Source organism: Pinus tabuliformis, chromosome J (genome assembly GCF_031772625.1).
Source record: "Pinus tabuliformis cultivar Carrire ecotype Pingquan chromosome J, CPIR1, whole genome shotgun sequence".
NCBI lineage: Eukaryota > Viridiplantae > Streptophyta > Pinopsida > Pinales > Pinaceae > Pinus > Pinus tabuliformis.
The window spans coordinates 146,769,423-146,841,511 of record NC_142295.1 but is presented as its reverse complement, the minus strand read 5'-3'; the positions used below and the strand labels follow the sequence as shown (position 1 = coordinate 146,841,511).

The 72,089-nt window shown below is 36.8% G+C and overlaps 2 protein-coding genes across 2 annotated transcripts; both read left to right on the top strand.

Annotated features, from left to right (window-relative positions):
- The first annotated feature begins 41,716 nt into the window (after positions 1-41,716).
- On the top strand, positions 41,717-42,977 carry LOC149226061 (uncharacterized). Its single transcript, XM_089380092.1, has 2 exons — positions 41,717-41,950; positions 42,069-42,977. Exons 1-2 carry the CDS (start codon positions 41,717-41,719, stop codon positions 42,975-42,977), a joined length of 1,143 nt encoding a protein of 380 aa, XP_089236218.1.
- A 1,311-nt stretch (positions 42,978-44,288) lies between these two features.
- On the top strand, positions 44,289-45,290 carry LOC149226060 (uncharacterized). The gene has a single exon (XM_089380091.1). It carries the CDS (start codon positions 44,289-44,291, stop codon positions 45,288-45,290), a length of 1,002 nt encoding a protein of 333 aa, XP_089236217.1.
- The last annotated feature ends 26,799 nt before the right edge of the window (positions 45,291-72,089 follow it).

The following is a 72,089-nucleotide window of genomic DNA, read 5'->3' as shown; positions in this document are numbered from 1 at the left end:
AGACTTCAACAACTTTTCTAGAGTTTTGTCACAAACACTAGATTCCATCAAAAGATATCAAAAAACAAGTTAGCATACTAGCATATCATGTATGGGGTTTCATTATTATTTCTTATATCAATCTTTTACTAAGGTTTTATAAAAAACCCTAGATACAAACACCAAACTCCAAAATTAGATATACAACGATTTGTCCAGGCTAGGGTTCCAAACATATAGAAGTGCATGCTCCTAGGGTTTCATTCCTAGGACCTTAATTTAACTATTACAAGGGTTTTGGTCATAAACCCTAAACCCTAATTCATTAAACCCTACAAATGTAGGCTTTCATTATATGTTCTAAATATCAATACAAAACCCTAAAAGACTAGGATTTTACACAATCAAAACCTTAAACGTCAAGATAGTAGGAATTCATCATGAGTTCTATTCTTTAACTTCAAACCCTAAGTAGGTTAGGGTTTCATTGTCAACATATTCTAAGCATCAAGAGGCTAGGTTTTTACAATGAACCCTAAAGGTTAAGGTTTCACCAAAATAACCAAACAAGATATAATATTATAAGGGTAGATTCAATCTAATGATTAATCACCCTAACAAAAATATTTAAGATTTAAGACCCTAGTCATAAGAGAGTTATTAAATAAAATAATCATATATTTTATATGAGGAAGAGTAGCTATAAAATATGTGATCTTTAAACATACCTTGAGCTACTCCTTTTACAAACCTTGTAGGGCTCCATTCGAATGATAACATCTCCAAGGTCCATTTCAACTTTTGTTTAGTGTCTCAATTTACCAAGTCATCATTCTAAGATTAGCATGTCTGCCTTATTTTTCTTCTTGCAATATTTATTGACAAGCACATCAAAAAATATACAAGAACAATATCATGATGATCATCTAGGGTTTCTATTTTCCTTTAGAGAATGAACTTCTAAAGATTTTCTTGTTGGCACTAGGAAATTATTAATTAATTATATTTTTGCAAGGAAATGTCATATACCTTGTACTAATTACAAACCCTATACATTATGAGACAGGGTTGCTAAGAGAAAACAAAAGAGTGAGGGAGAGACTTTTATAAACCTTAGACATTAATAATCTTCAATGAGGAATTGCCATTATAAACATGATATACATACCTCAAAACTTACATACCTTTGTCTTTCATGCTAGAAATATTGATATTCCATTGAGCTTGTTTCTATTTTCTTGCAAACTGAAGACAAATTGTTAGATAACTAAAAAATAAGGATTACTTACTTTTATTTGATGAGGACTTCAAGGCTTCTTCCACAAGTTGAAGATGAACAATTTCTTCTTCCTGCTTCTTTTCTTTGAGACAGAGATAGAATGTGCACAAAGAACCTTCTTTTAAGATTCTTGTAGCCGTCTTTAGCATAACTTTTATAATGAAGAAGATGCTACAATATTTCAAAATATTTCACATATGATTCTTCTAGATCATGTTTTGTTGAGGCTCAAATATTCTATAGATGTAGATTCTCATTTTATTCCATAGATGTCTCAGCTTCTTTAATTATTAGGTTGATTGTAGCTTTGTGACAATCCTATAATAGTTTTGTCTTGGTCCTTTTTCTTTCAAGGAGACATAACTCGTGCTACAAGCTTTGTTAAAAACTTATATAAGTGGGAAGGAGAAGATTATAGAGAGAGAGAGGTGGAGAGAGGTAGATGTGACCTAGAAATGGCGTGACGGGTTGGAATAGTAGTAGACAGCTTGGACCCCCTCTATGGGTCCTCGGCCCCCCTGGTTGGGCTTCGACCTATTTGGCCTGTCTCCTGTTTAGGCGCATTGGGTGAGGTGCTCAACTCATTTGGTGGAGGAGTTAATTGTCTGTTGGAGCCTTCTCGAAGTCTGCTTCTTCTCCTCTAGGCCAGTGTTGTCTTCTTTAATGTCGGAGCCTATTGAGGCGGCACCGCTGCTTATGGAGATTGCAACCTTCAATGTTTTGGTTGCTTCAACTCTGAAGTTCAGTAAGCAGGTGAGTCAAAGTTTGTAAATAAGGTGGAGGAGATCCCCAAGATAGATATTTGTGCCCTCAGGCCCGCTCTTGCGCTCTGCAACCGGTTGATCAAGGTCTCATTGACCAGTTTATGGGCCTTTGGTTGTCCCCTAGGGTGGTAAAAGCCTGGATCGAGAAGAACTGGAAGCCTCTTATTAAAGGAGAGGTTATCTCCTCCTTCTATGACAAAGGCTTCTATAATTTTTAGTTTGAGAATAAGTTGGATAGATATTTAGCCTTTAGGAGTGGTCCATATTTTATGGGGCCTCAAGGATTGTATCTGAATCGGTGAAGTCCTAGATTCAACCCAGAATGTGATGTTCCATCCTCGTTTTGGTCTGGGTGAACTTGCCTTACCCCCACCCCCCCTCCTTAACTGCTGGAATGATGCGACTTTCAGGCTCATCAGGAACTCCCTGGGGAAGTACATTGATTGTTCAGAGTGAAAAGATGGCCTCTTCTCTTGTGCCAAGATTAGTGTGGAGGTGGACTTAGAGAAAGGTCTTCCAGAAATTGCTAATTGATGAATGGATAGTTGGACGCAAGTGCAGGAAGTTGACTATGACCAACTGCCCTTTAAATGCAAACTGTGCCATGAGTATGGGTACTTTGCTAAGGGTTGTCCAACATGTTTGGAATCTTTGGATAAGCAGTCTTGGGATCCTAAAGAGAAGAATGTTAAGTAGATGAAGACATTGAAGCATTCAACCCTCGATGACACCCTCAACTGTGTTCTGGTCTCTAAGGGTGTTGGTCCTCCCCACCCACCTCCCTCAGGCTCGCCTTCTAGGCGTGGTTTCGGTCTGGTGTCGGAGAATCAATTTGGGGTCTTGGGCTCTGTTGTTGATGTAGAATGTTTCAACACCCCCCCTCCTCCTCTCAAGAGGCCCCAGCCTCTTGGTCAACACTCCTGGTATAGACCCTAAAAAGTCATAAAGCGACGGGCTCTAGCTCGGACACTGATAATAGTTCCGAAGAATCATTAGAAGAAGGGGAGGATGTGGAGGGACTCCTTAAATCAACGGAAGGTCTTGGACCATCTGCGCAATTGATTTCTATAGATGAAAGACCTGATTGTGCAAGGATGAAGAAACTAGAAGGAAAAGGGAAAAAAGTAAGAAGAAAAATAAATAAGGAAGTCAGGTGGGAAAAAACCGAAAAATAAAAATAGTTGGGAGTCCAACACACAATCCCTTGTCAGCTAGCAGGAGAAGGGAATAAATGAGAGGGGGAAAAGGGAATAATACGGGCCCTAGTAAGGCGGGGGGGGGACATAAAAAAGTGATTAATGAATATCATGTCCTGGAATTGTCGGGGATTGGGATTAGTAAAAAGAATAATGGAAGTGAAATCCCTAATCAGAAAGGAAAGACTGGATGTCACCCTCCTTCAGGAGACCAAGCTGGATGATCAAACTCTCAACTCAATCCAAAATAAGATTTGGAGTAGCAACAATCTTGAAACAGTTAGTTCAAGAGGAGCACGATGTAGAACCCTGCGAAATTGCAATTGGTAAGTTCTCTAAAAACTACTCATTGGATAGAAACTACTTTTAATATTATATAAAATCAACAATTCTTCACAATGATCAATGTTTACATGCCCACTCACTTCCGGGAAAAACAATATTGTTGGAAATCCCTGATGGAGTTAAAGGGTACAGAGTATGGACATAACTGTATTCTCAGAGGAGATTTCAATACAACAATGGGCAGTCATGAAAAAAGAGGGGGCTCCATTGTTCGTGACGCCCTACAAGAGCATATGGAAGATCTCATCTTAACTCTGAACCTATTTGATGTTAAGCCCCATAAATTTTTTTATACTTGGACCAATAAAAGAGTAGGAGTGAGCCATATTGCGGCCCAACTGGACCATTTTCTAGCTGCTGACAATCTCCTAATCCTAAATTTCAACCTCAAATCCTCTATTCTATTGTGGTCTGGATTTGATCACTGATCGAACAGTCTGATAATCTCCCAGCCCTTGGATCTGGGCCCTATCCCCTTTCGCTATTCTCCCCTATGGTTGGAAGTCCCCAAATTCTTGGAGGTGGTTTCCCTCTCCTGGTCGGGTGGATTGAGGGAAGCCCAATAACTATTTGGGAGTCAAAGATTCACAGGCTGAAAGGTGACATTAAAAAGTGGCTAAAGGAAAACAAATTTGGAAAACAAGATAACATTAAAGAGATGGAAGAAAAACTAGCATTAATCCAGGGACAAATGGAATCAACTCTGGTAAAAGAAGCAGACTTCCAAAAAGAAGCAAAAATATTTAAGACCCTTCACACAAACCTTAGGAGGGAAGAGGAGTACTGGAGATTAAAATCTAGAAATAATTGGCTGAAGGCTAGGGATAGGAACACAAAATTTTTCCATAAACAAGCCAAGTTCAGGGAATCAAAAAACAATATAACTCAGATTAATCATGGGGGGGAAACTATCAAGAATTTTGAAGAAATTAAGAGAGTAGCAGTAGAGGATTATGAAAAGATGTATACAAGAGATTCTAAAAGTGATCTAGATAACGAATATATCTTCCTATAAGGTGTCCCTGTGATGGTGTTAGAGGAAATGAATAGAACTTTGATATCCCCCCTGTGGTCGAGGAAATCAAGAGGGTTATTTTCTCCTTCCCCCCTGATAAGGCTCTTGGTCTCGATGGATTCTTGGCTAGCTTCTTTCAATCCTTATAGGAAGTCATAAAGAAGGACCTATGTAGATTGGTGGGATATTCTTTAAAATGCTTCTCCATGGGGGGTGGCATAAACTCTTCCTTCCTCTCTTTGATCCCCAAATAATCGAATCCCCCCTCCTTCTCTAGATTTCATCCAATATCCCTCTATAATGTCATTCTCAAAGTTGTTGGCCTCACGGCTTAAACCTCTCTTTCCCTCTTTGATCTCTGATAATCAGGGGGGGTTTGTCCCAGGTAGGCAAATCTTTGACAATATTATCTATATCCAAGAAGCACTTGATTCTATCTGGTGCAGAGGTGATCGAGGGATGATCATAAAGATGGACATGGAAAACACTTTTGACTGCGTTAGGCATGGGTTCCTGATAAAATTCCTAAAAAAATGGGGTTGGATGACACATTCATTAGATGGATCAACCTATGTATTGCTTCCCCTTGGATTGCTCCACTAGTTAATGGTCGGGTGGCGGGCTTCTTCAAAGCTTCGAGGGGCCTTCGTCAAGGGTGTCCCCTCTCCCCTTTCTTATACATCATCATGGTGGATGCCCTGAGTAGGAAATTGGAACATGAAAGAGAAATTCTCAACCTTCTGGGCATAAGGTATAAAGAAGGTATCAAAAGTATAAATCATGGGCAGTTCGTGGATGATACAATTTTGATGGGTAGAGCCTCGGTAACAATTGCTCGATGCTTCAAAAGAACCTTAGACAAATTCCTTAGTGCGTTAGGGGGAGCCACTAACGACAGTAAGAGCCACATCTACAACTGGAATATCTCTAGACAAAAAGAGAAGAAAATCAAAGAAATTATGGGGTTTAAAGTAGTAGAGATTGGAAAGATTTTAATTATTTAGGGGTCCCTATATTTCTAAGAAGAGTTCCTCCTAATTTTTGGCAAAAGTACAGGATAAAATGAAAACAAAAATAGTAAGTTGGGGAGGGAGGAAGAACATAAACCAATAAGCATCATTTGGTAAATTAGAAATGAGATTGGAATTCTTTTAATTATTTAGGGGTCCCTATATTTCTGAGTTACTCCTAATGCTCAGAAAAAAGTACATGATAAAATGAAAACAAAAATAGTTAATTGGGGAGGGATATGGCTTAATTATGCGGGTAGGGAAATTATAGTGAAGTTAGTCTTGTCGGCGATTCCCTTGTATCAGTTTACTGACCTGTAATCCCCCAAGAGAGTTTTACATCAAATGGGGATGTATATAAGTAAATTTTGCTGGGGAGGAGGAAGAACGAAAACCAATAAGTATCATTTGGTAAATTGGAAAATGGTAAGAGCCTCGAAACAACATGGTGGATTAGGAATAAGGGACTCGGGGTTAGAAAATCTGGAAATGGGAACAAAATTGTATTGGAATATGATTATGAATCTAAATCAATGGTGGACTTAGGTGATCGGGGTCAAGTATTTAATTCAACAAAATGACTAAGAGGGAAGAGCGGACCCAGGTTTGGGCTCCTCAATCTGGAAGTTGATCAATTCCTCCATCGACACCATTAATAAAAATATAGCAAAAGTCTCAGGGAGTAGAGCCTCCATCAAGATTTTCATGGATTTGATCCTGGGCCCTTAGCCCCTGGGTTTGGGTATTTCCCTAGTAGATCTTATATCTTTCATGAGACAAGGAGGGGTGGAAAATTTAGACCATATATCAGATTGGAATCAACAAGGATGATCGAAGGGATGGAAGATATACAACATCCCGAAGGCTCTTCTCCACCAAAGAGATAAACTAATAAAGAAGCTAAGAGGATGTGCCCCCATAGCTCTCACAGTTGTAGATAAGTGGGGATGGAAAAATGCCAACTACACTATCAAATAAGGGTATTCACGCCTGCACTTTAATTCCAAGGTATTGCCTAGATCCTCCATTTGGAATAAAATCTAGAAAACGAATGTTATTCCAAAGGTCAATTTTTTTTCGATGGTTGCTTCCGCATAAAAAAATCCTCACAGCAGAGAACCTCCAGAAGCGGGGTCATATTGGCCCCTCAAGATGCCCATTATGTGAATCTTCAGAGGAGTCTATTCCCCATCTCTTTCTCCACTGTCAGGTGGCTAAGGAAGTTTGGTCGGTGGTACTCAGCCCTCTATACTGCAAAACTTCATGGTTGTCTGACCTCTTGATGTTTTTCATCTCTTTGCCCAAATGCTATTTGGGCTCCCTTAAGGCCAAAAGAAAGTTTAAAAGATATCATATGCTCTTACTAAGTATGTTTGTTGGCAAATTTGGCTATCACGGAACAAAGAAATATTAAAAAAGACTAGTCCTTCTTCCAGATTAACAACCATGTTAGCCCTTTTATCGTGTATGGAATTGCATAGATTGGAAATGGACCCCTCCCTGGATGAGATTGAATTCGCTTGGATGGTGCCATGGGTTTTCACCCTTGCTACTCAACATACGGCTAAAGTTAACCCCTCTCATGCCCAGTGGATTCTAAGACTGTCTTATGAGGGGCTGGTAGAATGGGTAAGATCCTCGAATCAATGGACCCTTTAATTTGATGGAGCATCAAAAGGTAGTCCTCGTGTGACAAGAGGGGGGGGGATTCTCATTAATCCCGAAGGAAACATCGAAGACATATATGCTCTGGGCCTGGGTAGGAAGACAAACAATCAACCTGAAGCTTATGGTTTGTTTCTCAACATATCATTGGCTCACAAAAAGGGCATCGGAAATATCCAGGTCTTAGAGGACTTAATGTTGATCATAAGGCCTATGAACTATATTTCCATCAGAAAAAAACATGAACCTAAATCAAATTATTAAGAGATCCCAAGGGATGATTCCCTTCTTTGATTTTGTGTCGTTTTTTCATATCCTAAGAGGGAATAACCAGGAAGAAGATAAGCAAGAAAATTTGGCTTGCCTATTGAATGCAGATAAAAATATAGTGAACGAGGTAGAGGAAACAATATGCATTCCCTAATATTATTTATGGGTTTCAATTATTGGTTCGAGGATGGAATTCTGGCTCATCCAAGAGGTTAGAAAGTATCAACAAGTTGGATTTTTCAAGGTTAGTCTCACATAAGATTTCCTTACCTTCCCCTCCCCCCCCTCCTTGTTTCATTCGCTCTCTTCCCCCCTCCTCCCCTTACCCCTTCCTCCCCCTCCCCTCTTCTCCTTTATCACCTCTCCTCCCTAACCTTCGTCACCCTTCTTCCTCTCATCCCGTTAAACCTCACATTCTTATCATTCCTCCTCTTCTCCATTTCGTTATGGCCCCCTCCCCCTTTTCTTTCAGCCTCCCGCTCCTTGGTCCCTGTCGCATCGACCCTTGCTTGGCCCGACTTGTCCTTGTGCCTTGTGGAAATGGTTATATTAGTCTGCTGCAACAACGTGTCTGCATCCTTCATGATGGTACTACACTTGGGCTTGGGAGATCACACAACGTGAGAATCCAGTCCCCACGACATGGATTTTGTTGCAAAGACTGGCATTCTAGCACAGGAGAAGGCAAGTTAATGGGAGTGTGGGAGAAATATTTATTCCATCTGCTCATAAGTGCTCTGGCCGCTCATGGAGGAAGGCGTGGCTGAGGATGAAGGATGAGGAGAAGAGCTAGGAAATTATAGTTGATAGTTGGGAAATTAAGGAGGAGCATTGGGATCTTAGCTCCTTAAGTACCGATCTCCCGTACAACATCAATATCCAGACCTGCACCTTCTATTTAAGGAGTAACGATTTGATATGCTATTGTGGTTTGAGGTTAATCTTTGTTCAGGTGGTCTTTGTGATGGCCTGGTGGCTGAGGCTAGGGTCTCTGGGCATCTGTTGTGGGTTCAGGGTCAAAGCGTTGACCTTCACGGGGGTCTCTAGAGGAGTTTGATGTCACAAAAGGAACCTGTGTGTCGATTTACAGAGTGCTGGTTATCTGAGTGAGGCCACTAATTGTGAGGGTAAGAAGAGTCGGGTGGGGGATCTGGAGAAGAACTTCACAGGAATGATGGACTTGGGGATCTGTGGCATACTGGAGTTGGGGGTATGTGGCATTCTGAAGTGGGGTTTATGTGGCATTTTGGGCAAAATCATGAGTGTTCCCAACAATTCAACAGAGGATAGCTCTCTCTCCAGCTCTTGGGGCTGCCACAGGCCGAGGACAAGGGGGTCGAGAGATGGCAAAGCTCGACAAGGCAACAGAAACAGACAAGCCTATAACGACTGTGTGCAAGAACATTTGGAGATTCAGGAAGGTTTCGAAATTCTATAGCGATGTATCCATCAACAGTGAATTGAGATTTTGGCCATGTAGGAGCAACAACTGGAAAAGAAGGAGTGCATCTGACAATTAGAAGACGAGGTGGATGCTTTGCATCATCAAATTGAACAATTGAAGCTCAAAATGGAGGAGAACAATAAGAGCAATGAAGAATAATTAACTAGACTAGATCTGAACATTCCAGGGCCGATGGAAGAGTAGTCCGTTCTTTCACTCTGTTTTTGCAAAATGTTTTTGAATGGCACACTATAAATGTATATATTTACTATTTCAGTTTTGTTGATTGTATAGCCATAGGTTTCCAGAAATGAGATTTTTTTGTAAGAATCATGGGGAAAACTCTCAGGGAATGGATGGGGAGAAATTGATGTATCATAAGCCCTTAGCAGGCTCGAAAATACAATGTAAAATCCCAATTTTGCATGCGTACGGACGTGATTTATATATATAAAAACACTACTCATTCTGGTTAAAGAAAAACAAACAAAAAACTTATATATGTTGTGATCAACGATATATATTTCCTTAATAGGTCTATATACCTATTTCATAAATGTAGGCCTTGATCACAAATTGCAGGATTAAAGGACTAAAATTATGTCCTACTGAATTTAGACTTCAAAATTGTGATCCCTTTTGGTCGATTATTATAACATTGTGGAGGCTCAGCCTTTACATATACATGTGTACAAGATTGTAATCTCTTTCATAAGTAATCTACAACTTTTTCGGTGGTTGTAGCTTTGAATAGATTCTCCAAATAGGCCTTTCAAACCTTATAAACAACTTGACCTATATTCATTATTTTGTTGGCTTTAGAGAACTTTGATTTATTCACAATATATTCATATTCGTATTGTCGTCTAGACACTCGACTCCCAAAAATGTTTCTTAGTTCTTCTAATCTTCTCTTTAGGTCTGCGGCCTCAATTATTGAAATTTTGATTCCAAGGTTGCCTTGAAATATTCTTTTTCTAGCTTGGATTTTTCTTCTTAGATAGCTCGGTCTTGAGGGCTAATGAAGTAGTTTTTTTTCCTTCCATATTGTGATCCTCTAGCTTCCTTTCATACCGATGTTCTTAGCTCTGATACCATGTTGAGAAATCTAGGGAAACTAGGTTAGGGTTAAATGAATTTTGTTTCTCTTAACTTTGATAGTTACTTGTGACATTAATTTAGTTTCTTCTTTTCTTTATTATTATTATGTTATGTTATCATCAAACAACTACCAAGAAAAATGAAGATCATAAATGAAAAATGGACACCATATGTAGGAACTCAGTTAAGGAAAAAAACCCTATGAAGGGGAAAACTTAGTCAAACTATTCCTTTAGTAGAATCAAATCAATTTGAGCTACTCCTAGACCCTTTACCTAGACCTCTCTCCATCCATCAAGTCAACCTTTCACGAGATAACACATCTTTTTGTTTATTTCTTCGATCTCATCAAAACTTTAGTCTTGTACTGAACTTCGATCTTGCAGTTATACAAGGTTTTGGTCCTTGCAATTATTCTTTGGTACCCTACAATCATCCTAGACTTCGGTCTTTGCAATCCATCTAGACTTTGGTCCCTTCCTTTATTCCTAATCTTTATTTTATAATCCTTTTCGCGCACTTATTTTTGCAGATCGAATGGTTGGTGGTTGGTGCTTCATCACAAGGTAATATATATATATTCTTTGCAAAGTGGATTTTCCCTTTCATGAGGCTGACTTAACTATGGAAGAGACTGACTTGGTAGTAGACAAGGCCGTATATATATATATATATATATATATATATATATATATATATATATATATATATATATCTTTACAAAGAAGATTTTCCCTTTCATGAGGTTGACTTAACTATGGAAGAGGCTGACTTGATAGTAGACAAGGCCGACTTGATGGAGGAGAACCAAAACTTTATTTTTGACATTAAAACATTTTCATTCTTTGACACAATGAACCCAAGAAGCATCTCTTACATAATGACTTTGACTTTGACTCAACAAAAATCCTATAGCACTCAATGGGTGCTTTGGTATATTGACCAGTGACCCAAGCATGAAACCCATGCTTTAATAATTTAATTCGTTTTACAATAAAAATTCATTTTTCTTTCTTTTTACAAATACAATTATGAAGACCGACACTAGTTACATTCTTCAACACTTTGAACATGAAATTAAAAGTAACTTGAGACATCATAAATGAAATGACGGTGATGTTAAACAATAATACCCAAGAGATCTAAGTAATCAAGCAGGGAGACATGAAAATCCATCATAAAATGAAATGAACTAATACAAAATGTAATGGCACAAAATTTAGCTCCCTAATGACGAGGCCTATATTTTTGTACCCAACCAATGGATAGGGTGATGGATGACCAATAGAAACTAATTCAAGTCAAGTAACAAAGCCTTGGAAGAGTAGATTTTATAGTTGCCATTATCAAAGATCATGAAAGCAATATCATCTTTGATTTGACAATTGAAGGTTAAAAGAGGCCAAAAAGACAAGTCGCCAAATCATTTGTCATGAGGAGATTGGGATTTGGAATTATGGGAGAAAGAGGAAACAATTGAACAACAACGGGTAGAAGCATTCTCAAAACGCTTGACAAAGAGTCTCAAGTATTGATATAATATGTTGTGGAAGTGTATGATCCCCCATCTTGAAGCTCAACAGGAAGATCAACTAATTTCATTTTAGGTTACCACCATACATGGGCCACATGTTCATGCTACTTAATGAATTGGAGTTTGTTGACCTCTATCATGTCAAAATTGATTTTGAAGTATGCAAAAAGACTTTGTATCAAATAATCTAAGATCTCTCCATCCATTTTCCGCCACATTTTGGAAGAGTTATGCTGGTGTCTAGTGTGAGGTTGGAAGAAGGCAATGTGATTTAGATTTGGCAACTTCTTGGAGAGCACTTACAACATCTTGAGTAAAACTAGGATGCAAATTCACAAGATGGAGGCCTTGCATTGACTTTGAAGAGTGGAATATGAATAACACAACACTAAAGTTAGGATTATAGGGATGGGAAAACAATCTACCAAATAATACCAATAATGATAGCTAAAACTTAAGGTGGGAATTGGGATAAATTAGCTTGAAGCTTGCTAGAAACATGTTGTAGTCAATGGAATGTTTCCTTGATTGCTAAATAACCAACACAAATCGATCTTAACTATGGATCTACCAAGCGCCGAGAGGGATCAAATCTCTTTTCACTTTAAAAGGGCTTTGCATCTTGAGAAATTTGACCCCTCTACATGCTTGGTAGATTCATAGTTAAGATGTATCTAGGCTGGTTTAATTATTATTTATAAATTTTTTTTGATAGGTAAGCACCCACGGGGGATTTGAACCAGTGACCTATTGCAAGGAGTGTCTTAACAGTGCATCCATTCACCGTCAATCCAAAGCCCCGTGGGCTAATTATTATTTATAATTACTTATATTATATTTATTAATTTCGTGTTTTTTTTTTTAATATTACAACATCTCCACCATATTGGGATCAAATATTTACATAGGAGTTAAGTTTACTTATGAACCTCAAATATAAAGGTTTTTTTTTAATAAAAAGCGTATAAAATATAATATTATAATACTATATGTTACTCAATATTTATTACCACCCGGACCCAATAAAAAGTGGCCATGGATGGGGAGAAATACTAATTAAAATATAATATTATGACAATTTATCACACCCATCATTTTTTACAACTAATTATGTATCTAAATATAACATCAAACTAAGATGGATCTAGGCTAGTTTAATTTCCCCCTTAAATAGGTTATATTCTACATAAATACTATGAGTCAATACCATTGATACTTAAAACTATGGGTCTATTATTATTATTTTTATTTTATATACATTTTAAAATTTTATAGAGTGATTTTTATTTTTTTTCCACCCATTAAAATACTTACATTAAATTAAGTTACATATTTCTAGCGTACTATAAACACTCGAATGAAAAGTGCACCAGACACGATGAAATGCGAAACCCGCAAGTCACTCACTCGATCTACGCAACAAGATTTTGAATTCCAATTCTTAGAGTACAAAACCAACAAAGAAAAGCGCAACAAGCTGCAAGAAAGGCCAGTTGAAGAATGTAGTGTTACAATGAAGACCCATCTCCGGCGAACTATTTATTAAATGTTGCACAGGTTTTTCAAAAAGTGAAAAGCATTTATTTATTTAAAGAATATAATTTAAATAACATAAAATTATAATTTTATTAATAATTATATAATAAAATTTTAACAATAAGTAAAAAATAAAAATAAAAAATCTTTAAGTTTATTTTAGAAAATTTATTACTTAAGTAAATAGTACAACTTTTCCTAAATTTATAGACACTTTCTTGTTTTAGAGTTGAATATTCCATTAGATAGATATCTAAATGTGAAATTATATTTTATAAACTAAAATTAATGATTAAATAAATAGAATATAATTTTTAGTTAGTTGGAAGAAATGATTGTTATCATTTCCACTCCGGGTCGATTCCTATAAGTGATATGATGTGTACATAATGACTAATCATTGTTATGTATGATGTGTACATAATGACTCATTATTGTTATGTCACATAGTAGTGACATATATGATCCATCTTCTCATTAGTTTAGGCGGTGCGAGGAAAAATTTTCACATTTGCAAAGTGCACTATTAGTTTTCATTTTTTCATGATCGCTCACATCTACCCTCCGTAACGTGTGGGCTCTGGGTTCCAATTTTCGAGGATGGACATCAACGAGCTCCAATTTTGAGGACAAATTGTTTATGCGAATTTGGTGTGTAGAATCAAATAAAGCTAGGTCACAAAACCAAGAGCACTCCCAAAATCCAGATATATTACCCCACTTATTGATAGAATCAAACACTATGTGTAGTTTTCTATGTAGGTAGGTCTTAAATAATGTTTAAGAATGTAACTAGTATTGGTCTTCATAATTGTACTTGAGTCATGATGTAATATACTTATTAAAAGAAAGAAAAATAAATTTTATTATTAAATAAATTGAGTTATTAAAGCATGGGTTTCATGCTTGGGTCAATTGTTTTTAGGTCAAAGTCTCCATTGAAGACTTCTAGGGTTTATGTCAAGTGTCATTGTCTATGTCATAATGTAAAAGACCCTTCTTGGTGAGTGTGCCAGATCTCTTTGTAGTTCATTTTGGAGATCTTCCATGTACCTTTAGATATAGGTAATTATGAATGTGTCCCTGGTTAAGAGGGAGTGTTGAAGAATGTAACTAGTATCGGTCTTCATAATTATACTTGAGTCATGATGTAATATATTTATTAAAAGAAAGAAAAATAAATTATATTATTAAATAAATTAACTTATAAAAGCATGAGTTCCATGCTTGGGTCAATTGCTTTTAGTTTAAAGTCTCCATTAAAGACTTCTAGGATTTATGTCAAGTGTCATTGTCCATGTCATAATGTAAGAGACCCTTCTTGGGATTTATTTCTCAAGAAAAAAATTTATTTTATTGTAAAATAGGTCAATTGGGCTTCCTCCATCAAGTCGGCCTCAAGAAAGGACAAGTCAGCCTCAACAAGGGAATTCAACCTCACAAACTCACTATATATTGGAGCAGCTCGACTCATTTGGTAGCAAAGCTCACACAAGTTCGAATTGTAGTAGCTAGGAGAAGAAAAAGTGCAAAGTTCAAGAAGAAAGTTGGAATCAAAGTTTTTGGATCTCTCTCTCTCTCATGCAATGAAATTATGAAGCTACATCAAAGCTGGGAAACTACTTAGAAGTTGTGAAGTTGCATCGAAGTTGTGAAGTTGCATCAAGGTTGAAGTTGTAAAGTTGCATCAAGGTCGAAGGTATGAAGTTGCTAGGCTGGAGCTACTGAAGTTGCTAGACAAAAACTACAATCGTAAAGTTGGGTTGAAGTTCTGAAGCGGGTCGAAATTTTGGGTTGAAGCTGCATTTAAGAAGTTGACACTTGGTAAATTTGGAAGAGATCATATATCATAAGGAAGAGCTAACTTGGTGGAGGAGAAAGGTCTTTTGGTGTAAGGTCTTGGTTTATCTCAATTTGAATCTACTTAAGGAAGAGTTCTGACTGGGTTTTCCCCTATAAAGGGGTTTTAGCCCTCGCTGAATGCCTACATCTGGTGTCCATGATCTTCATGTTTTTGCTTTGATGATTGATAGATGAAAAGAATATAAAGGATGAACATAAGGAAGCTAATAAGAACATAATAATATCACAAAAAATTATTAACATAAGAAAATCTTTCAACCTTTTGGATTTTCTAACAAATAATTTATTTTATGTTAGATTTTAAGCTTTTGTGGTAGTTTTTTGCAGTGGCATGATCCGGATTATCCACAGTTTCATGTTCATTCTGTCGACGTTTCGAACCCCATGTTTAGTCAATTTAGTGTTATCTAAATTGCTAGTATTTATTGTCAACCCGGGGCTCGTAAGCTGATGAAGTGAGGGTGTACTATATGTACTTAAGTAACCTCTTAGAGTTTTTCTTATCGTTGGGGGTGTTGTTGTGGTTAATTATGTTCCTAAGATGGAGTGAGAATTTATAAACAAGTGAGTGATGGTGTGTGTGTAGAGTGAATCCTAAATGAGTGAAAGTGTGTGTTGAGTGATCTCTAACTATTTGCTTGAAAGGAAATGCTTGAAAAGAATAAGTGAACTGAAATGACTTGAAATAAACTTGAAAGCAAATGACCACTACCAATGGCACTAGACACCGTTCAAGTTGCTGCTAATAAAAGAAAAGAGAGTCACTTTTAGAACCCCAGAATAAAGATTATCTCTCTCTAACTCGATGCTTCAAAGCACATGTACTGTGTAAAGCACGGATAGGAAGTAGCTTATGTGGAATTAGAAAAGTGAGAAAAATATGCTTGAAAGACTAATGATAATGATTTGCTATTTCTAATTCTCTACTTCAGCCATATGTACTATGCAGAGTATGATTAGAAAGTAGTGAGAAGATAGTCTAATAAGCACTTAAAATCAAAACTTCTACTTTAAAGACTAGTGGTGATGATTTGCTCTTTCTAACTCGATGCTTCAAAGCACATGTACTGTGTAAAGCACAGATAGAAAGTAGTGAAAGAACAGTCCAAAAAGCACCCAAACTAGCTGCAAATTAGTGATATTTTGATCTTAAAAGATAATAGTTTATGATGAAGATCATTCATATATGTTAACAGCTCTTTGAGAAATAAGATTAAAAATCAACTATAAAGACAAAGGCAGCACTTGAATTGTCAACTTCAAATACCATTAGCTGTAAAGCAAACACACACATATAAAAATAAATCCCGGGGTAAAAGAAACCTGCAAAGAAATAACACTGATCAGCTTGAAAGAAAGGAAAACAAGTAAATGAAACTATACATGCTTAAGGAAATAAATGAGAAAATAACGAAATACTGCACATAAAATACTTTACAAAGGCTGAGATGAGCAGGGGCCCTCTGTTCATTCAGCCACAAGAAAACTCAGAGATCTGGAAACTTCAAAACGGTGCTATGTCTATTCCTCCATTTGCAAAAAGTATACAAAACAGAGTGCTGGAATAGCACTAGAAAACAGAGTTCACAAAGCTCTTAAATTCAACACAAGTTCAGAAAATTACAACTAATAAAAAGTTCTTTGAGCGTACGCAGACGCAGCAATTTATAGGAGTTTCTAAGATAGCCTACTCGTACAGCTAATTAACAGAAAAACAATAAACAGTCATGCGTATTTATGGTCCCTTGACACATCACGGCTGCGTGGACGAGTTTAGTGGTTCTGTCGTCATGGATAATAAATCCCATGTTGGATTGCGTCCCCTGCCACCTGTAGAACATGGACAAATCACCATTTAAGATGACGTGACCAAGCAGCTCTCAATCACCGTTTAAACAGCCTTGAGTTGACCGTAACTTAACCAGCTTTGACCATGGGTGGAGATGACGTGGATGGCTGGAACAATGGGACAGGAACCTCGAGCACGTTGATACCTGAGTGCCCATGTGGCTCATCTAGCAAACCGACACGTGGATCATTGTGTTTAACAAAAAGGCTGCAGGATCTTCAGATAGCTGCGGGATTCCTGCAAGTAAGTCAAAATCTAAACAAATAGTCATCCATTAGCAAAACTTGCTTGATCATGCTTATTGACACCTAATGTAATGATCTGAGAGGTTTCATGGTGAAAATGAGGCAAAAGTGAAGGAAAGATAAGGAATAACTGAGGAAAATGGTAGACAAGTAGGTGTAGAATAGAGGCTCTACATACCCCCACTCCGAGGGTATTGCATGTCCTCATGCAATGAAAACACAATTCAGTCCATCTGCTGGGATGCCTCAGCTAGGACATCCAATCTCCTTCTCTTCCTTTGTGTAGAAACATTAACCTTTGGCCTCTTGAACATGCATCTGAATTTCAAATTGATTAAGGCTCTGTTCAGCCTTCTACATCTCTTCTTGAGTCTGCTGTGTTTCTTCTGCCACATGCTCATGTGAAGAAAGGTGTTATCTTGGATTGCTTTGGCAATTTCAACTTGCTGCTTCATTTCTTCATTTCTCTGTTTAATGTGACGGTTTAGCACTTCAAGTTCATAGATTTCTTGTTTAAGTAAATCTATTTGTTGCTCATGAGGTATGACATTACTTGGGCCAGCAGTGTTTTGCTCCAATGTTTCAAAATAGTTGTACACCTCTTGTTGAATTGGGTCAACAATTGGTGACTTCCTTGGACTATATTCATGCTCAATTTCAGTTTCAAACTCCGGCTGAAATGGACTGTCTTCTCTTGGAGGAGTAGCTGCCTCATGTGATGGACTATCCTCAAGGTCTGCTTTTGTAGCACCCTTCTCAGGTGTGCTAAGATCAACGAAGAGTGTCCTTGTGGCTTTCCTTTTATTCTGCAATCTACTACTCCTTCTTACAGTGGCAGCACTCTGTGTTTCTTTTTGTGCCTTTTCCCTTGGTTTTTGAACTTTTACTTTCTCAGAGAGGGCAGTTTTCTCATGGAGTTTAGCTACCCTTTGTGCTAAGGGCTGGTTATCCCTTTCTTCATCACTAGAATGCTCTGGGGTCTGATCAGTTTCTTGGATTATAGATTTTCCCTTATCTTGTTTTTGTTTCTTTTTGTCTTCTCTTTTCTTTTTGGTAGCTTCCTTGGCAAGTTCAGCGAGGGTTTCTGAGATGACCTCTTGAGCACTGTTTTCAGTGGGTTCAATCTCAGGTTCAGGATGATGGACTTCTATTTCCTCTACAGTTTGTCCTTGAACAGTTTCCTCTAAGATATCAGTCTCAGAGATACTTTCTTTTCTCTTCCTTCTGCTTTTTCTAGGTATAGAAGATTCTCCAGGTTCTGCAAAATGATTCCTTACAAGGAATTTCTCCCATGTGTCTTGTTTTTCTTTTAACTGTTCTTCTATCAATAACTTTACAAGACCATGGTGACAGAGGTAAGCTTCTACATTTCGTGGATTTCGTTGAGCCATGGAACACATTTTCCTAAGGCTTTGGAATAGAAAGTAAGGAAGATTTATATCATGTTCTCCTTGAAATTGCAGCATGATTTTACCATGATAAACGTACAACACTCCAAATCTCCCTTCACACGTGAAAAATTTTTGCACTAACAACAATAGAATTTTCCATTCTTCTTTAACATGGGAGATTGGAATTCCTTTGGTGAAAACACTTGTGTCCATACCTGGGTTTTTAAAAATCCGCTTCCATTGTTGATCCTGGACTGCCCGGTTTTTGAACCAACATTCACCGGTTTGTGGAAGAGAGGTAGCCCTTGCTATGCTTCCTTCGCTGACTGTAAATGTTAAATCACCCACTTCTGCTTGACTGTCTTTGTCCTTAAATGATCTTGCAAAGGCTTTTGTTACTTCTTTGTGGTAGCCCTTAAACTTCCTGATGCACTGTAGCCAATTAGCTTTTTGTAATGCTTCCTCAACCTGAGGGTATGCCTCCAAGAATTTCGAACCTTCTGGTTCAGCCCTTAAAAGCTTTCCCATCGACTCCTCAGCTCTGTTTAAAACACGAATTTGATGGTGACCTTACACAGTAACCCCGTCACTTTACACAGTAACTCCTTGGTTCCTGTTCAGACTTTGTGGAACAGAGGGTATACGGTGCATCAACAGCCTCAGACACCGAGAATTCACGGCTTGAATTAGAGTTAAGCGGAGGATAACAGTGTGGACACAGTGAAACGGTGACTAACAGTCGTAATACGACTGTATCACAGGTTTACTGGCTATACGGCAGAGGGAAAACAGAGGATGGTTTATGGAGGTAATCGTAGTGAGTGAAACAGAATAAGGGAGATGATAGCGAGGAATGGAGTATTATGAGCACAGAGGGTTTCGAAATGATAAATGGAACGGCTATATTCTCCGATTTCGGCTGTGAATTGACACATGGCTGCGGGACGAGAACTGAGAGACGTAATACGGTAGGTTACGTCATTAGGGTACAAGACCTTAATGACAGAAACAGCCATATGTGATTTCAAAAATCGTGGTTATTATGAGCTGGTAGACGTGGAGGATTCGTAGATTTGTGGTCGCATGGGAAAAGAAAATGGGTAATCATTACGATTAGTGGCCAACAAAACATAACCCAGAAAATTCCGCATAATGAAATAACCATAGGTTTAGAGTTTTAAACATACCTCGGATCCGCATTTGATTTGGCTTCTGATGATTTGCTACTAACCTTTTGTTAACTTTATTGCTAGCACATGATCTTTCCTCCTTGTCTTTGATGATTTTGAACTGTAAATATTTTCTTCAGACAAACTGTGTTTCTTGTGCAGGTACAGAAGGCTGCAGGAAGGCTAAACGGCTGCAGAATTGTCAAATAGCTGCAGGAACTGTAATGAAGTCTTCCAGCTGCATAAAATACTTTAGTTGCCTAAAAAAACTTTATTAATGAAGTGAAATGGAATGAAGGAATGAATGAATGAGTGAGTGGAAAGCAGTGAGGTGAAGTGAGGATGGTAAGATGGGAGGAAATGGTGAGATGGAATAAATGAGATGAAAATGAAAGAGAGAGATTTTTTTGGAAAACATGAGGTGTCAGGTGACCCTGATTTTCACCTCATGTTTTCTGCATGAGACTGCCAATCAGAGATTGGTTTTCAGGCTCATACATTTATTCATTTTTTCCTTTTTTTTTTTCTTTTTTTTTTTTTCTTTTTTTTTCTTTTTTTTTTTTATTGAAATTGAAAGAAACAGAGATTAGGCTGATGGAGGAGAAGAATTCTTCTCCACCAGCCTCATTTCAGAATCGCCTTGGAATAACTTAACAAACTCCTCTTTTGAGAGTGGCTTGTGGTAGACTTTTAACCGGTGGCCATTCACAATAAAGGGAGTTTGAAGTTCATCAATAGTCTTCACTCTAACTGCTCCATTATTAAAGACTTCATCAATCTCATATGGCCCAAGCCAATGAGTTTGAAATTTTCCTTTGAAGTCCTTAAATTTTGAATCAAACAAGAGTGTCCAATCACCCTTTTGAAACTTCTTTTCTTTGATATGTCGATCATGCCATTTGCTTCTTTGGTGCTGAACTAGATCGGTTCTTAGAATTGCATCTTGTCTCATTTCATCTAGTTCATTTAACTGGTCCAATCTGTGCTTCTGGGCTTCTGATAAGCTCATCCCCAATTGAACTGCTGTCTTGAAGGTCTTGATTTGGAACTCAATGGGGAACAGGACTTCCTTCCCATAAACAAGTTCATAGGGAGAATGTCCTGTGGTGTTCCTCCATGTGGTTCTATAGGCCCATAAGGCTTCAGGAAGCCTTTCTGCCCAATCTCTTCTATGAAGATGAACAATCTTTGTGATGATGCTTTCAAGAACTTTATTTGTAGATTCTACTTGACCATTCGCTTGCGGATGGTATGGAGTAGATGTTCTATGCTTAATCTTATATTCCTCCATCAGCTTTTCCACCATCCTTGACGTAAATTGGCTTCCCTGATCTGTTACAATTTCTCTTGGGACACCAAAACGAGTGAAAATATCCTTGAAAAGAAATTGAACAACTGAATTTTCAGTAGCAGAAGTTAATGCTATAGCTTCTACCCACTTGGTAACATAATCAATACAAACCAGTATATATCTATTTTGCTTGGATGGCGGATTAATTGGTCCAACAAAATCTAGAGCCCATTTCTCGAAAGGTTCGATGCATACCTGTGGCTGTAGTGGCATTTCATTTGAAAGAGTTGGTCTCCCAGTTCTTTGACAACTGTCACACCTTTTAACATATTGCTTTGCATCCTTAAAGAGAGAAGGCCAATAATATCCTGATGAAAGGATTTTATAGGCAGTCCTCTTATCAGAAAAATGTCCGCCACAAGGTTCGTCATGACATGCCTTAAGGATGTCAGACATCTCATCCTCCCGTACACATCTTCTGATCATCAAATCTGGCCCTGTTCTGAACAATTCATTAGAAATCCAAGAATAAAGTGAACTATCCTGAATGATTTTCCTTTTCTCATTAGGAAATAAATGTAAAGGTAATTTTCCAGTAACTAAATAATTAGCAATATCAGCATACCAAGGAGTTTTGGTAGTTACTGCAAACAAATACTCATCTGGAAATTTATCCTCTACAGGAGAGTCCTCATTAGTGTTTTGGATTCTAGACAAGAAGTCAGCTACTGTGTTCTGTTTACCTGGTCGATCTAACACAGTTATGTTGAATTCTTGTAAAAGCAAAAGCCATCTTGTAACTCTACCATTAGTGACTGGTTTGTTCATGAGGTATCTAATGGCAGAGTGATCAGTGTGGACAAAGGTTTCATAGCCGGTTATATAGTGTCTAAACTTGTTTATAGCATGAACAACGGCTAGAAACTCCTTTTCAGTAACAGTATAATTTAACTCAGTAGGAGTCAAATTCTTACTCGTGTAATAAATGGCATAAGGGATCAAATCCTTTTGTCCCAAAACAGCTCCTAAAGCTGTATCTGAAGCATCAGTAGAAATGTGGAAAGGGAGTTTCCAATTTGGACCCCTTAAAATGGGTGCTTCAGATATTCTAGTCTTTAAAGCTTCAAAGGCAGATTGACATTCAGGATCCCACTTAAATTCACAATCTTTAGTAAGTAGTTTGAAAAGAGGGGATGCTATCTTAGTGAAGTTTTCAATAAATCTCCTGTAATAACCAGTAAACCCAAGAAAACTTCTAACATCTCTTTGGCAATTTGGAACAGGTAACTTAGAGATGACTTCTACTTTAGATCTATCAACTTTGATTCCATCTCCTGAAATATGATGTCCTAAAACAATCCCTTCAGTAAACATCATAAAACACTTTTCATGACTTAAAGAAAGATTTGTTTCCTTACATCTTACCAGTACTTTTTCCAAATTTGCCAAAGCTTCTTCAAATGTATTACCATAGACTGTGAAATCGTCCATGTATACCTCTACACAATCATGAATCAGATCTGAGAAGATTCCTAGTACAGCCCTTTGAAATGTAGCAGGTGCATTGCACAAACCAAAAGGGAGTACTCGATAGGCAAAAGTTCCCCAAGGACAAGTAAAGGTGGTTTTGTCTTGATCTTCAGGTGCTACCTGAATCTGATTGTAACCACTAAAACCATCCAAGAATGAGAAATACTTTTTACCTGCTAAAGTGTCTAATACCTGATCAATAAAAGGTAGAGGAAAATGATCCTTTAAGGTTGCCTTGTTCAATTCTCGATAATCAATGCAAACTCTCCATTTACCATTCTTTTTGGGCACTATAACCAAGGGAGAAACCCATTGGCTATCTGAAATGGGGTAAATGAAGTTTACCTTGAGCAATTTCTGAAGTTCTTCTTTCACAATTTCCCTAAGATTTGGATTCATCCGTCTTTGCGGCTGCCTAATAGGTCTGCTGTTTTCTTCAATATAAATATGATGAATACAAGTCTTAGGGTCGATTCCTTTCATGTCAGTATATTCCCATGCAAAGGCAGTGGAATGTTTTTGCAACAGTTTAGTTAATTCTTCTTGTTGTAGTCTTTCCAAGTTTTTGTTAATGTTTAATGTTTTTCCTGGAAAGATTTCAACTGTAGAACTACCAAACTCTTCCATTGAGAAGAGAGACATCTGTCTAGAGGAGAGATATTCAATATCTGCATCTAACTGGAACTGTGAAGAGTCATATTCTGAGGATACCTCAAAATTTTCTAATGTATTTAGAATTTGACTGTCCTCACTGATTTCAGAGATGGTTAGAACAGGTTGAAGAGTATCCTCATCATTAATCCACTCATCTTCTCCTATTTCTGTTATTGCCTTTGCGGGAGGATACAAGTTGAATTTCTTGGTAGAATTACCATCTGATATATACATGTCTCCCGACCTACAACTTATGAAAGCATCAGCTGTGGCCAGCCAAGGTCTTCCTAAAATAAGAGGATGTCCTCCTAGATTGTTCTTGGGAGTTAAAATCATAAAATCAACTGGATATTCCCAAGAGTCTAGTGAGACTGGAATGTCCTCCAATACACCATCAGGTTTAATGATTGATCTATCTGCAAGTTGCAACAAAGTAGGTGTAAAGAGAAGGTTAGGAAGTTTTAACTGATCCATGGTCTGTCTACTCATAATGTTGATAGCGGCTCCTAAGTCAATCAAGGTATTTGGGATTTCAACCCCATTAATATGAGTTTTAACAATAGGGCTACCGGGATCTACATATTTTTGCATGGTAATTTTACCCATCATAATGTCTGCAATTTTTCCAACTAGATGTATCCTTTTGGTGTCTCTGGTTCTTTTTATTGTTTTTTTCAAACTCATCTCCTTTATTGTCTTTGCTAGAATGGGAATCTCTTTAATGGCTGTTAACAAGGGAATCTTGATACAGACATTTTTCAATTCATCTAGAAAGCTATAGTCAGGCAACCAAATCTGCTTCTCCACTCCTTTATCAATTTGCAATCTTTCAGGAAAAGGAGGAATAGCTGAAGATGTGGGTTGCTCTACTAAGGGAGTTGATTCTTTTTCTTTTTCTTTAATGCTTGGGTTTTGAAGGGATACTTCAGAACCCTTATTGGCCTTGAGAGATTCTTCCTCAGAAAATGCTTGGTTGTTGAGCACTTGTAGAAGGTTGGTCTAAGATTCTACCTGATCTGAGTTGGACCTCATTGAGAGGGACAACCATATAGGTAGGGAATGGTTGACCTTCCATAAGTGGTTGACCTTCCATCACATAAGCACTTTGAGGGTTCCTATTATTGGGGTTTGGTTGAGGTTGAGAGGGAAGTTGATTTGGCCTCTGCTGAGATTGTAACAAGAGTTGAGAATTTTGATTTTGTGGAAGAGGTTGTTGTTGTTGAGGGAATGGTAATGACAATTGTTGACCTTGATTTGGAAGTTGGGGAGCTTGCTGATTCTGAAAGGATTGAGGATATTGATAGAATTGGGCAAATCTCCCATAAGGATTTTGCATTTGCATGCTTTGCAACCATGCTTGGAAAGGATTTTGTGGTTGTGACCAAGGTTGTTGCCAAGGATTCCAATTTGGTGGGGGCTGAGAATTCATAGAGTTATTAAACCCTTGATTTTGCTGCCCCTGCCAAGGTCTTCTTGCAACAAAACAAAGGGATTCAAGCGTACTTGGATCTTCTTGAAAGACTGCTTTGAGGCCAGGGATTGAAGGACATTCCTTGGTCTCATGGGTTTCTGAGCAAATTACACAGGTTTCCACAACTTGTGCTTCCAAGGGACATTCCCTTAAAGCATGCTTCTTTCTACACTTCGGGCAAAAGATGGTCATAGCCTCGGCTTCTGCTTTTTGTTTATTCTGAATCTTAAGGGTATCAATTTGTTCACTAAGACTCCCTAAGATGTCAGTTTTAAATTCATCTAGCATATTACCGATTTCAGCCCTACTCACTGATCCTGTTGCAGATTTATTCGCCCTAAGGAGAGAAGGATCTCTAGGCCCTTTTTGAGTTTTTGATTTGCCCCTTGAGAGATGGATACAAAGTTCTGCTATATCATTGAGAGAAAGTTGAGAAATATCCCCTTTCCCCATCATGTTTAAGATATCTATCCATTCATCCCTAATGGCTTTTAATAAGAGGGCTTTTAAGGTCTCTTCATCCAGGCTGCTCATCTTTGCTCTTTTTAAGTTATATTGAAACCTTTCAAGCAAATCTTCTAAGCTCTCATCTTCTTTTTGCATCATTTTAAAAACCTCATCCTTATGATTAGTAGGCATACAATAGTCCAAATACCTATCCAAAAAGGTCTGTTTCATTTCATCCCAGGTCCTAATGGATTGAGTAAGTAACCCCATGAACCATTTCAAAGCTTGATCTTTTAATGTTGATGGGAACAGTTTGAGTTTCTGAGTATCATCCAGATAGTCATAGGTTCGACACACAACTTCAAATTCAAACAAGAATGTTTCAGGGTCCTCAGTTCTTAATCCATGAAAATTTGGGAGGACGGATGGTGATATGTTTTTCATGGTGGCTCGGGAATCCTCATTAACAATGGGAAACCCAAATGAATTATCCCCGTCTCTATTTCCTCCTATGGGACCTCTACCTCCTCCATTATTATTGTTATTTCCTCCTCCTCCTCTACCTCTACCTCTACCACCTCCTTCTTCCTCTGCCATGATGATTCTCCTAGGGATTTCAAAATCTTCTGGTTCTTCTACAAAGGGTGAATGAGAAGAGATTTCTCCTTCCTCTTCAGGTGAGTCTATTTCCTCAATTACAATTGGTTTTCTGGTAGGAGAAAGAGAAGAGTCTCTTCCTAGTTCAAACTCAATAGAAGGTATAGGAGAGTCAACTCTTGGCTCTTGAATTTCAGGACTAGGAGTTTCGGTTGGAGATAAGGGAGGTGTCTCTTGTCTATCTCTTGAAGCAGATGGACTTGTAAAAATTGAACTTCGAGCTCTAGCTAAAAACCTTCCCCTAGAATCTCTAGCTCTATGCATGTCATTTTTTATTTTATCTTCAAGTCAAGTTAATAGTTCTTTTTCTGATCTTCCAGTTCACTCTAGGTGCAAGAAGAGAGCATACTCAAGAGACTACTAAATTAATAACTTTCTCCTTTCTGATCCTCCAGATCACTCTAAAGTGCAAGAGGAGAGCATACTTAGATAGGCTATTAACTTCTTTCCTTGAAATTTTTTTATATTTTTTTTTTCTTCTAAGAATATGGCTACTTAATTTCACTTCCCCGGCAACGGCGCCAAAATGTTTAGTCAATTTAGTGTTATCTAAATTGCTAGTATTTATTGTCAACCCGGGGCTCGTAAGCTGATGAAGTGAGGGTGTACTATATGTACTTAAGTAACCTCTTAGAGTTTTTCTTATCGTTGGGGGTGTTGTTGTGGTTAATTATGTTCCTAAGATGGAGTGAGAATTTATAAACAAGTGAGTGATGGTGTGTGTGTAGAGTGAATCCTAAATGAGTGAAAGTGTGTGTTGAGTGATCTCTAACTATTTGCTTGAAAGGAAATGCTTGAAAAGAATAAGTGAACTGAAATGACTTGAAATAAACTTGAAAGCAAATGACCACTACCAATGGCACTAGACACCGTTCAAGTTGCTGCTAATAAAAGAAAAGAGAGTCACTTTTAGAACCCCAGAATAAAGATTATCTCTCTCTAACTCGATGCTTCAAAGCACATGTACTGTGTAAAGCACGGATAGGAAGTAGCTTATGTGGAATTAGAAAAGTGAGAAAAATATGCTTGAAAGACTAATGATAATGATTTGCTATTTCTAATTCTCTACTTCAGCCATATGTACTATGCAAAGTATGATTAGAAAGTAGTGAGAAGATAGTCTAATAAGCACTTAAAATCAAAACTTCTACTTTAAAGACTAGTGGTGATGATTTGCTCTTTCTAACTCGATGCTTCAAAGCACATGTACTGTGTAAAGCACGGATAGAAAGTAGTGAAAGAACAGTCCAAAAAGCACCCAAACTAGCTGCAAATTAGTGATATTTTGATCTTAAAAGATAATAGTTTATGATGAAGATCATTCATATATGTTAACATCTCTTTGAGAAATAAGATTAAAAATCAACTATAAAGACAAAGGCAGCACTTGAATTGTCAACTTCAAATACCATTAGCTGTAAAGCAAACACACACATATAAAAATAAATCCCGGGCTAAAAGAAACCTGCAAAGAAATAACACTGATCAGCTTGAAAGAAAGGAAAACAAGTAAATGAAACTATACATGCTTAAGGAAATAAATGAGAAAATAACGAAATACTGCACATAAAATACTTTACAAAGGCTGAGATGAGCAGGGGCCCTCTGTTCATTCAGCCACAAGAAAACTCAGAGATCTGGAAACTTCAAAATGGTGCTATGTCTATTCCTCCATTTGCAAAAAGTATACAAAACAGAGTGCTGGAATAGCACTAGAAAACAGAGTTCACAAAGCTCTTAAATTCAACACAAGTTCAGAAAATTACAACTAATAAAAAGTTCTTTGAGCGTACGCAGACGCAGCAATTTATAGGAGTTTCTAAGATAGCCTACTCGTACAGCTAATTAACAGAAAAACAATAAACAGTCATGCGTATTTATGGTCCCTTGACACATCACGGCTGCGTGGACGAGTTTAGTGGTTCTGTCGTCATGGATAATAAATCCCATGTTGGATTGCGTCCCCTGCCACCTGTAGAACATGGACAAATCACCATTTAAGATGACGTGACCAAGCAGCTCTCAATCACCGTTTAAACAGCCTTGAGTTGACCGTAACTTAACCAGCTTTGACCATGGGTGGAGATGACGTGGATGGTTGGAACAATGGGACAGGAACCTCGAGCACGTTGATACCTGAGTGCCCATGTGGCTCATCTAGCAAACCGACACGTGGATCATTGTGTTTAACAAAAAGGCTGCAGGATCTTCAGATAGCTGCGGGATCATCAGATAGCTGCGGGATTCCTGCAAGTAAGTCAAAATCCCAACAAATAGTCATCCATTAGCAAAACTTGCTTGATCATGCTTATTGACACCTAATGTAATGATCTGAGAGGTTTCATGGTGAAAATGAGGCAAAAGTGAAGGAAAGATAAGGAATAACTGAGGAAAATGGTAGACAAGTAGGTGTAGAATAGAGGCTCTACACCCCAAAGGGGGTCCATCATCAAGACTAAATTAGATAGAATATGAACCCCCTTTGGGGTTCGAAACGTCGACAGAATGAACACGAAACTGTGGATAATTTATTAATTTTAATATGTTATCAATTTTATTAAGAAAATTAAAAATATATTATTTTATTTTTACAAGAGATTTTTCGGCGAAAATCACATGACAAACCATTTGTCGACGCGTTTCGAACCAACCAGTGTGGTTCATCGTTAGGACAAGTTGAAGAAACAGATCCAGCTTAGCATGTTAAATAGTCTGAGCAGAGCCTCCAACGGTTAACGAGACCAACAGCTACTTTTGACTTAAGGACCATGGTCATAAAATTTTAAAGGAAATTAGTTATATTAGGTGAGCAATCCTGTAAAATATATATAAAAAATATATAAATATATAAAATAATTTTAATTGGTGTTAATAGTTAGTTAAAAAGTATTATTTAACCCCCTAAACATATGTCACACACTCTCTCTCTCCCCATATCTATCTTTCTATCCATCTATCTCTACATCTTCCTTTCCCTATCTATCTCTTCCCCTTCTCTCTCTCTCTCTCTCTCTCTCTCTCTCTCTCTCATCTATCCTTCTTCCTCCCTCCCTCTCTTTTCCTCTTTCTTCTACCCCCTCCGCCGCCCCATATATATCTCTATCTCCCATTGTCTCTCCTTCTCACCCCCAAAACATACACACACTCTCTCCATATCTATCTATTTCTCTCTTTCTCTCTCTCTCATTGACTCTACATTCTTTAAGACACAAAGTGATAAAGGGCAAGTTTGTTTCTCTTCAATTTGATTCTATTTTTATCAATTTATTTTAAATAGAGATTAAATGGTCTAAAATATAAATATATTATCTTTTTTAAATGGATAAAATACAAATTTCAAGGTATCTATCAGATAAAATTTGCTTACTTAAGTTTGCATAAAAATATTTAATTATATAAGACTGATCATTTTCATTGGAGTTGTTATTATTAATGATGTTGCTTAGCAAGTTATGATGTTGATATGATTAGTGGTTTTACCATATCATTTCAACTAAACAAACTAAAAACTACATGCACAAATTTCATCACTGCAAAAAAAAAATGCCAAGTCACAAAGTGACTCTTGTTGTAATAGCTTTGAACCTTGTTATTAAATGACCCACGAAGTGAAACCCTTTATTACATACATATAAATACTAACATTCTCTCCACCCAAATTCAATTATTATATACATATAAATACTAACATTCTCTCAACCCAAATTTAATGATTACATGCCTATAAATACTAATATTCTCTCCACTCAAATTCAATTCTTATAAATAAGATAATGAATTCAAAATAAGTAATAATGACTTTCAATCATATTAAATAATTTTAAACTCTCACAATAATATAATACTTTATTACATAACCAAAAATATTAACATTTATAACCTATATATATATATTTATAATATTTTTTTTTTTGTCTGGTAAACAAACGAAAGAATTTCCGAAGAATGATGACATAATTCTTAGTGTAACATTAAGGAAAAGGTTGTTGCGAGAAATGGGCATTATCTTTTACTAGTGTATGAAACCAATCTCAAAAATATATATGCAAACCTTTTAATTAAAAGCCATGTAAACCTTTTAATTAATAGCCATGTTTAAAGGATTAATTAATAGACTTGTTTAAAGGATTTGGGAGGAAAGATTACAAAATTCTTATTGTTTTCTAATCTTACATGAGAGAAAAGTTATATTGTAATTAGTTTGAGTTAAAATGTATTAATTGTTAATTAATTAATAAAATTTAAAAAATTAAGTTTAATAAAGTTTTGTAAAATTAAATATTATTTATTTTTAAATTAAAATTTAATATTAAATTTTTAAAATTCAATTTTTTAATTTTTGTATTAATAGAACTCTTTGATTTGACTAAATTCATAGAATTTAAAATTTATTTATTAAAATTAAAAATCATTTAAAAATAAAATAAAATTAAAAAAATCTCCAAACATCAAGGGTTCAAAGGTAAATAATTATCCAAAAAAGCGATATGACACCTACACGGATGTGATTGCAATCAATAAATGACGATACCATAAAGCGATAATTAATTATCAAGAAAAGCGACATGACACCTACATGAATGTACTGTATAAAGCGTTGAACTTTATTAAACAAAACAAATACATTCAAGCTAGATTAAGACGGGTATTTACTATTTATGGCTAATCAAATGTCATGCATAAAAAATTAAAATCTTAAATATTTATTCAACATAAAATTTAAAGAATAAATTAATTTTATATGTTTTTTCTAATCAATTGTCATCGATAAAAACAATATAATTATAAACAATTTTCAACTGAAAAATTGAAACAATAAATTAAGGCAATGTGCATGATATGAGGGAGGAACATGTATAATCCAACTGTTTAAAGATAATATAATTTTTATAAACAATTTTAATCGAAAATTTAAAACAATAAGTTTTTTTTTATAGGATAGGAATTTAGAAAAACACAATTATGTAATTTTTTTATTTAAGATATAATAATTTTTTTTACAAAATTCAGTGATAACTTATTTTTTAATCTTTAAAAAATATTTATATAAATTATTATAAAATAATTTTATATACTATTATAAACCAAAGTCATTATATTCAAAGTGTATTATATGATGATATTTGTTATTATATATTCTTATAGCAAGATTATAATACTATGTGTTACTACCATGGTTTATCAATACCATGGGCTATTTAGACTTTTGATTATTATGTTATGGATCTAGGATTTTAAAAGAATATTTATCCAACATAAAATTTAGAGAATAAATTAATTCCATGTGTCTTTTTCTAATCAAATGTCATGTATAAAAACAATACAATCATAAACAATTTTGAATTGAAAATTTAAAACAGTAAATCAATATTTATATAACTTATTTTTTATTCCTTAAAAAATACTAATTAAAAATATTTATATAAATTATTACACAATCAATATTTTATAATATTATAAACCAAAGTCATTATATTCAAAGTGAATATTATATGAGGACATTTGCTATTATATATTCTCATAGCAAGATTATAATACCATGGTTGTGCTCACTAACTTTATGGAAGGTTTTGTTTTTGTCCATCTATGCAATGCCACATTGAGTCCTATATTTTCCATTTTTCTCTTTGCAACACCAATAACCCTATTTGCTAGAAACAAGGTTTATACCTCCCCTTATTGATTCTTGCATGCCCATGGGAGTCCATCTCTCTTGATTTTCTAACTTGGTTACTTATAACTTGTTATAAGCATGATTACATTTTGGTAGTTGTCCGTCGCTTTTCCAAAATGACAATCTTTGTACCAAGTACCGAAATCTTCATTGCTCAATAAACTACACAATTGTTCTTCGCTCATGTTTAGGTGTATTTTGCATTGCTTCTCGCCATTGTCTTTGATCATGATCCCCATTTCCTTAGTACTTTATGGAAGACATTGTGGCACTTATTAAGTTGTTAGTGCCATTTTTCTATAGCATTCCACCCTTAAAACTAATGACCAAACCGATGTTGTAAATCAAAACCTAGTGCATGCTCTGCATATATTCTATGCCCAAAATAGACAATGAGACTTTTATCTTCTTGTTTTACAACACAACTACAATATCTCTCTCAATGTCTTTATTGGGGCTAATGTTTCATCCAAAATTTTCTATGCACCTATCTCTATTTTGCTCCAAGGTTATCTAGTCCATTAATTACTTCCCTTTATAGCATTCAAATGTGCCTCATTGTTAGATTTATGAATTTTTTCAAGCATTCAATAATTGTTATCTATTACTTTTTGCATAAAAGGCAGGTACTAAGCAACAACGATACATATTAAACTTGTTTTGTTTAAAAAAATTATTTATAATGTGAATAATTTTATTCACATAACTTGCTTTCATTGCTATGTAATGCTCTTCATTCTTGCTGATGTGGTTTTAAGATCCAAAAATTGTATAATTTTCATTTTATGGACTCTCTTAATTTTGATGCTACAAATTGTAAGGGAGCATGCCACATTGGAAATGTCATAGTTCATTGGTGTTTTTGGACATTGGCATCTTATATTCTTAAAGTTGCTTGGTGGCATTGCTAAAAGAATTAAAATTGTTTTCAAAAGTATTAGATTGATTATATACGCATTTATATGTGGTTATGAGATTCACTTTGACGACCCGTAATATTTTTTATTCATTTTATAAGGTCATTCCAACACAAATTTGGTATCCACAAACTTTTTTAGGAATTTGTTGAACACGTCTAACATTGTAGAACTTTGTTCTAAATTGATATTAACCAAAAAAATGTTAATATAGACTTAACATTGAATTGAAAACATAGTTTCAAAATATGAAAATTGTTTTAAATATTTTAAATTACATGATTTCCAAGTTATGAAAAGTGTATTAAATATTTTTATTTTTACATCAATATGTTGTTGAAGGGCACTAAATTATAAAATTTAAATGTAAGTTTATTATATTTTTCATTATGTTGATTTATGGAATTTTTACATAAGATTTTATATATTCTTTTTATTCTAAAAAAATCTTGGTTTGAAAAAACTTCCAAATGTTTTTATTAGAAAGTTTTAGCATATAATATGATGTTCTATCTTTCAATTATTAATAAATTAAGTAATTATATTCCATGAAGAAAAATATTTCTTGAGAAATGTTCTAGGTTAGTTCTACAACAATATTGAAAACAAGATAAATGTTTTTGAACTCTAACAAATCTAATCTTATACTACGAGAACTTACGAAGTACATTCTTTATTTTTTATAACCATTATGCATTTGATTGATGTGAGATGCCCCTCATCACAAATGAATGCAATTTCTTAATCACATTTTGATAAGGCTCATTCATCTCCGAAAAATAATTTCTAGAAAGTTCAAATTCCATAATGCAAAGAATAAAGTTTGAGGTAGCAAAAGAATTGCTATTCTATTACCCAATAATCTATATATATGATTACGACCAAACACTTGATAAAGTCAAAACTAGCTAACCTATACTATCTCAACAATCATAATGAACTAAATAGCATAGATGCATTGACTTGAAACTCATCATGCTTACATCTATTATTGAATAGACTATAGAGGTGACACGTCCCACTATCCTAGGAATTTGCACCTAATAATCTCTTCATTGTTTAGACCGAAAATGTCCCTACTTTCTCCCACTAGCTATGGACATTGTGCTTGAAAATTTTATTACAAAAGGCATTTGAATTGAGTGGGAAGTTGACCTTGACACCCAACAAGATAGGAATGGTCTAGTCATCTAGAGGAATGAATGCATGCATTTAGTTATATTTGGAAAATGGTGGTTGGAAGTTTAGAATAGTGCCTCAAAAATGGGCAACTTGCACTTAATCATCCAAATGAGGAGGTTCATACAATTTTAGATTTTAGATGTTGTTAACATCATGGATGCCCCACTAAGAAGGCAAGCCCAAATGATACACATTGTTATTAATATTCTACAACATCATATAGGGATAATATAATAACAATTTGAGTTTGTAACATTGTTTACCCTTGAAACATTATTTGTTTAGCTACAACCAAATGCGATCACCTACTTGAAATGTCACTAGAACTTGATAGAAATATTGAAGATTCTTATATCATTGTTGGGTTTCAACCAATGTCGCACCTACCTAGGAATGTACCTATGTGAGCTTTTAAACAAAAGAGACAACATTATCTTGTTCTTTCTATTGGTGCAAATCCATTGAAAGTGAAAGAGTAGCTATGACTTGATAGAAAGCAAGGGGCTACTAACCAAAACAAGCTTCAAAAGAAGAGAACCCAATAAAGGCATTGAGAGAGATATTGTAGTTGTGTTGTAAAACAAGAAGATAAAAGTCTCATTGCCTATTTTGGGCATAGAATATATGTAGAGCATGCGCTAGGTTTTGATTTACAACATCAGTTTGGTCATTAGTTTTAAGGGTGAAATGCTATAGAAAAATGGCACTAACAACTTAATAAGTGCCACAATGTCTTCCATAAACTACTAAGGAAATGGGGATCATGATCAAAGATAATGGCGAGAAGCAATGCAAAATACACCTAAACATGAGTGAAGAACAATTGTGTAGTTTATTGAGCAATGAAGATTTTGGTACTTGGTACAAAGATTGTCATTTTGGAAAAGCAGTAGACAACTACCAAAACGTAATCATGCTTATAACAAGTTATAGGTAACCAAGTTAGAAAATCAAGAGAGATGGACCCCCATGGGCATGCAAGAATTAGTAAGGGGAGGTATAAACCTTGTTTCTAGCAAATGGGGTCATTGGTGTTGCAAAGAGAAAAACGGAAAATATAGGACTCGATGTGGCATTGCATGGATGGAAAAAAACAAAACCTTCCATAAAGTTAAGAGGGTTTTGGTTTTTCAAAAATGACCATCATAGGAAGAGGCATGGACTTCATGAATTTTTGTAATGGTTGTGCTCACTAAAAGAGGTGGAGAATAAATTTTCTTTAGTAATTCAACTAGCCCACATAAACACTTCAAATATGCAGAGATCAAGGGAATTGGCCAAGTCGCAATACCCTTAATTTTATTAAGGTCAACATGAATACCACATCAATGTATAACAAACCCAAATAAGAAATGGAGATTTGTCCAAACAACTTCTTTCCCTTCACATTGAATTTGTGGGTGCAAAGCAAGTCAAACACAAGGTGAACAAGTTGTAAGTGCTCATCTCAAGAAGAATCAAATATAAGTATGCCATCCAAATATATGAAAAGGAATTTTTCCATATACAAATATATTTTTAATCCATCTCATGAATGTGGAAAATTTGTTTATAACCACAAAGGACATGACCATCCACTCAAATAAGCCAAATTTGGTTTTGAATGTTGTCTTCCACTCAAATAAACCAAGTTGGTTTTGAATGTTGTCTTCCACTCAAATAAACCAAGTTGGTTTTGAATGTTGTCTTCCAAGTGTCTTGAGCATTCATACAAACTTGATGATACCTTGTTGTGAAGTCCAAAGTTGTGAAGAATTGAGTGCCCTGAATTCGATCCAACAAATAAAGGTTCCTATACTCCATGATTGGACACATTTCTTTAAATTCATTTTCTAAGATAAGGAACACGAGAGGATCCATAACGAGATGTACTAATTGAATGTGGCCAAAGTCCAATAAAAAGTGGCATTGATCTTCTAGCTTATTAGCATCACAAGGACAAATTGATATGTTTGAACATTGACAAGGGAAGTATCATGGACTAAGTCAATATAAAATTGAATAAGACAAGTGAGAGGAAGGCGTGACGAGAAAAAAAAATATGTCAAAAAACTATTAAAGGAGAAGTTTCATAGCTAGAAAAGGGAGTTGCATATTAATTTCAAGTTTAATAGGGTAGGGTAGACAAAAGGAAAGACACTTGTAGAGGCTAAATTGATACACAACAACTTAGCTAGATAAAATGAAAGGACACAGAGGGGTTATGGTGAAACATTTGAAATTGTAAAGTTTACCATCTTTGAAAAACTTAAAAGTATCGTGAGACATTATAAATGGAATGATGGTGATGTTGATCAACGATACCCAATAGATATAAGCAATAAAGTAGGGAGACATTACAATCTACCATAACATGGAATGGACCGATGGAAATTGTAATGCAACAAAATTTAGCTACCCAATGATGGGGCCCATCTTTTTGAACCCAACCAATGAATAGGGTGATGGATGACCGACAGTGAGTAATTGAATTCAAGAAACAAAGACTTGGAAGAGTAGATTTTTCTAGTTGCAATTATAAAATATCTTGGAGATAAAATGAAAGGAAAAAGAGGGGTTGTGGCGAAACATTTGAAATTGTAAATTTTACCATCTTTGTGTTGAGAAATTTAGAGCAGCTAGGTTAGGGTTAAATAAATTTGATTTCTCTTAACTTTGATAGTTGATTGTGCCATTATTTTAGTTTCTTCTTTTCTTTGTTATTATCATGTTATCTTATCATCAAACAACTACCAATACAAATGAATATCATCAATGACAAATGGACACGAGATGTAGGCACTCAGCCAGGGAAAAAGCCTTATGAAGGGGAAAACCCAATCAAACTTTTCCTTTAGTAGAATCAAATCAAGTTGAGACACTCCTAGACCCTTGATCTAGACATCTCTCTATTTATCAAGTCATCCTTTCACGAGATAACACATCTTCTATTTTATTTCCTCAACCTCATCAAAACTTCAATCCTTAACTAAACTTCGATCCTATAGACTTTATACAAGATTGTGATCCTTGCAATTATACTTCGGTCCCCTACAATCATACTGGAATTTAGTCTCTACAATTATTCTAGTCTTCGTTCCCTGCAATCCATCTAGACTTTGGTCCCTGCAATCAATCTAGACTTTGGTCCCTTCCTTTATTCCTTATCTTTATTTTATAAGCCTTTCACACTCGTCTTTTTGCAAATCGAATGGTTGGTGCTTCATCACAAAGTGGAATGCTCCTTTATATATATATTCTTTTCAAAGGGGATGTGCCTTTCATGATTCTAACTTAACTGTGGAATAGGCTGACTTGATAGTAGACAAGGCTGACTTGATGGAGGAGAAACACGACTTTATTTTTTTACATTAAAACATTTTCTTTCTTTGTCACAATGAACCCAAGAAGGGTCTCTTACATAATTACTTTGACTTTGACTCAACAAAAATTCTAGAGCACTCAATGGGTTCTTTTACCTATTGACCATTGACCCAAGCATGAAACCCATTCTTTAATAAGTCAATTTGTGTTACAATAAAAAATCATTTTTTCTTACTTTTTACAAATACAATTATGAAGACCAACACTAGTTACATTCTTTAACACTCCCATTTAACTAGGGAGATATTCATAATTACATATATATACATAGGTACATGGAATATCTCAAAATGATATGTTCTACAAAGAGTCACTGCACACGCAGTGCTACAGATTAGATACTTGACCAAGTTATCTAACTGGCTGGGAGGAAGGTGTGTTCCAATATTTTTCCACTATAGGTACCATCAGGCTTTGACTCTAACACCAACCTAGGGATCTAGGTATCGTATCCAAGGCCGGAGCTCCACAAGACCAACAATACCCTCCCTTCTTCGAGATCTAGACATCATCACAGGTCGGCTAGATATCCTCCCAATCATCTTGTTGCCCCAAGAAGCTTCATCTTTCCCTATAAACTAAATCAGATATATCCACCAATCCAAGCATGCTTCCAAAAATATTTGACCTTCTTACAGAGAGATCATGTACAATCATAACCCCAATTCGTAACAAACTTTCAAATATATACAAGTTAGCACAAACCTCTAGGGTCCTTAAATATCCTGATGCTGCTTAGGTCATCATCATATTATCCAAACTTATTTCTATGGAAGCTTCCTTCTTCAATTTTTCTAGCAGCACCAAACTCAACCTCAACACTTTTCAATGTAACCAAGTTTTTGTTTGCAACCTCATAAATCATAAACAACATGTCTGTAGTGCTTTAGCTATTCTCTTATCTCAATCATCCTTCTAATATTTATATCAAGTTATCAACTGGAAGAGATTAACTTTTCAACCAAACTCCCTCTCAACTAGGGAAATATACACTTTCTTTCACCTAAGCCCCCTCTCAACTTAGGGAGATTAACAACTTCCTTCTTACAGGTTCTTTATTATATTATTGGAGAAACTTCAACCTTTAAAGGACCATCAATCTTTCTTATGGAAAGAAGGTCATATTTTATGTCATCATAATTCTTACAACTCCCTATATCCATCATGCTCATCATTATTATTATGAACATCTTCAACATCTTGAAGATTATGTACCTGCAAATTTTCAATAGCAAGTACAATCAAGTAAAAATATATAGAAGCATGAAGTCAACTAAAGGTTTAACAATTTATAATCATGGGAGCATTTAGTACTTTGTAAAAGGAAAAAAACTTTATACATGTAAAACCTAAACCTAACAAGGGTTGCATCTTTTATAATCCAGGCTTAAACAACTTTGCTAGGGTTTTGTCACAAACCCTAGATTCCATAAAATATATCAACAATCAAGTTAGCATACTAGAATATCATGTATGGGGTTTCATTATTATTTCTTATATCAATATTTTACTAAGGTTTTATCAAAAACCCTAGATACAAACACCAAACTCCAAAATTAGATATACAACAGTTTAACCAGGCTAGGGTTCCAAACATATTGAAGTGCATGCTCCTAGGGTCATTCCTATGACCTTACATTAACTATTACAAGGTTTCTGGTTATAAATCCTAAACCCTAATTCATCAAACCCTAAAAATCTAGGCTTTCATTATATGTTCTAAATATCAATAGCAACCTCTAAAAGACTAGGATTTTACACAATCAAAACCTTAAACATCAAGATAGTAGGATTTCATCATGAGTTCTATTCTTTAACATCAAATCCTAAGTATGTTAGGGTTTCATTATCAACATACTCTAAGTGTCAAGAGGCTAGGGTTTTAAAATGAACCATAAAGGTTAGGGTTTCACCAAAATACCAAACAAGACATAATATTATAAGGGTAGATTCAATCTAACGATTAATCGCCCTAACAAAAGTATTTAAGATTCAAGACCCTAGGCATAAGAGAGTTAGTAAAGAAAATAATCATATGTTTTATATGAGGAAGACTAGATATAAAATATGTGATCTTTAAACATACCTTGAGCTACTCCTTTTATAAACCTTGTAGGGTTCCCTTTGAATGATAATATCTCCAAGGTCCATTTCAACTTTTGTTTAGAGTGTTTCAATTTACTAAGTCATCATTATAAGATTAGCATGTCTGCCTCATTTTGCTTCTTGCAATATTTATTGACAAGCACATAAAAAAGTATACAATTACAATATCATGATGATCATCTAGGGTTTCTATTTTCCTTTAGAGAATGAACTTCTAAAGATTTTCTTGCAGACCCTAGGAAATTATTAATTAATTCTATTTTTGCAAGGAAATGTCATATACCTTGTAGTAATTACATACCCTACACATTATTAGACAAGGTTGCTAAGAAAAAACAAAAAAGTGAGGGAGAGACTTTTATAAACCCTAGAAAATAATAATCTTCAATGAGGAATTGCCATTATAAACATGATATACATACCTCAAAACTTACATACCTTTGTCTTTCATGCTTGAAAGATTGATATTCCATTGAGCTTATTTTTGTTTTCTTGCAAACTGAAGACAAATTGTTAGATAACTAAAAAATAAGGAGTACTTACTTGTATTTGATGAGGACTTCAAGGCTTCTTCCACAAGCTGAAGATTGAACAATTTCTTCTTACTGCTTCTTTTCTTTGAGACATAGATAGAATGTGCACAAAGAACCTTCTTTTAAGATTCTTTTAGCCTTCTTTCACATAACTTGTATAATGAAGAAGATGCTACAATATTTCAAAAGATTTCACATATAATTCTTCTAGATCGTGTTTTGTTGAGGCTCAAATATTTTATAGAGGTAGATTCTCAATTTATTCCATAGATGTCTTAACTTCTTTAATTATTAGGTTGACTGTAGCTTTGTGACAATGCTATAATAGTTCAGCCTTGGTCCTTTTTCTTTCAAGGAGACATAACTCGTGCTACAAGATTTGTTAAAAACTTATATGTTTGGGAAGGAGAATATTATAGAGAGAGAGGCGGAGAGAGGTGGTTGTGACCTAGAAATGGCATGACGGGTTGGAGTAGTAGTCGACAGCTTGGGCCCCCTCTATGGGTCCTCGACTCCCTTGGTTGGGCTTCGGCCTCTCTGGCCTATCTCCTGTTTAGGCGCATTGGGTGAGGTGCTCAACTCATTTGGTAGAGGAGTTGACTGTCTATTGGAGCCTTCTTGAAGCCTGCTTTTGCTCCTCTAGGCTAGTGTTGGCTTCCTCAATGTTGGATCCTACCCAGGCGGCACCACTACTTGTGGAGATTGTGGCCTTCAATGTTTTGGTTGCTTCAGCTCCGAAGTTCTGTAAGTAGGGTGAGTCAATGTTTGTGAATAAGATAGAGGAGATCCCAAAGATAGAGATTTGTGCCCCTTAGGCCCACTCTCGTGCCCTGCAGCTGGCTGATCGGGGTTTCATTGGCCAATTTATAGGCCTTTGGCCGTTCCGTAGGACGGTAAGAGCCTGGATCGAGGAGAACTGGAAGCCTCTTATTAAAAGAGAGGTTATCTCCTCCTTCTATGGCAAAGACTTCTATAATTTTTACTTTGAGAATAGGTTGGATAAATATTTGGTGTTCAGGAGTGGTCCATATTTTATGGTGCCTCAGGGATTGTATCTAGATTGATGGAGTCCTAGATTCAACCCGGAATGTGATGTTCCATCCTTGGTTTCAGTCTGGGTGAAGTTGCCTTACCTCCCCCTTCACTGCTAGAATGATGCGACTTTCAGGCTCATTGGGAACTCCCTAGGGAAGTACATTGACTGCTCAGAGCCAAAAGATGGTCTCTTCTCTTGTGCCAGGATTTTTGTGGAGGTGGACTTAGAGAAAGGTCTCCCAACAGTTGTCAATTTATGCATGGATAGTTGGACACATGTGCAGGAAGTCAACTATGACCAACTTCCCTTTAAATGCAAATTTTTCCATGAGTATGGACACTTTGCTAAGGGTTGTCCAAAAGGTTTGGAATGTTCGGATAAGTAGTTTGGGGATCCTAAAGAGCATTGGAAACATGTTAAGTGGAGGATCCCTTGAAACATTCGACCCCTGATGATGCCCTCGACTCTGTTCCGGTCTATAAGGATGTTAGTCCTACCCACCCGCCTCCCTCAAGCTCGCCTTCTGGGGGTGGTTCCAGTCTGGTGTCGGAGAATCAATTCACGGTCTTGGGCTCTGCTGGCGATGTAGAATGTTTCACTCCCCCCCCCCTTCCTCCTCTCAAGAAGCCCCAACCTCTCGAGCAACACCCTTGGTACATACCACAAAAGCCATAAAGCGACGAGCTCTAGCCTAGACATTTATAGTAGTTACAAAGAATCATCGGAATAAGAGGACATGAAGGGACTCCTTACATCAATGGAAGGTCCTTAGCCATCTACACAACTGATTTTTGTAGATGAAAGACTCGATTGTGCAAGGACGAAGAAACCAGAAAGAAAAGGGAAAAAAGCAGGAAGAAAAACAAATAAGGAAGTCAGGATGGAAAAAATCAGAAAAATAAAAATAAAAAGTTGGGAGTCCAACACACTATCCCTTGTCAGCTAGCAGGAGTAGGGAACAAATGAGGGGGTAAGATGAAAGCTCTAGAAGCTTTTTCTCTTAATCACTAATTTTCTCTTTAGTTTTAAATGAAAGTCATCTCTTGGAATGCCAGAGGGCTCAATAGCCAAACTAAACAAAGGCTCTTAAAGAGGAAGGTCCAAAAGGAAAAACTTGATATTGTATTTGTGCAAGAAACCAAATGCGCAAGTAACATTATTGATAATGTAAGAAAAAAGCTAGGTAGACAAATGAAATACATGGAGACTGCTAGTCATGGATGGGAAGGAGGTTTAGTTACCCTGTGGGATCCGCATGTAATCAATATCCTCTCAGCTGAAGCTAATAGATCCTTTATAGCTCTAGAAGTTCAAGTGATAGGCAACTCAGAGACTTATCTATGCACCAACGTTTATGGACCTCAGAAATTAGAAGAGAAATACATTTTTCTTAGAACTCTTTTGAATATGAAGCTTAGATATCCCAGTGTAAAGGCAATCATAGGAGGAGATTTCAATATGATCACTACACTTTTAAAGAAGAAAGGAGGGATCAGCAGACTCAACAAAGATTCTGAAGCTTTCTTAGATTTCATCGTTTCAACTAAATTAGTGGATATTCAACCCAAGAGTGGGGCCTTCACTTGGAATAACAGAAGGAGAGGTGAAAAAACAAATCGCCTCTCGTCTTGACAGATTTCTTATATCTGAAAGCATTCTGTTGGAAGGAGTGATAGTAGAATCAGACATTCTACCTAGTGGAGGGTCAGACCATTGGCCCATTTTGCTAATTGCTGCGATCCAGGGTACTCCTAGAAACAAGCCATTTCGATTTGAGAAGTTTTGGCTTAATCACCCAGACTTTATTCAACTTGTTGAGAAGTGGTGGCATGAACCGATGGACATAAGAGGCACCAAAATGTACAAATTACAAGGTAAATTGAGATACATCAGAAATAAAATCAAAGCATGGAATGTAACCGTTTTTGGGAATATATTTAAAGAGAAAGCCAAAATAGAGGAGCAGCTAGAGCGGATTCACAAAGGATGGATAACTGGAGATAGCAACTCAGACTCTGCAGACCAAGAAAAAATTTTGATGCAACAATGGCAGCTTCGCTGCCAACAAGAAGAAACCCTATGGAAGCAAAAGTCTCGTATTCAGTGGCTAAAGGAAGGGGAACAAAACACCAAATTCTTTCACAGATCAGCACTAGACTATAGAGGCGCCAATAAAATCCTCAGTCTCAGAAACGATCAGGGGGACATTCTTCAGAATCATCAAGGAATTTCAACCCTGCTCACTACGCATTTTAATAGCATAGCTCAGGAACCTGAGGTGGATAGAACAGATGCAATCGCTGAACTCATTAAATCCATTCCCAGAACAATCACCAATGAGAAAAATCTTGCATTAACTAGGGAAATCTCTCTGGAAGAGGTGGAAGAAGCTGTGAAGAGTATAACGAATGACAAAGCGCCTGGACCTGATGGCTTTACCATCAACTTTTATAAAGCCTGATGGAAAATTGTCAAATATGAGGTCTGGGAAGTGGTGGAGGACTCTCGGCGCTCTGCCTCAATTCTCAAATCTCTAAATTCAACTTTCCTAGCCTTGATTCCCAAAGAAGAAGAAGCCAACACCCCAACAAAGTTTAGGCCCATTGCTTTATGCAATGTCATTTATAAGATTATCTCTAAAGTTATTGCCAATAGATTGAAACCTATTCTTCCGAACCTCATCTCAGAAGAACAATCAGGGTATGTTGAAGGAAGACAAATTTTGGACAATAATTTACTGGCTCAGGAAATGATTCATACTCTTCAATCCAGGAAAATCGCAGGTATGATGATGCAACTGGACTTATCAAAGGCTTATGATAAAGTCAACTGGAACTACCTTGAAGCAATCTTAAAAGCTTTCGGGTTTTCCAATCAATGGATTAAATGGATTTTAGCTCTGATTAAATCTACCAAATTTTCTATTCTGGCTAATGGTTCCCCTACCAACCAATTCTCCCCCTCACGAGGAATCAGACAGGGAGACCCATTATCACCTTTCCTTTTTGTTATCCTAATGGAAGGTTTGAGCAGACTCATTCGTAGCGCTAAAGAGGAAGGAAAGATCAGAGGGTTACAGCCCCTGCCCCATATTCCAGCGACCACTCACCAACAATTTGTTGATGATACAATGCTGCATGGATCTCCTACAGTCAAAGAAGCCCTGGGCTACAAGAGGATCCTCAATATTTTCAATGAAGCCTCAGGTATGGAAATTAATCTATCTAAATCTACCATCTTTTTCTTCAATACGCATCTAGCTGTGCAAAAAAATCTGTCTAGCATCCTAGGCTTCCACATAGGAAGTTTGCCCTCGAGGTACCTAGGCGCTCCCCTAATAGACAAACCTTGGCAAAAAGTGCATTGGGAGAAGATCCTAGCCAATTTGGAGAAGAGATGTCATCACTGGACCCATAGAGCTCTCAATTTTGCAGGGCGGCTAGTGTTAACTAAAGCAGTTCTGCAAGCTATTCCTCAATACTTGCTCTCCATAATCCTTGCTCCCAAAGGAGTCTTGCAGAAGATGAGGGTGATCCAAAAATCCTTTTTATGGATAGGAAATGCTGAGAAGAAAAAGTGGGCACTAGTGGCTTGGAATAAATTGTGCAAACCCAAAAAAATGGGAGGGTTAAACTTGCTAGATCCCTTTACCATCAATAGAGCATGTGGGGCTAAGCTTTGGTGGAAATGGCTGAAGGAACCTAATCTTCCTTGGGCTAGACATTGGAAGGAAAAATACGCTCCATTGCATAGCACTCAGAACTTAATCAGAATGCAAGAGAATCCAGAAGGATCTCCGATCTGGAACCCTGCAAGGAGAAATCGAGGTATTGTACAGGAGAATAACTTTTGGGAAATTCGTAATGGGGAAACAGCCTTGTTTTGGGAGGACGCCTGGCAACAACTCCCGAAATTAGAGAGGCAAGAGTTTGCAAACCTGCAAAGAAATTATCAAGGGTTGGGGAGAACCACGGTGAATCACTATTGGAATCCTAATAGCAGGGACCTAGAATGGAGAGAATGGACGATCAATGATACAGAAAACACAACTGAGGCTAACAACGACGTCAGGAACCTGCAGAATCTATTAAACAAAAGAAGAATAAGGAAGGCTGATGACAGAGACCAACTAAGATGGGGAAAGCAAGGAGGGGGCTATTTCACGCTCAAAGAAGCCAGAGAGTGTATTGAAAACTCAGAGCCAGTCGAAGAGGTTCAATGGAGCAACAAGGTCTGGGATTCTCAATTCTGGCCGAAAATTAAAATCTTCCTCTGGCTCCTAATGCACAGGAAAACTCTCTCATGGGAGAATCTCCGCAAGAAAGGGTTTTGCGGCCCTTCTAGGTGCCCCATGTGCAATAAGGAAGAAGAAACTATGAATCATCTCTTCAACACTTGCGAGTGGGCTAACCACCTGTGGAATTGGGCGGAAAACACTTTGCAGCAAACGGACAGAACCAGAAATTCCATCCAAGAGACCATTGAGAATTGGTGGGGCAACTTTTCTAGTAATGAGAGGATCAATACCATTTGGAAAATAATGCCGGGGTTCATTACCTGGACAATTTGGAAAGAACGGAACAGGAGAGTATTCTTAAACGAAACCAGAGATATATTTCACGCTCTAGAAATTATTACCCAAAATGTAAGACAATTGGTTCTTGTCAAAAGCAAAGTAGACCAAGATAACAAAGTATCAAATCGGGACTTACAAATTTTAAAAGCCTTTAACCTGGATAATAGAATGAGTTTGGCTACATCGAACCGCCAATAGGAGATGAGTACCACGTTGAATATCTGGAAATGACCACCTGCAGGCTTCCTCAAGCTAAATTTCGATGGAGCTTCAAGAGGCAATCCAGGAATGGCCGGTATCGAGGGCATTATAAGGAATAGCGCAGGGGAAATTCAGCACATCTACAACAGAGCCTTAGGAGAAGGAACGAACAATGAGATGGAGTTCGCAGCTATGGAACAGGGTCTCAGAATTCTCAGAAATTTACAGGTAGGCGCAACAGTGGTTGAGGGGGATTCTCATCTCGCGATAACAGCAGCCAGAAAGATGTAAGCGGGAGCCAAAGCTAGTAAGGTTACTCAGCACTGGCGACTGGCTAAAGTTATAGAAAACATAGCTGAACATTTGGGGTGGCCGAAAGGTTTGATATTTCAAGCTGTTAGACGTAAAGCCAACGTAGTAGCGGACCATCTGGCGAATTATGGTATAGAGAACCCCACTAGCATATTGGACAGCTGTTGGCAGGATGTCATATGCCCGGAATTAAGAGATAGGTGTACCCTGCTCTCGAGGTAGGATTTGATGAATGAAAAGTAAGGCCGAAGGGTCGGCGCTTTAGGCAAGGTTTACGACATGAGTATGCTCATGCGTACAACAGGTAGATTTAAGGGTTGGCAGAGGAACAAAGGACATGCAGTTCAGGAGCATTCAATGCTCGAGCAGGAGGAAGGTACTCGCATCCGATACATGATCAAAAAGAATGTGCGCCGCCGACGCCCTTATAGTAGATGGTACACTTGGCATGCTTTGGAGGATGGCAAGGAAGGTGACCGTAAGGGCAAGAAATTAAGCCATAACTGAAATAATACACCACCTCGTAGGATTAATTATGACAAGACCTGTGGGCAACAGGGGATGGATCGACATACAGCCAGTGAATCCCCCAATTTCATCTATTTATTAGTATCTCCACGCAGAGGCAGAGGCACTGTTTCTTCGATCTGGAGGCTGAAACTCTCTTCCTTTGGTCGTAGAAAGTTGTGCTGCCTGTCGAGTGTGGTTGAAATCATGGCGGGAGAGGGAAGCTGTAACGCTTCGGCCAACAGAGATTTAAAAAGAGCTCGCGAAGCATATGAGACCCGCATCTCGCATAAAGAAAAACAGAAAATCGAGGAGTTGGAGGCCATTGTCACGGAGGAGGAGGATATTTGGAGGGTCAAGAGCTGGAGAAGGAGATTGACTGGATTCAGGACCCTGGCTCGATTACAACGTGTGCAACTCAGTTTGTGCGAACGCAAGCAGAGATGTGGAGAATGAAGACAATGTTGGCCAAGGCTCTAAGTATGCAGGGGAACTATTTTGACCAAGTGTGTCAAGCCCAACAGGCCACTGCAGCTGTGTCAGAGGAGCACATTACAATTCTGGAAAGCTTGGAGTTCAAGATAAGCGCACTGGAACAGCAGTTTGACAACGTGTCAAAGAAACTCTCGGTTCTGATTAGTCTCTTGAGGCACACTATAGGTCCTGATGCCAGGTATGCTGAGGATAAGATGGAGGAGCGCACTGGCAATTTTCAGAACACTCGTCCAGCGCCTGCTCAGGCAGGCAAAGCTAAGACGGCGTCTGCGCCGGACACCTCCAAAAATTATATTGTTCTTGAAATGTAACGGGTCTTGGCTATCGTTCTTGCTGAATTCCTAAGGTTGGATCAGTTGTTGTATCTACCTACCCTGGTGGGTTTTCTTGGTTATATTTTGCTCAGGAACTCAACGTTCATTGTCTGCGGCTCTAGTTGTGTAGAGGTTTGGTCTCTACTGCTTTTGTCAACTCCCTTTTTTCTCTGTCGCCCTGTGTGGTGTGCCCGGGGTCGTTTGGCTGGTCTTTTTGGTCATCTCTTGGTGCATTCTTTGTAAAAGGGTAGTCTGATGTTTGCTCGTGCAGACCTTTTGTAAAATATGTATTCTTACACTAATATAATATGCTGATTTACACAAAAAAAAGTCTACAAGTGACATGTTTGTGTTTAATGTTGAAGAGGAGCCTTGAACAATACACTAAGGTTTGTGTTACTTGTTTAAAGTCTTATTTGTTTACTAAAATTTCAATCTTATATTCCTTGACTATAAGATACAAATTTTTTGAAAGGTATAAAACAACGATATAACCCTAGAGCTAGATTAAGCCACATAAATTCAATCCAATAGAATATGCAAAAGAAATAATATTCATTCAATATTGCTATTTATTCAAATAGACATTCTTTACATTCTTTAAGACACAAAGTGATAAAGGGCAAGTTTGTTTCTCTTCAATTTGATTCTATTTTTATCAATTTATTTTAAATAGAGATTAAATGGTCTAAAATATAAATATATTATCTTTTTTAAATGGATAAAATACAAATTTCAAGGTATCTATCAAATAAAATTTGCTTACTTAAGTTTGCATAAAAATATTTAATTATATAAGACTGATCATTTTCATTGGAGATGTTATTATTAATGATGTTGCTTAGCAAGTTATGATGTTGATATGATTAGTGGTTTTACCATATCGTTTCAACTAAACAAGCTAAAAACTACATACACAAATTTCATCACTGCAAAAAAAAATAATGCCAAGTCACAAAGTGGCTCTTGTTGTAATAGCTTTGGACCTTGTTATTAAATGGCCTAAAAAGTAAAGCGCTTTATTACATATATATAAATACTAACATTCTCTCCACCCAAATTCAATTATTACATACATATAAATACTAACATCTCAACCCAAATTTAATGATTACATACCTATAAATACTAATATTCTCTCCACTCAAATTCAATTCTTATAAATAAGATAATAAATTCAAAATAAGTAATAATGACTTTAAACCATATTAAATAATTTTAAATTCTCACAATAATATAATACTTTATTACATAACCAAAAATATTAACATTTATAACCATATTATATATATATATATATATTAATAAAATTTCCGAGGAATGATGACATAATTCTTACTGTAACATTAAAGAAAAGGTTGTTGCGAGAAATGGGCATTATCGTGTATGAAACCAATCTCAAAAATATATATGCAAACCTTTTAATTAAAAGCCATGTAAACCTTTTAATTAATAGCCATGTTTAAAGGATTTGGGAGGAAAGATTACAAAATTCTTATTGTTTTCTAATATTACATGAAAGAAAAGTTATATTGTAATTAGTTTGAGTAAAATGTATAAATTTTTAATTAATTAATACAAATTAAAAAATTTAAGTTTAATAAAAGTTTTGTAAAATTTAACATTATTTATTTTGAAATTAAAATTTAATTCAACAATTAAGTTTAATAAAAGTTTTGTAAAATTCAACATTATTTATTTTGAAATTAAAATTAAAATTTTAAATTTTTAAAATTTAAATTTCTAATTTTTTCATTTTTTATTGATAAAAGTTTTTGATTTAACTAAATTAATAGAATTTAAAATTTATTTATCAAAATTAAAAATTATTTAAAAATAAAAATAAAACTAAAAAAATCTCCAAACATCAAGGGTTCAAAGGTAAATAATTATCCAAAAAAGCGATATGACACCTACACGGATGTGATTGCAATCAATAAATGACGATACCATAAAGCGATAATTAACTATCCAAAAAAGCGACATGACACCTACACGAATGTACTGTATAAAGCGTTGAACTTTATTAAACAAAACAAATACATTCAAGCCAGAGTAAGACGGGTATTTACTATTTATGGCTAATCAAATGTCATGCATAAAAAAATTAAAATCTTAAATATTTATCCAACATAAAATTTAAAGAATAAATTAATTTTATATGTTTTTTCTAATCAATTGTCATCGATAAAAACAATATAATTATAAACAATTTTCAGCTGATCGATAAAAACAATATAATTATAAACAATTTTCAGCTGAAAATTTAAAACAATAAATTAAGGCAATGTGCATGATATGAGGGAGGAACATGTATAATCCAACTGTTTAAAGATAATATAATTTTTATAAACAATTTTAACCGAAAATTTAAAATAATTAGTTTTTTTTAGGATAGGAATTTAGAAAAACACAATTATGTAATTTTTGATTTAAAATATAATAATTTTTTTGACAAAATTAACAGATAACTTATTTTTTATTCTTTAAAAAATATTTATATAAATTATTACAAAATCAATTTTATATACTATTATAAACCAAAGTCATTATATTCAAAGTGAATATTATATGATGACATTTGTTATTATATATTCTTATAGCAAGATTATAATACCATGGGTTACTACCATGGTTTATCAATTCCATGGGCTATTTAGACTTTGATTATTATGTTATGGATCTAGGATTTTAAAAGAATATTTATCCAACAAAAAATTTAGAGAATAAATTAATTGCATATGTCTTTTTCTAATCAAATGTCATGTATAAAAACAATACAATCATAAACAATTTTCAATTGAAAATTTAAAACAATAAATCTATATTTATATAACTTATTTTTTATTCCTTAAAAAATACTAATTAAAAATATTTATATAAATTATTACACAATCAATATTATATACTATTATAAACCAAAGTCATTATATTCAAAGTGAATATTATATGAGGACATTTGCTATTATATATTCTCATAGCAAGATTATAATACCATGGTTGTGCTCACTAACTTTATGGAAGGTTTTGTTTTTGTCCATCCATGCAATGCCACATTGAGTCCTATATTTTCCATTTTTCTCTTTGCAACAACAATGACCCTATTTGCTAGAAACAAGGTTTATACCTCCCCTTACTGATTCTTGCATGCCCATGGGAGTCCATCTCTCTTGACTTTCTAACTTGGTTACCTATAACTTGTTATAAGCATGATTACATTTTGGTAGTTGTCTGTCGCTTTTCCAAAATGACAATCTTTGTACCAAGTACCAAAATCTTCATTGCTCAATAAACTACACAATTGTTCTTTGCTCATGTTTAGGTGTATTTTGCATTGCTTCTCGCCATTGTCTTTGATCATGATTCCCATTTCCTTAGTACTTTATGGAAGACATTGTGGCACTTATTAAGTTGTTAGTGCCATTTTTCTATAGCATTCCACCCTTAAAACTAATGACCAAACCGATGTTGTAAATCAAAACCTAGTGCATGCTCTGCATATATTCTATGCCCAAAATAGGTAATGAGACTTTTATCTTCTTGTTTTACAACACAACTACAATATCTCTCTCAATGTCTTTATTGGGGCTAATGTTTCATCTAAAATTTTCTATGCACCTATCTCTATTTTGCTCCACGGTTATCTAGTCCATTAATTACTTCCCTTTATAGCATTCAAATGTACCTCATTGTTAGATTTATGAATTTGTTCAAGCATTCAATAATTGTTATCTATTACTTTTTGCATAAAGGGCAGGTACTAAGCAACAACAATGCATATACAATTTGTTTTGTTTAAAAAAAAATATTTATAAAGTGAATAATTTTATTCACATAACTTGCTTTTATTGCTATGTTAACTAATGTGGTTTTAAGATCCAAAATTTGTATATTTTGTTTTAGAAAAATTAAATCTATAATGTAAATAATTTTATTCACATAGCTTGCTTTCATGGCTATGTAATGCTCTTCACTCTTGTTGATGTGGTTTTAAGATCCAAAAATTGTATAATTTTCATTGTATGGACTCTCTTAATTTTGATGCTACAAATTGTAAGGGAGCATGCCACATTGGAAATGTCGTAGTTCATTGGTGCTTTTGGACATTGGCATCCTATATTCTTAAAGTTGCTTGGTGGCATTGCTAAAAGCATTAAAATTGTTTTCGAAAGTATTAGATTGATTATATACGCATTTATATGTGGTTATGAAATTCACTTTGATGACCCGTAATATTTTTTATTCATTTTATAAGGTCGTTCCAACACAAATTTGGTATCCACAAACTTTTTTAGGAATTTGTTGAACACGTCTAACATCATAGAACTTTGTTCTAAATTGATATTAACCAAAAAAATGTTAATATTTTTTTACTTTTATTTTTATTTTTTTTTATTTATTTATTTTTATTTATTTTTTTTTAATGGGAGGGGCTAGTTCCCTTTAGAAGCATTATGGGCCCTCTTTTCCTTTATACATATATTACAAATGCGTGTCAGAACGACACATCCAGACATATTAAATGCCATCATCGGGACAACATATGCTGCTGCAGCAGCTCACAGGATTCGAAACGGGCCGGGGGGTGTGTAAACCATCTGCCCCGCCCGTCACGTCGTGCCATTGAATTGAAAACATAGTTTCAAAATATGAAAAGTGTTTTAAATATTTTAAATTACATGATTTCCCAGTTATGAAAAGTGTATTAAATATTTTTATTTTTACATCAATATGTTGTTCAATGGAACTAAATTTATAAAATTTAAATGAAAGTTTATTATATTTTTTGTTATCTTGATTTATGGAATTTTGACATAAGATTTTATATATTCTTTTTATTCTAAAAAAACCCTGGTTTGAAAAAACTTCCAAATGTTTTTAATAGAAAGTTTTAGCATATAATATGATGTTCTATCTTTTAATTATTAATAAATTAAGTTATTATATTCCATGAAGAAAAATATTTCTTGAGAAATGTTCTAGGTTAGTTCTACAACAATGTTGAAAACAAGATAAATGTGAGATGCCCCTCATCACAAATGAATGCAATTTCTTAATCACATTTTGATAAGGCTCATTCATCTCCAAAAAATAATTTCTAGAAAGTTCAAATTCCATAATGCAAAGAATAAAGTTTGAGGTAGCAAAAGAATTGCTATTCTATTACCCAATAATCTATATATATGATTACAACCAAACACTTGATAAAGTCAAAACTAGCTAACCTATACTATCTCAACAATTATAATTAACTAAATAGCATAGATGCATTGAGTTTGAACTCATCATGCTTACATTTATTATTGAATAGACTATAGAGGTGACACGTCCCACTATCCTAGGAATTTTCACCTAATAATCTCTTCATTGTTTAGACCGAAAATGTCCCCACTTTCTCCCACTAGCTGTGGACATTGTGCTCGAAAAGTTTATTACAAATGGCATTTGACTTGAGTGGGAAGTTGACCTTGACACCCAACAAGATAGGAATGGTCTAGTCATCTAGAGGAATGAATGCATGCATTTAGTTATATTTGGAAAATGGTGGTTGGAAGTCTAGAATAGTGCCTCAAAAATGGACAACTTGCACTTAATCATCCAAACGAGGAGGTTCATACAATTTTAGATTTTAGATGTTGTTAACATCATGGACGCCCCACTAAGAAGGCAAGCCCAAATGATACACATTGTTATTAATATGATACAACATCATATAGGGATAATATAATAACAATTTGAGTTTGTAACACTGTTTACCCTTGAAACATTATTTGTTTAGCTACAACCAAATGCGATCACCTACTTGAAATGTCACTAGAACTTGATAACCGTATTGAAGATTCTTATATCATTGTTGGGAGGCAACCAATGTCGCACCTACCTAGGAATGTACCTATGTGAGCTTTTAAACAAAAGAGACAACATTATCTCATTCTTTCTATTGGTGCAAATTCATTGCAAGTGAAAGAGTAGCCATGACTTGATAGAAAGCAAGGGGCTACTAACCAAAACAAGCTTCAAAAGAAGAGAACCCAATAAAGGCATTAAGAGAGATATTGTAGTTGTGTTGTAAAACAAGAAGATAAAAGTCTCATTGCCTATTTTGGGCATAGAATATATGTAGACCATGCACTAGATTTTGATTTACAACATCGGTTTGGTCATTAGTTTTAAGGGTGGAATGCTATAGAAAATTGGCACTAACAACTTAATAAGTGCCACATTGTCTTCCATAAAGTACTAAGGAAATGGGGATCATGATCAAAGACAATTGCAAGAAGCAATGCAAAATACACCAAAACATGAGTGAAGAACAACTGTGTAGTTTATTGAGCAATGAAGATTTTGGTACTTGGTACAAAGATTTTCATTTTGGAAAAGCGGCGGACAACTACCAAAATGTAATTATGCTTATAACAAGTTATAGGTAACCAAGTTAGAAAATCAAGAGAGATGGACCCCCATGGGCATGCAAGAATCAGTAAGGGGAGGTATAAACCTTGTTTCTAGCAAATGGGGTCATTGGTGTTGCAAAGAGAAAAATGGAAAATATAGGACTCAATGTGGCATTGCATGGATGGACAAAAACAAAACCTTCCATAAAGTTAAGAGGGTTTTGGTTTTTCAAAACCATCATAGGAAGAGGCATGGACTTCATGAATTTTTGTAATGGTTGTGCTCACTAAAAGAGGTGGAGAATAAATTTTCTTTAGTAATTCAACTAACTTACATAAACACTTCAAATATGTAGAGATCAAGGGAATTATCCAAGTCGCGATACCCTTAATTTTATTAAGGTCAACATGAATACCACATCAATGTATAACAAACCCAAAATAAGAAATGGAGATTTGTCCAAGCAACTTCTTTCCCTTCACATGGAATTTGTGGGTGCAAAGCAAGTCAAACACAAGGTGAACAAGTTGTAATTGCTCATCTCAAGAAGAATCAAATATAAGGACGCCATCCAAATATATGAAAAGGAGTTTTTCCATATACAAATATATTTTTAATCTATCTCATGAATGTGGAAAATTCGTTTATAACCACAAAGGACATGAGCATCCACTCAAATTGTGAAGAATTGAGTGCCCTAAATTCGATCCAACAAATAAAGGTTCTTATACTCCATGATTGGACACATTTCTTTAAATTCATTTTCTAAGATAAGGAACACGAGAGGATCCATAACGAGATGTACTAATTGAATGTGGCCAAATTCCAATAAAAAGTGGAATTGATCTTCTAGCTTATTAGCATCACAAGGACAAATTGATATGTTTGAACATTGAAAAGGGAAGTATCATGGACTAAGTCAATATAAAATTGAATAAGAAAAGTGAGAGGAAGGCGTGACGAGAAAAAAAAAATATGTCAAAAAACTATTAAAGGAGAAGTTTCATAGCTAGAAAAGGGAGTTGCATATTAATTTCAAGTTTAATAGGGTAGGGTAGACAAAAGGAAAGACACTTGTAGAGGCTAAATTGATACACAACAACTTAGCTAGATAAAATGAAAGGACACAGAGGGGTTATGGTGAAACATTTGAAATTGTAAAGTTTACCATCTTTGAAAAACCTAAAAGTATCGTGAGACATTATAAATGGAATAATGGTGATGTTGATCAACGATACCCAATAGATCTAAGCAATAAAGTAGGGAGACATTACAATCTACCATAACATGGAATGGACCGATGGAAAATGCAATGCAACAAAATTTAGCTACCCAATGATGGGGCCCATCTTTTTGAACCCAACCAATGAATAGGGTGATGGATGACCGATAGTGAGTAATTGAATTCAAGAAACAAAGACTTGGAAGAGTATATTTTTCTAGTTGCAATTATAAAATATCTTGGAAGATAAAATGAAAGGAAAAAGAGGGGTTGTGGCGAAACATTTTAAATTGTAAATTTTACCATCTTTGTGTTGAGAAATTTAGAGCAGCTAGGTTAGGGTTAAATAAATTTGATTTCTCTTAACTTTGATAGTTGATTGTGCCATTATTTTAGTTTCTTCTTTTATTTGTTATTATTATGTTATATTATCATCAAACAACTACCAATACAAATGAATATCATTAATGACAAATGGACACGATATGTAGGCACTAAGCCAGGGAAAAAGCCTTATGAAGAGGAAAACCCAATCAAACTTTTCCTTTAGTAGAATCAAATCAAGTTGAGACACTCCTAGACCCTTGATCTAGACATCTCTCTATTTATCAAGTCATCCTTTCACGAGATAACACATCTTCTATTTTATTTCCTCAACCTCATCAAAACTTCAATCCTTAACTAAACTTCGATCCTATAGACTTTATACAAGATTGTGATCCCTGCAATTATACTTCGGTCCCCTACAATCATACTGGAATTTAGTCTCTGCAATTATTCTAGTCTTCGTTCCCTGCAATCCATCTAGACTTTGGTCCCTGCAATCAATCTAGACTTTGGTCCCTTCCTTTATTCCTTATCTTTATTTTATAAGCCTTTCACACTCGTCTTTTTGCAAATCGAATGGTTGGTGCTTCATCACAAGGTGGAATGCTCCTTTATATATATATTCTTTTCAAAGAGGACATGCCTTTCATGATTCTGACTTAACTGTGGAATAGGTTGACTTGATAGTAGACAAGGCTGACTTGATGGAGGAGAAACATGACTTTATTTTTTTACATTAAAACATTTTCTTTCTTTGTCACAATGAACCCAAGAAGGGTATCTTACATAATTACTTTGACTTTGACTCAACAAAAATTGTAGAGCACTCAATGGGTTCTTTTACCTATTGACCATTGAACCAAGCATGAAACCCATTCTTTAATAAGTCAATTTGTGTTACAATAAAAAATCATTTTTCTTACTTTTTACAAATACAATTATGAAGACCAACACTAGTTACATTCTTTAACACTCCCGTTTAACTAGGGAGATATTCATAATTACATATATATACATAGGTACATGGAATATCTCAAAATGATATGTTCTACAAAGAGTCACTGCACATGCAGTGCTACAGATTATATACTTGACCAAGTTATCTAACTGGCTGGGAGGAAGGTGTGTTCCAATATTTTTCCACTCTAGGTACCATCAGGCTTCGACTCTAACACCAACCTAGGGATCTAGGTATCGTATCCAAGGCCCGAGCTCCACAAGACCAACGATACCCTCCCTTCTTCGAGATCTAGACATCATCACAGGTTGGCTAGATATCCTCCCAATCATCTTGTTGCCCCAAGAAGCTTCATCTTTCCCTATAAACTAAATCAGATATATCCAACAATCCAAGCATGCTTCCAAAAATATTTGATCTTCTTATGGAGAGATCACATACAATCATAACCCCAATTCATAACAAACTTTCAAATATATACAAGTTAGCACAAACCTCTAGGGTCCTCAAATATCCTGATGCTGCTTAGGTCATCATCATATTATCCAAACTTATTTCTATGGAAGCTTCCTTCTTCAATTTTTCTAGCAACACCAAACTTAGCCTCAACACTTTTCAATGTAACCAAGTTTTTGTTTGCAACTTCATAAATCATAAACAACATGTCTGTAGTGCTTTAGCTATTCTCTTATCTCAATCATCCTTCTGATCTTTATATCAAGTTATCAACTGGAAGAGATTAACTTTTCAACCAAACTCCCTCTCAACTAGGGAAATATACACTTTCTTTCACCTAAGCCCCCTCTCAACTTAGGGAGATTAACAACTTCCTTCTTACAGGTTCTTTATTATATTATTGGAGAAACTTCAACCTTTAAAGGACCATCAATCTTTCTTATGGAAAGAAGGTAATATTTTATGTCATCATCATTCTTACAACTCCCTATACCCATCATGATCATCATTATTATTATGAACATCTTCAACATCTTGAAGATTATGTACCTGCAAATTTTCAATAGCAAGTACAATCAAGTAAAAATATACAGAAGCATGAAGTCAACTAAAGGTTTAACAATTTATAATCATGGGAGCATTTAGTACTTTGTAAAAGGAAAAAAAAATTATACATGTAAAACCTAAACCTAACAAGGGTTGCATCTTTTATAATCCAGGCTTAAACAACTTTGCTAGGGTTTTGTCACAAACCCTAGATTCCATCAAATATATCAACAATCAAGTTAGCATACTAGAATATCATGTATGGGGTTTCATTATTATTTCTTATATCAATATTTTACTAAGGTTTTATCAAAAACCCTAGATACAAACACCAAACTCCAAAATTAGATATACAACAGTTTGACCAGGCTAGGGTTCCAAACATATTGAAGTGCATGCTCCTAGGGTCATTCCTATGACCTTACATTAACTATTACAAGTTTTTTGGTTATAAACCCTAAACCCTAATTCATCAAACCCTAAAAATCTAGGCTTTCATTATATGTTGTAAATATCAATAGCAACCTCTAAAAGACTAGGATTTTACACAATCAAAACCTTAAACATCAAGATAGTAGGATTTCATCATGAGTTCTATTCTTTAACATCAAATCCTAAGTATGTTAGGGTTTCATTATCAACATACTCTAAGTGTCAAGAGGCTAGGGTTTTAAAATGAACCATAAAGGTTAGGGTTTCACCAAAATACCAAACAAGACATAATATTATAAGGGTAGATTCAATCTAACGATTAATCGCCCTAACAAAAGTATTTAAGATTCAAGACCCTAGGCATAAGAGAGTTAGTAAAGAAAATAATCATATGTTTTATATGAGGAAGACTAGATATAAAATATGTGATCTTTAAACATACCTTGAGCTACTCCTTTTACAAACCTTGTAGGGTTCCCTTTGAATGATAATATCTCCAAGGTCCATTTCAACTTTTGTTTAGAGTGTTTCAATTTACTAAGTCATCATTATAAGATTAGCATGTCTGCCTCATTTTGCTTCTTGCAATATTTATTGACAAGCACATAAAAAAATATACAATTACAATATCATGATGATCATCTAGGGTTTCTATTTTCCTTTAGAGAATGAACTTCTAAAGATTTTCTTGCAGACTCTAGGAGATTATTAATTAATTCTATTTTTGCAAGGAAATGTCATATACCTTGTAGCAATTACATACCCTACACATTATTAGACAAGGTTGCTAAGAGAAAACAAAAAAGTGAGGGAGATACTTTTATAAACCCTAGACAATAATAATCTTCAATGAGGAATTGCCATTATAAACATGATATACATACCTCAAAACTTACATACCTTTGCCTTTCATGCTTGAAAGATTAATATTCCATTGACCTTATTTTTGTTTTCTTGCAAACTGAAGACAAATTGTTAGATAACTAAAAAATAAGAAGTACTTACTTGTATTTGATGAGGACTTCAAGGCTTCTTCCACAAGCTGAAGATTGAACAATTTCTTCTTACTGCTTCTTTTCTTTGAGACATAGAGAGGATGTGCACAAAGAACCTTCTTTTAAGATTCTTTTAGCCTTCTTTCACATAACTTGTATAATGAAGAAGATGCTACAATATTTCAAAAGATTTCACATATAATTCTTCTAGATCGTGTTTTGTTGAGGCTCAAATATTTTATAGAGGTAGATTCTCAATTTATTCCATAGATGTCTCAACTTCTTTAATTATTAGGTTGATTGTAGCTTTGTGACAATGCTATAATAGTTTAGCCTTGGTCCTTTTTCTTTCAAGGAGACATAACTCGTGCTACAAGATTTGTTAAAAACTTATATGTTTGGGAAGGAGAATATTATAGAGAGAGAGGCGGAGAGAGGTGGTTGTGACCTAGAAATGGCATGACGGGTTGGAGTAGCAGTCGACAGCTTGGGCCCTCTCTACGGGTCCTCGACTCCCTTGGTTGGGCTTCGGCCTCTCTGGCCCATCTCCTGTTTAGGCGCATTGGGTGAGGTGCTCAAATCATTTGGCAGAGGAGTTGACTGTCTGTTGGAGCCTTCTCGAAGCCCGCTTTTGCTCCTCTAGGCTAGTGTTGGCTTCCTCAATGTTGGATCCTACCCAGGCGGCACAACTAGTTGTGGAGATTGTGGCCTTCAATGTTTTGGTTGCTTCAGCTTCGAAGTTCTGTAAGTTGGGTGAGTCAATGTTTGTGAATAAGATAGAGGAGATCCCCAAGATAGAGATTTGTGCCCCTTAGGCCCACTCTCGTGCCCTGCAGCTGGATGATCGAGGTTTCATTGGCCAATTTATAGGCCTTTGGTCGTTATGTAGGACGGTAAAAGCTTGGATCGAGAAGAACTGGAAGCCTCTTATTAAAAGAAAGGTTATCTCCTCCTTCTATGGCAAAGACTTCTATAATTTTTACTTTGAGAATAGGCTGGATAAATATTTTGTGTTCAGGAGTGGTCCATATTTTATGGGTCCTCAGGGATTGTATCTAGATCGATGGAGTCCTAGATTCAACCCGGAATGTGATGTTCCATCCTTGGTTTCAATCTGGGTGAAGTTGCCTTACCTCCCCCTTCACTGCTAGAATGATGCGACTTTCAGGCTCATCGGGAACTCCCTAGGGAAGTACATTGATTGCTTAGAGCCAAAAGATGGTCTCTTCTCTTGTGCCAGGATTTTTATGGAGGTGGACTTAGAGAAAGGTCTTCCAACAGTTTTCAATTTATGTATGGATAGTTGGACACACGTGCAAGAAGTCAACTATGACCAATTGCCCTTTAAATGCAAATTTTTCCATGAGTATGGACACTTTGCTAAGGGTTGTCCAAAAGGTTTGGAATGTTCGGATAAGTAGTTTGGGGATCCTAAAGAGCATTGGAAACATGTTAAGTGGAGGATCCCTTGAAGCATTCGACCCCTGATGATGCCCTCGACTCCGTTCCGGTCTATAAGGATGTTAGTCCTACCCACCCGCCTCCCTCAAGCTCGCCTTCTGGGGGTGGTTCCGGTCTGGTGTCGTAGAATCAATTCACGGTCTTGGGCTCTGCTGCCAATGTAGAATGTTTCACTCCCCCCCCCCCCTCCTCCTCTCAGGAAGCCCCAACCTCTCGGTCAACACCCCTGGTACAGACCACAAAAGCCATAAAGCGACGAGCTCTAGCCTAGACATTTATAGTAGTTACAAAGAATCATGAGAATAGGAGGACATGGAGGGACTCCTTACATCAATGGAAGGTCTTGAGCCATCTACACAACTAATTTTTGTATATGAAATACTCGATTGTGCAAGGACGAAGAAACCAGAAAGAAAAGGGAAAAAAGCAGGAAGAAAAACAAATAAGGAAGTCAGGATGGAAAAAATCGAAAAAATAAAAATAAAAAGTTGGGAGTCCAACACACTATCCCTTGTCAGCTAGCAGGAGTAGGGAACAAATGAGGGGGTAAAAAGGAAATAATACAGGCCCTAGTAAGGGGGCGGGGAACATAAAAAAGTGATTAATGAATATCATCTCCTGGAATTGTAGGGGACTAGGATCAGTAAAAAGAATAATGGAAGTGAAATCCCTAATCTAAAAGGAAATACCAGATGTCACCCTCCTTTAGGAGACCAATTTGGATGAGCAGATTCTCAACTCAATCCAAAATAAGATATGGACTAGCAGTAATATTGAAACAATTAGTTCAAGAGGAGAGGCCTTTGCACTATGTAGAACCCTGCGAAATTGTAATTGGTAAGTTCTCTAAAAACTATTCGTTGGATAGAAACTACTTTTTTAATTATATAAAATCATCAATTTTTCATAGTGATAAATGTTTACATGCCCACTCACTTCTGGGAAAAACAAGATTGTTGGAAATCCCTAATGGAATTAAGGGGTATAAAGTATGGACATAACTGTATTCTTGGAGGAGATTTCAGTACAACAATGGGCAGTCATGAAAAAAGAGGGGGCTCCATTGTTTGTGACGCCCTACAAGAGTATATGGAAGATCTCATCTTAACTCTGAACCTCTCTGATGTTAAGTCGCATAAAGTTTTGTATAATTGGATCAATAAAAGAGTAGGAATGCGCCATATTACGGCCGAGCTGGACTGTTTTCTAGCCGTTGAAAATATCCAAATCCTAAATTTCACCCTCAAATCCTATATTCTACCATGGTCTAGATTGATCACCGACCGATCAGTTTGATAATCTCCCAGCCCTTGGATCTAGGCCCTATACCCTTTCATTATTCTCCCCTATGGTTGGAAGTCCCTAATTTCATGGAGGTGGTTTCCCTCTTCTTGTCGGGGTAGATTGAGGGAAGCGCAATACCTATCTAGGAGTCCAAGATTCGCAGGCTGAAAGGTGGCATTAAAATGTGGCTAAAGGAAAACAAATCAGGCAGACAAGATAACATTAAAGAGATGGAAGAAAAACTAGCATTAATCTAGGGAAAAATGGAATCAACTTTGGTAAAAGAAGCAGACCTCCAAAAAGAAGTAGAAGTATTTAAGACCCTTCACACAAACCTTAGGAGGGAAGAGGAGTACTGGAGATTAAAATCTAGAAATAATTGGCTGAAGGTTGGGGATAGGAACACAAAATTTTCCATAAACAAGCCAAGTTCAGGGAATCAAAAGATGATATAACTCAGATTAATAATGGGGGGTAAACTATTAATATTTTTGAAGAAATTAAGAGAGCAACGGTAGAGCATTATTAAAATATATATACAAGAGATCCTACAAGTGATCTAGACAACAAATATTTCTTCCTAGAAGGTATCCCTGTGATGGTGTCAGAGGAAATGAATAGAACTCTGATATCCCCCCTGCGGTCGAGGAAATCAAGAGGGTTATTTTCTCCTTCCCCCCTGATAAGGCTCCTGGTCTAGATGGATTCTCGGCCAGCTTCTATCAATCCTTTTGGGAAGTCATAAAGAAGGACCTATGCAGATTGGTGGGATATTCTTTAAAATGCTTTGCCATGGGGGGTGGCATAAACTCTTCCTTCCTGGCTCTGATCCCCAAAGAATCGAATCCCTCCTCCTTCTCTAGATTCCATCCAATATCCCTTTGTAATGTCTCATACAAAATATTCTCAAAGTTGTTGGCCTCACGACTTAAACCTCTCTTTCCCTCTTTGATCTCTGATAATCAGGGGGGGTTTGTCCCAGGTAGGCAAATCTTTGACAATATTATCTTTATCAAAGAAGAACTTGTTTCTAGCTGGTGTAGGGATGATCATAAATATGGACATGGAAAACACTTTTGATTGCGTTAGGCATGGGTTCCTGATAAAAGTCCTCAAAAAAATAGGGTTGGATGATACATTCATTAGATGGATCAACCTGTTAGCCTCCTGCTGCAGCAGGTATTCATCTTTCATGATTGACATTTTTACATGCCAAATATGTCATACTCTGCAAGCTGCAGTGTTCCATATTTCCACAAGAAGCAATGAAAGTGTGCTGGTCCAAATGCCACTGTTGTATTCCATTTGGGATGAGTTTTTTCAGTTAAGGGAAGGCCAAACAGCTAAATCTTGGTCTCCCTAGATTTCAATTTTTTGTTGTAGAATATAGAGAAGGTATCTGTCCAAACAGCTAAATCTTGGCAGATTTGTAGATAAGTAGAGAATCAAAGGGACCCAACTGTTTAATCTGGGCCCTGGCAGAAATAAGTGTAGATTTAGATAGGAAAAATTGAAAAAAAGAAAAATTGTAAAGCTGGGTCTGCAAGTCTAAATGCACCCACCCATAAAAAAAAGAGAAGAAAAATGTTAGAAAAGTAGGCTGGGTAGGTAGCTGTGTGGTTGCAGAATGATAATTTGTGATCAGTTTTGTGATACAAAGTATTTTATCTTTTCAGATCACAGTACAGGCAATTTTATGCAAAAGGGCTCAAAGGTGAACATCACTAACTCCCCTTTCTTCTAAACTCCCCAAAGCCACTTACTAACTTCCCCAAGAGGTCAAGATCTGCTTGAGCCTCTCAGTTTCATCATTTCCATGACATTCGCCTTGATGAGGATCTGCTTCACCCAAGGATTGCTCACTCATCTTCTGTGAGCCTTCTTTTCCCAACAAAGCCTAAGGTCTCATACCTTAGCGCCCTCTGTTCATCTCCATATTAACTACTAACTTTATTATATAACTCCCTATCAGTTTTTCCCATTCCCCTATTAAACTATGCTTATAAAACTCCCCTATGTAAATATTCCCTCCCTGGCAATATAGCCATAATTTTATAATTCCGGGAAAAAATGGTCCATCTGGGGTTGTTTTTAGCCCATCCGAGTCATAGCAGGGATTAATCTGACACCTGGTCAGACTAATAACCTCTTCCCTAACTCTAAAAACCCTCAAAAACCCACTTTTTATCCCTTTACCCCAAGTTTTGGGCATAAATTGCTAACCCGCGCTCAAAAAACCCATAAACCCGCCATTTCTTAAGTCTAAACCCACCGCGCGCTATATTTAAATGGGAATATTCTCGCGAATATCCCTGCCCGCTAACCCGCCGCCGCCTCGCATCTACCGCCAACCGTTGGATCTTCCGCCCCGCAGATAAATGGTGGGCGAGTCGTCCCATCTCCAAAACGCCCGAGCTTTAGCATCCGGGAGATGGGCGGTATTGTCGCCGTACCTCCCGCCACGCGTCAAGCGTTGGGCCGTGGTGGAGCCCTCTCCCCCGAAACTGCCTTTGTCCATAAGCGATGCGCCCAAACCGGAAACTGCCCCTGCCTGCCCAGTGACGTCACCCCCTGCCCAGTCACTATGTTGAGTCACCTGCCTGCGTGGCCTCCTGCCACCGTACCTGCCACGTCACCATCCGTACATGATGACGTCATCCCGCCACGTCGTCCTGCTGACGTCATGTTGACGTCACCCGCAGTACAATGTCACATCATGCTGACGTCATGCGGACGTCATCAGCATCTTTTGGGCGCAAAGGCGCGAAAATCGCGCTTCGGAGCCCCGGAATCCGATTCTGAGGCAGTTTTTGATGAGCGATTTGCGCCTCGCTCATCGCTAGATTTTTAGGGCCTGAATGGGGAATCTTCGTTGAATATTTTCATTCTGCGGCCCCCAGCAAGCCCGAAAGACGCCGAATGACCCATTTTTCCTCGCGAAGCTTGCCGGAAGGGGCAGAAAACAGTTTCGAAAGAAACAGAGGCCGAACAACGGCCATTTATTTGTGAATAAGACCCACAGCACCTCAGAACAGCATCAATTTATTGCCAAAGGGTATCAGAGGAAGAAGGAGAGCCAAAGAGTATCAGTCGAAGATTTTTAAAGGGCTCGAAGTACTTAAACATTGATGAGCCCCCCAGAAAGTCAAATCAAGAGGAGTAAGCCCATCCTAGCTCTCAAATCACAGTCAGAGGCATTTAAAACCGCCGAACAGCAAGGGTGCAAAGACCAATGCACAGTTATGACAGATGAAGAGCACAGAGCCACCAGGACAGATATTAACTCATTTTGATACGGCTGCCCCCAACAAGGCTCAAAGATATTTTCTGGCATTTATTTCTAGATAGGATTTGGTTAAAGTAATCAATTTTCTGTCAGACCTGTTAGGTCGGCTGTAATAGATAATTTTGGATAAATCTTCCCTATATATACCACCCTCTATATTGTTTAAAGGGTCGGTTGGTTGATAGTTTTTCAGTGGAGACTCGCACTGTATACCTGATATGTTTTCTGTAATCAAAGACTGCTGAAAAGCTTGGAGGAAAGACTGTCTGCTCTGTGTCTAATGGTTTCAAGAAGTGAATTTGGAATTCATGTGCTGCAACATGACTCAATAAGTTTTCCTATCTCTGTTTTTTCCATTGATATACCGTCTAAATAACAGGAAGAAAGAATAGCTTAGAATTAGTTTAAATACTCTCTATGCTCAATTTCTGCTGTTTCTTTATGTTTTCCTCTGGATCAGTCATGAATATGAATTCCCTTCGGCTCATATTTCCCCTAATCCATCCATCTTTGACAGTTGTCTAGGAATTCTTAACTGCTCCTAGATAGAGCTCATTCACTTTCCCCCTTTAAGCATAGTGAGAGATTCTTTGTTGCCTCTCATTCCTTATTCCTCATTCTATCCTTTTAAGCTTTAAGTGTTGTTTCATGAGCAGCTACCTTGCTCCTTATTTCTCTTGTGACCAAGAAAACGCACCAGCAGTCCGACTCCTTGACTCCACGCCCAATGGTTTGAAACTTCCAGACTATGCCTTGCCTCTCTGTCTGAAAACACCAATTTTCCCACCAAAAAACAAAACTAAAAGCCCTCTGAACTCGAGACCTAGCCTAACATCCTTTTTAAAAAACAAAGCTAAATCTAAAAGAGAGAGCCCTCTCTGATTGCAGGTTGGCTAGAACCTGCAGTCCAAAGTTGGTCTGTGGTTACCTCGGCCGTATCCTTTTCCGGAGCTTAAGGACAACCTGAGTGATAACATAATGGTGACTCCACTGGGGAACTTCCTTAGATAATTTCACAAAGTGTCACAAAGAAAGTTGGAAAGCTCCACTGGGAGGAACCAAACCTTCACAACCATTTTTCAAGTCTAGTTTTGATCTTTGATGGTGGACAGAGATCAGGCACTCAAAGTTAATATATCCACCTGGCGACTCCACATCATCCTCATAATAAAGACTCCACTGGAGAAATGCCCAAAAGAAATTTTTGAGCAGATCAGGCTTTTGACCTGGATTATTATCCAAGAGGTCATGTTCTTTCTCCTCCATAAAATTTTGTTGTACATATTGTTTGAACTTGACTTTTATGTTTTTCCCGTAGAAAATGTTGAAGAAAGCCCTCCTTGCACATTAGAAAAACAGCCTCTAAATGCTGCTAATGCTCACCTTATAGTCAAGGGGGACACTACTGTCAAGTCAAATCATCCTATCCCTGTGCACACCGAACTCAATCATTTAGCCCCTGTACCCAATCATTTAGCCCCTGTACACAATCCCCTGCCTCATAAGGTTCCTGATAGATATAAGCCACTCATTTTGCCTCCCGTGCTTAATCCTTTGCCCAAAAATCATCCCATGTATCTCCCAAGATTTGATGGAGAGAATGGAGTTACTGCCCAAAAGCATATCCAGGCTTTTGATGATTATTTAAACATTTTTGAAGTAGAAGATGAGGATGTTAGTCTTAGGCTGTTTTCCCTTTCTTTGCAAAGTGAAGTTAGGACTTGGTTTAAAGCATTGCCTGAGGCAAGCATCTCAAATCTCCAACAGTTATTCAAACTCTTCCTTGATAGATGGATGATCAAAGTCAATTTCCTCGCGCTCATAGAAGAATATAACCAGTTAAAAAGGATTCCAAATGAATCTGTTCAGCAATTTTCTGACCGATTCAATCAAGTTTATCATTCTATACCATTGAATATAACACCTCCCCCTGATTTGGCCCTATTACATTATCCAGCAACATTCGATCCAGAAATAGAATTCCATCTGAGAGAAAGGAGCCCCTCTACTATGCAACAGATGCAGAACATGGCAATAGATGTAGAGATTAATCTAAAAGTTAGGGAGGAGAAGTTGAAAGCAGAAAAAGGGGATGAACTTGATATCTTTGTAAAGAAATCAGAGGAATTAAAGCAGATGTGCACAACAGAAGTTGAACATTTAGAGCACCAGAACAGATCTGTTTTGCGAAAGGAAAGTAATGATATACATGCACAAACCTGCCACAAAACAGATGACATATTCATACCTCCATACTTAATGGAGCAGTCTGTTGATATAATGTATGAATATAATAGCTTCTCTTCTTTCAACTGTCTGCCCAAATATGATCAGTATGATGATGACTGTGAGCCTAACGACCAAATCAGCCTTACAGAGGAGTCAGACATTACTCTGGCAGAAAGCTCAGTTCAGGTTCAGCTGCCTGAACCCAATGATAAGAATGCCCATCTCAGCCATGAAGAAAAGGAAGAAAGCGCAGAATATGTTGATTTCAGCGAAGGAACTTTACCATTTTGTTTCAAGTCTTTTCAGTTTATTAGGGAAAATTATCATGCTATTAATAATCAAGTGTCACCATGTTCTAGTACTGATCAGCCAGAGGAAAGTCCAGGCCCTGCTCCTAAAGCATTAACACTAGATTTGCAGCCCCAAAGTGCCAGTGAATGTCAGATTGAGGAAGACTCAGAAGCGGCAGCATGTGACCAAAAAATCCAACTAGACTTCCCGCCTATCGGTTTTCAACCATCTCAGATATTTGAAGAAGAAAAGGAGCAGTCAGCACAAATTTTTCAAGTGCCATCTGAGCCAGCTTTCAAAGAATTACAACTACCATCCCATGTTTTGCAGAATTCATCTGATGGTAAACTGCGTGATGAGGTAAAACATTGCTCTTCTCTGTTAGTAGGCTGCGAACCACGGTATCAAGTGGTTGATGATCCCTCAATTCTAAAGCATGATAGCTCTCCCAAACTTTTGTACAGTTCTTTAGTTCGGTCCAACAATAATGTATATATGCTACAAGACCCTTTTGTACAATTTCTTGTTTCAGCAAAGAAGGTCAGCAGCTTCCTGATCTTCTCAAAGATTAATAAAGCCATATGAGATTGTAAGATCTCCATTTCAGGTAATAGCAAGCACAAGCAGCAGGGGCCATTCATATTTATAATTCTTAAGTGGCTGCATTGGCTTTTTCATTTCACCTAATGGAAAAGTAAGTACTGGTTAGGGTAGGTAGGTAGGATTAATAAGGCAACTGGCCAAGCAAATTTTGCAGAATACAGCAGCAATTGAAAACAAGGCAGTCTGACCTGCTGTTCTTGGCTTTTCACAAGGAAAAGCCATCCCCAAGTGGAGCCACTGTTAGCCTCCTGCTGCAGCAGGTATTCATCTTTCATGATTGACATTTTTACATGCCAAATATGTCATACTCTGCAAGCTGTAGTGTTCCATATTTCCACAAGAAGCAATGAAAGTGTGCTGGTCCAAATGCCACTGCTGTATTCCATTTGTGATGAGTTTTTTCAGTTAAGGGAAGGCCAAACAGCTAAATCTTGGTCTCCCTAGATTTCAATTTCCTGTTGTAGAATATAGAGAAGGTATCTGTCCAAACAGCTAAATCTTGGCAGATTTGTAGATAAGTAGAGAATCAAAGGGACCCAACTGTTTAATCTGGGCCCTGGCAGAAATAAGTGTAGATTTAGATAGGAAAATTTGAAAAAAAGAAAAATTGTAAAGTTGGGTCTGCAAGTCTAAATGCACCCACCCATAAAAAAAAGAGAAGAAAAATGTTAGAAAAGTAGGCTGGGTAGGTAGCTGTGTGGTTGCAGAGTGATAATTTGTGATCAGTTTTGTGATACAAAGTATTTTATCTTTTCAGATCACAGTACAGGCAATTTTATCCAAAAGGGCTCAAAGGTGAACATCACTAACTCCCCTTTCTTCTAAACTCCCCAAAGCCACTTACTAACTTCCCCAAGAGGTCAAGATCTGCTTGAGCCTCTCAGTTTCACCCAAGGATTGCTCACTCATCTTCTGTGAGCTTTCTTTTCCCAACAAAGCCTAAGGTCTCATACCTTAGCGCCCTCTGTTCATCTCCATATTAACTACTAACTTTATTATATAACTCCCTATCAGTTTTTCCCATTCCCCTATTAAACTATGCTTATAAAACTCCCCTATGTAAATATTCCCTCCCTGGCAATATAGCCATATTTTTATAAGTCCGGGAAAAAATGGTCCATCTGGGGCTGTTTTTAGCCCATCCGAGTCATAGCAAGGATTAATCTGACACCCGGTCAGACTAATAACCTCTTCCCTAACTCTAAAAACCCTCAAAAACCCACTTTTTATCCCTTTACCCCAAGTTTTGGGCATAAATTGCTATCCCGCGCTCAAAAAACCCATAAACCGGCCATTTCCTAAGTCTAAACCCACCACGCGCTATATTTAAATGGGAATATTCCCGCGAATATCCCTGCCCGCTAACCCGCCGCCGCCTCGCATCTACCGCCAACCGTTGGATCTTCCGCCCCGCAGATCAATGGTGGGCGGGCCGTCCCATCTCCAAAACGCCCGAGCTTTAGCGTCCGGGAGATGGGCGGTATTGCCGCCGTACCTCCTGCCACGCGTCAAGCGTTGGGTCGTGGCAGAGCCCTCTCCCCCGAAACCGCTTTTGTCCATAAGCGGTGTGCCCAAACCGGAAACCGCCCCTGCTTGCGTCACCGCCTGCCCAGTGACGTCACCCCCCTGCCCAGTCACTATGTTGAGTCACCTGCCTGCGTGGCCTCTTGCCACGTCACTGCCACGTATCCCTGCCACCGTACCTGCCACGTCACTGCCACTGTACCTGCCACGTCACCATCCGTACATGATGACGTCATCCTGCCACGTCGTCCTGCTAACGTCACCCACCGTACAATGTCACATCATGCTGACGTCACGCTGACGTCATCAGCATCTTTTTGGCGCAAAGGCGCGAAAATCGCACTTCGGAGCCCCGGAATCCGATTCTAAGGCAGTTTTTGATGAGCAATTTGCGCCTCGCTCATCGCTAGATTTTTTGGACCTGAATGGGGAATCTTCGGGGAATCTTTTCATTCTGCGGCCCCCAGCAAGCCCGAAAGACGCCGAATGACCCATTTTTCCTCGCGAAGCTTGCCGGAAGGGGCAGAAAACAGTTTCAAAAGAAACAGAGGCCGAACAGCGGCCATTTATTTGTGAATAAGACCCACAGCACCTCAGAATAGCATCAATTTATTGCCAAAGGGTATCAGAGGAAGAAGGAGAGCCAAAGAGTATCAGTCGAAGATTTTTAAAGGGCTTGAAGTACTTAAACATTGATGAGCCCCCCAGAAAGTCAAATCAAGAGGAGTAAGCCCATCCTAGCTCTAAAATCACAGTCAGAGGCATTTAAAACCACCGAACAGCAAGGGTGCAAAGACCAATGCACAGTTATGACAGATGAAGAGCACAGAGCCACCAGGACAGATATTAACTCATTTTGATACGGCTGCCCCCAGCAAGGCTCAAAGATATTTTCTGGCATTTATTTCTAGATAGGATTAGGTTAAAGTAATCAATTTTCTGTCAGACCTGTTAGGTCGGCTGTAATAGATAATTTTGTATAAATCTTCCCTATATATACCACCCTCTGTATTGTTTAAAGGGTCGGTTGGTTGATAGTTTTTCAGTGGAGACTCGCACTATATACCTGATATGTTTTCTGTAATCAAAGACTGCTGAAAAGCTTGGAGGAAAGACTGTCTGCTCTGTGTCTAATGGTTTCAAGAAGTGAATTTGGAATTCATGCGCTGCAACATGACTCAATAAGTTTTCCTATCTCTGTTTTTTCCATTGATATACCGTCTAAATAGCAGGAAGAAAGAATAGCTTAGAATTAGTTTAAATACTCTCTATGCTCAATTTCTGCTGTTTCTTTATGTTTTACTCTGGATCAAGCATGAATATGAATTCCCTTCGGCTCATATTTCCCCTAATCCATCCATCTTTGACAGTTGTCTAGGAATTCTTAACTGCTCCTAGATAGAGCTCATTCACTTTCCCCCTTTAAGCATAGTGAGAGATTCTTTGTTACCTCTCATTCCTTATTCCTCATTCCATCCTTTTAAGCTTTAAGTGTTGTTTCATGAGCAGCTACCTTGCTCCTTATTTCTCTTGTGACCAAGAAAACGCACCAGCAGTCCGACTCCTTGACTCCACGCCCAATGGTTTGAAACTTCCAGACTATGCCTTGCCTCTCTGTCTGAAAACATCAATTTTCCCACCAAAAAACAAAACTAAAAGCCCTCTGAACTCGAGACCTAGCCTAACATCCTTTTTAAAAAACAAAGCTAAATCTAAAAGAGAGAGCCTTCTCTGATTGTAGGTTGGCTAGAACCTGCAGTCCAAAGTTGGTCTGTGGTTACCTCGGCCGTATCCTTTTCCGGAGCTTAAGGACAACCTGAGTGATAACACAACCTATGTATTGCTTCCCCTTGGATTGCTTCACCGGTTAATGGTCGGGTGGCAAGATCCTTCAAAGCTTCGAGGGGTCTTCATCTAGGGTGTCACCTCTCCCATTTATTATACATCATCATGGTGGATGCCCTGAATAGGAAATTGGAACATGAAAGAGAAATTCTCAACCTTTTGAACATAAGGTGTAAAGAAGGTATCAGAAGTATAAATCATGGGTAGTTCACAGATGATATAATTTTGATGAGCGAAGCCTTGATAACAATTGACTGACGCTTCAAAAGAAATTTATATAGATTCCTTAGTGCATCAGGGGGAACCACTAACGACAGTAAGAGCCACATCTACAACTGGAATATCTCCAAACAAAAAGAGAAGAAAATCGAAGAAATTCTGGGGTTTATAGTAGTCAGATATTGGAAATATTTTATTTATTTAGGGGTCCCAATATTTATAAGAAGAGTTGCTCCTAATGTTTGGCAAAAAGTACAGGATAAAATGAAAACAAAAATAGTAAATTGGGGAGGGATATGGCTCAATTATGTGGGTAGGGAAATTATAGTGAATTCAGTCCTGTCGGCAATTCCCTTGTATTAGTTTACTGCCTTGCAAGCACCCACGAGTGTTTTACATCAAATGGGGATGTATATAAGAAATTTTTGGTGAGAGGGAAGGAAGAAAAGAAACTAAGAAATATCATTTAGTAAATTGGAAAATGGTAAGAGCCCCAAAACAACATGGTGGATTAGGAATAAGGGACCCGAGGTTAGCAAAACTGGCAATGGGAGAAAAATTATATTGGAATATGATTATGAATTTGAATCAATGGTGGACTCAGGTGATCGGGGCCAAGTATTTAATTCAACAAAATGAACGAGAGGGAAGAGCAGACCTAGGCTTGGGCTCCCCCATATGGAAGTTGATCAATTCCTCCATGGACACCAATGATAAAAATCTAATAAAAGTCTCGAGGAATGGAGCCTCCATCAAGATTTTCATAGATTCGATCCTGGGCCTTCAACCCTTGGGTTCAGATATTTCTCTGGTGGATCTTAGATCTTTCATGAGACAAGGAGGGGTGGAAAATTTGGACCAGATATCATATTTGAATCAGCAAGGAGGATGGAAGGGATGGAAGATAAATAACATCTCAGAGGCTCTTCTCCACCAAAGAGATAAACTAATAAAGAAACTAAGAGGATGTGCCCATATCTCTCACAATTGAAGATAAGTGGGTATGGAAAAATGTGAGTTACATTGTCAAATAAGGGTATTCACACTTTCTCTTTAATTCCTAGGCACCACCTAAATCCTCCATTTGGAATAAA

Bases quoted from the DNA above. Each gene is read 5' to 3' on its own strand.
- LOC149226061 (XM_089380092.1), top strand. From the start codon at position 41,717: ATGGAGACTGCTAGTCATGGATGGGAAGGAGGTTTAGTTACCCTGTGG. The intron at 41,951-42,068 runs GCAATCATAGGA...CAACTAAATTAG, and splicing joins TTAGATATCCCAGTGTAAAG to TGGATATTCAACCCAAGAGT.
- LOC149226060 (XM_089380091.1), top strand. From the start codon at position 44,289: ATGCAAGAGAATCCAGAAGGATCTCCGATCTGGAACCCTGCAAGGAGA.